This window comes from Scyliorhinus torazame, chromosome 5, assembly GCF_047496885.1.
Source record: "Scyliorhinus torazame isolate Kashiwa2021f chromosome 5, sScyTor2.1, whole genome shotgun sequence".
Lineage (NCBI taxonomy): Eukaryota > Metazoa > Chordata > Chondrichthyes > Carcharhiniformes > Scyliorhinidae > Scyliorhinus > Scyliorhinus torazame.
Window position 1 is genome coordinate 6,914,068 of NC_092711.1, and position 72,089 is coordinate 6,986,156.

Genomic DNA, 72,089 nt, shown 5'->3' on the forward strand with positions numbered 1-72,089 from the left:
ACCCGCTGACAGTGCGGCACTCCCTCACTACAGACCCGCTGACTGTTCGTCGCTCCCTCAGTACTGACCCTCTGAGAGTGCGGCACTCCCTCAGTACTGACCCTCTGACAGTGAAGCACTCCCTCAGTACTGACCCTTTGACAGTGCGACACTCGCTCAGTACTGACCCTCTGACAGTGCGGCTCTCCCTCAGTACTGAACATCTGACAGTGCAACACTCCCTCAGTACTGACCCTCTGACAGTGCAACGCTCCCTCAGTACTGATCCTCTGACAGTGCGGCACACCCTCAGTACTGACCCTCCGACAGTGCGGCACTCCCTCAGTACTGACCCTCTGACAGTGCGGCGATCCCTCAGTACAGAGCCTCTGACAGTGCTGCGCTCCCTCAGTACTGACCCTCTGACAGTGCGGCACTCCCTCAGTCCTGACCCTCTGACAGTGCGGCACTCCCTCTGTACTGACCCTCTGACAGTGCGGTGCTCCCTCAGTACGGACCCTCTGACAGTGCGACACTCCGTCAGTACTGACCCTCTGACAGTGCGGCACTCCCTCAGCACTGATCCTCTGACAGTGCGGCACTCCCACAATACTGAACCGCTGACAGTGTGGCGCTCCCTCAGTACTGACCTTCTGACAGTGCGGCGCTCCTTCAGCACTGACTCTCCGACAGTGCGGCACTCCCTCAGTACTGACCCTCCGACAGTGCAGCACTCACTCAGTACTGACCCTACGACAGTGCAGGACTCCCTCAGTACTGACCCTCTGACAGTGCAGCACTCCTTCAGTACCGACCCTCTGACAGTGCAGCACTCCCTCAGTACTGACCCTCTGACAGTGCGGCGCTCCCTCAGTACTGACCGTCTGACAGTGCAGCACTCCCTCAGTACTGACCCTCTGACAGTGCAGCACTCCCTCAGCACTGACCCTCTGACAGTGCAGCACTCCCTCAGTACTGACCCTCTGACAGTGCGGCGCTCCCTCAGTACTGACCCTCTGAAATTGCGGCACTCCCTCAGTACTGATCCACTGACAGTGCGGCACTCCCTCAGTACTGACCCTCTGACAGTGCAGCGCTCCGTCAATTCTGACCCTCTGACAGTGCAGCACTCCATCAGTACTGACCCTCTGACAGTGCAGCGCTCCGTCAGTACTGACCCTCTGACAGTGAGGCACTCCCTCAGTCCTGACCCTCTGACAGTGCGGCACTCCCCAAGTACTGACCCTCTGACAGTGCGGCACTCCCTCAGTACTGACCCTCTGACAGTGCGGCACTCCCTCAGTACTGACCCTCTGACAGTGCGGCACTCCATCAGTACTGACCCTCTGACAGTGTGGCACTCCCTAAGTACTGACCCTCTGACAGAGCCACTCTCCATCAGTACTGACACTCTGACAGTGCGGCGCTCCCTCAGTACTGACCCTCTGACAGTGCGGCATTCCCTCAGTACTGACCCTCTGACAGTGCAGCACTCCCTCAGTACAGACCCTCTGACAGTACGGCACTCCCTCAGTACTGCCCCTCTGACAGTGCGGCACTCCCTCAGTACTGACCCTCTGACAGTGCGGCACTCCCTCAGTACTGACCCTCTGACAGTGCGGCACTCCCTCAGTACTGCCCCTCTGACAGTGCAGCACTCCCTCAGTACTGACCCTCTGACAGTGCATCACTCCCTCAGTACTGACCCTCTGACAGTGCATCACTCCCTCAGTACTGACCCTCTGACAGTGCATCACTCCCTCAGTACTGACCCTCGGACAGTGCGGCGCTCCCTCTGTACTGACCCTCTGACAGTGCGGCACGCCCTCAGTATTGACCCTCTGACAGTGCAGCACTCCCTCAGTACTGACCCTCTGACAGTGCGGAGCTCCCTCAGTACTGACCCTATGAGAGTGCTGCACTCCCTCAGTACTGACCCTCTGACAGTGCGGAACTCCGTCAGTACTGACCCTCTGACAGTGCATCACTCCCTCAGTACTGACCCTCTGACAGTACGGCACTCCCTCAGTACTGACCCTCTGACAGTGCGGCGCTCCCTCAGTACTGACCCACTGACAGTGCGGCACTCCCTCAGTACTGCCCCTCTGACAGTGCATCACTCCCTCAGTACTGACCCTCTGACAGTGCAGCACTCTCTCAGTACTGACCCTCTGACAGTGCGGCGCTCCCTCAGTACTGACCCTCTGACAGTGCGGCACTCCCTCAGTACTGACCCTCTGACAGTGCAGCACTCCCTCAGTACTTACCCTCTGACAGCGCGGCACTCCCTCAGTACTGACTCTCTGACAGTGCAGCACGCCCTCAATACTGACCCTCTGACAGTGCATCACTCCCTCAGTACTGACCCTTGACAGTGCAGCAGTCTCTCAGTACTGACCCTCTGACAGTGCAGCACTACCTCAGTACTGACCCTCTGACAGTGCGGCACTCCCTCAGTCCTGACCCTCTGACAGTGCAGCGCTCCCTCAGTACTGACCCTCTGACAGTGCAGCGCTCCCTCAGTACTGACCCTCTGACAGTGCAGCGCTCCCTCAGTACTGACCCTCTGACAGTGCAGCGCTCCCTCAGTACTGACCCTCTGACAGTGCAGCGCTCCCTCAGTACTGACTCTCTGACAGTGCAGCACTCCCTCAGTACTGACCCTCTGACAGTGCAGCGCTCCCTCAGTACTGACCCTCTGACAGTGCAGCACTCCCTCAGTACTGACTCTCTGACAGTGCAGCACTCCCTCAGTACTGACCCTCTGACAGTGCGGCACTCCCTCAGTCCTGACCCTCTGACAGTGCAGCGCTCCCTCAGTACTGACCCTCTGACAGTGCAGCGCTCCCTCAGTACTGACTCTCTGACAGTGCAGCACTCCCTCAGTACTGACCCTCTGACAGTGCAGCGCTCCCTCAGTACTGACCCTCTGACAGTGCAGCACTCCCTCAGTACTGACTCTCTGACAGTGCAGCACTCCCTCAGTACTGACCCTCTGACAGTGCAGCGCTCCCTCAGTACTAACCCTCTGACAGTGCAGCGCTCCCTCAATCCTGACCCTCTGACAGTGCAGCACTCACTCAGTACTGACCCTCTGACAGTGCGGCGCTCCCTCAGTACTGACCCTCTGACAGTGCAGCACTCCATCAGTACTGACCCTCTGACAGTGCGGCTCTCCCTCAGTACTGACACTCTGACAGTGCGGCGCTCCCTCAGTACTGACCCTCTGAAAGTGCGGCACTCCCTCAGTACTGACCCACTGACAGTGCGGCACTCCCTCAGTACTGACCCTCCGACAGTGCGGCACTCCCTCAGTATTGACCCTCTGACAGTGCGGCACTCCCTCAGTACTGACCCTCTGACAATGCAGCACTACCTCAGTACTGATCCTTTGAGAGTGCTGCACTCCCTCAGTACTGACCCTCTGACAGTGCGGAACTCCGTCAGTACTGACCCTCTGACAGTGCATCACTCCCTCAGTACTCACCCTCTGACAGTGCAGCACTCCCTCAGTGCAGACCCTCTGACAGTACGGCACTCCCTCAGTACTGCCCCTCTGACAGTGCAGCACTCCCTCAGTACTGACCCTCTGACAGTGCATCACTCCCTCAGTACTGACCCTCTGACAGTGCATCACTCCCTCAGTACTGACCCTCGGACAGTGCGGCGCTCCCTCTGTACTGACCCTCTGACAGTGCGGCACTCCGTCAGTACTGACCCTCTGACAGTTCGCCGCTCCCTCAGTACTGACCCTCTGACAGTGCAGCACTCCCTCAGTACTGACCCTCTGAGAGTGCGGCGCTCCCTCAGTACGGACCCTCTGACAGTGCAGCACTCTCTCAGTACTGACCCTGTGACAGTGCAGCACTCCCTCAGTACTGACTCTCTGACAGTGCGGTGCTCCCTCAGTACTGACCCTCACAGTGCGGCGCTCCCTCAGTACTGACCCTCTGACAGTGCAGCACTCTCTCAGTAATGACCCTCTGACAGTGCGGCGCTCCCTCAGTACTGACCCTCTGACATTGCGGCGCTCCCTCAGTACTGACCCTCTGACAGTGCGGCACTCCCTCAATACTGACCCGCTGACAGTGCGGCACTCCCTCAGTACTGACCCTCTGACAGTGCGGCACTCCCTCAGTACTGACCCGCTGACTGTTCCTCGCTCCCTCAGTACTGACCCTCTGACCGTGCAGCACTCCCTCAGTACTGACCCTCCGACAGTGCGGCACTCCCTCAGTACTGACCCTCTGACAGTGAAGCACTCCCTCAGTACTGACCCTTTGACAGTGCGACACTCGCTCAGTACAGAGCCTCTGACAGTGCTGCGCTCCCTCAGTACTGACTCTCTGACAGTGCGGCACTCCCTCAGTACTGACCCTCTGACAGTGCGGCACTCCCTCTGTACTGACCCTCTGACAGTGCGGCACTCCCACAATACTGACCCGCTGACAGTGTGGCGCTCCTTCAGTACTGACTCTCCGACAGAGCGGCACTCCCTCAGTACTGACCCTCCGACAGTGCAGCACTCACTCAGTACTGACCCTACGACAGTGCAGCACTCCCTCAGTACTGACCCTCTGACAGTGCAGCACTCCTTCAGTACCGACCCTCTGACAGTGCAGCACTCCCTCAGTACTGACCCTCCGACAGTGCAGCACTCCCTCAGTACTGACCCTCTGACAGTGCAGCACTCCCTCAGTACTGACCCACTGACACTGCGGCGCTCCCTCAGTACTGACCCTCTGACAGTTCGCCGCTCCCTCAGTACTGACCCTCTGACAGTGCGGTACTCCCTCAGGACTGACTCTCTGACAGTGCAACACTCCCTCAGTACTGACCTTCTGAGAGTGCGGCACTCCCTCTGTACTGACCCTCTGACAGTGCAGCACTCCCTCAGTACTGACCTTCTGACAGTGCGGCACTCCCTCAGTACTGACCCTCTGACAGTGCGGTACTCCCTCAGGACTGACCCTCTGACAGTGCGGCACTCCCTCAGTACTGACCCTCTGACAGTGCGGCACTCCCTCAGTACTGACTCTCTGACAGAGCGGCGCTCCCTCAGTACTAACCCTCTGACAGTGCAGAACTCCTTCAGTACTGACCCTCTGACAGTGCAACACTCCCTCAGTACTGACCCTCTGACAGTGCGGCGCTCCCTCTATACTGACCCTCTGACAATGCGGCACTCCGTCAGTACTGACCCTCTGACAGTGCGGCGCTCCCTCAGTACTGACCCTCTGACATTGCGGCACTCCCTCAGTACTGACCCTCTGACAGTGCGGCGCTCCCTCAGTACTGACCCTCTGACAGTGCGGCACTCCCTCAGTACTGACCCTCTGACAGTGCGGCACTCCCTCAATACTGACCCGCTGACAGTGCGGCACTCCCTCAGTACAGACCCGCTGACTGTTCGTCGCTCCCTCAGTACTGACCCTCTGACAGTGCGGCTCTCCCTCAGTACTGAACCTCTGACAGTGCAACACTCCCTCAGTACTGACCCTCTGACAGTGCAACGCTCCCTCAGTACTGATCCTCTGACAGTGCGGCACACCCTCAGTACTGACCCTCCGACAGTGCGGCACTCCCTCAGTACTGACCCTCTGACAGTGCGGCGATCCCTCAGTACAGAGCCTCTGACAGTGCTGCGCTCCCTCAGTACTGACCCTCTGACAGTGCGGCACTCCCTCAGTACTGACCCTCTGACAGTGCGGCACTCCCTCTGTACTGACCCTCTGACAGTGCGGTGCTCCCTCAGTACGGACCCTCTGACAGTGCAGCGCTCCCTCAGTACTGACCCTCTGACAGTGCGGCACTCCCTCAGTCCTGACCCTCTGACAGTGCGGCACTCCCCAAGTACTGACCCTCTGACAGTGCGGCACTCCCTCAGTACTGACCCTCTGACAGTGCGGCACTCCCTCAGTACTGACCCTCTGACAGTGCGGCACTCCATCAGTACTGACCCTCTGACAGTGTGGCACTCCCTAAGTACTGACCCTCTGACAGAGCCACTCTCCATCAGTACTGACACTCTGACAGTGCGGCGCTCCCTCAGTACTGACCCTCTGACAGTGCGGCATTCCCTCAGTACTGACCCTCTGAGAGTGCAGCACTCCCTCAGTACTGACCCTTTGAGAGTGCTGCACTCCCTCAGTACTGACCCTCTGACAGTGCGGCACTCCCTCAGTACTGACCCTCTGACAGTACGGCACTCCCTCAGTACTGAACCTCTGACAGTGCAGCACTCCCTCAGTACAGACCCTCTGACAGTACGGCACTCCCTCAGTACTGCCCCTCTGACAGTGCGGCACTCACTCAGTACTGACCCTCTGACAGTGCGGCACTCCCTCAGTACTGACCCTCTGACAGTGCGGCACTCCCTCAGTACTGCCCCTCTGACAGTGCAGCACTCCCTCAGTACTGACCCTCTGACAGTGCATCACTCCCTCAGTACTGACCCTCTGACAGTGCATCACTCCCTCAGTACTGACCCTCTGACAGTGCATCACTCCCTCAGTACTGACCCTCGGACAGTGCGGCGCTCCCTCTGTACTGACCCTCTGACAGTGCGGCACGCCCTCAGTATTGACCCTCTGACAGTGCAGCACTCCCTCAGTACTGACCCTCTGACAGTGCGGAGCTCCCTCAGTACTGACCCTATGAGAGTGCTGCACTCCCTCAGTACTGACCCTCTGACAGTGCGGAACTCCGTCAGTACTGACCCTCTGACAGTGCATCACTCCCTCAGTACTGACCCTCTGACAGTACGGCACTCTCTCAGTACTGACCTTCTGACAGTGCGGCACTCCCTCAGTACTGACCCTCTGACAGTGCGGTACTCCCTCAGGACTGACCCTCTGACAGTGCGGCACTCCCTCAGTACTGACCCTCTGACAGTGCGGCACTCCCTCAGTACTGACTCTCTGACAGAGCGGCGCTCCCTCAGTACTAACCCTCTGACAGTGCAGAACTCCTTCAGTACTGACCCTCTGACAGTGCAACACTCCCTCAGTACTGACCCTCTGACAGTGCGGCGCTCCCTCTATACTGACCCTCTGACAGTGCGGCACTCCGTCAGTACTGACCCTCTGACAGTGCGGCGCTCCCTCAGTACTGACCCTCTGACATTGCGGCACTCCCTCAGTACTGACCCTCTGACAGTGCGGCGCTCCCTCAGTACTGACCCTCTGACAGTGCGGCACTCCCTCAGTACTGACCCTCTGACAGTGCGGCACTCCCTCAATACTGACCCGCTGACAGTGCGGCACTCCCTCAGTACAGACCCGCTGACTGTTCGTCGCTCCCTCAGTACTGACCCTCTGACAGTGCGGCTCTCCCTCAGTACTGAACCTCTGACAGTGCAACACTCCCTCAGTACTGACCCTCTGACAGTGCAACGCTCCCTCAGTACTGATCCTCTGACAGTGCGGCACACCCTCAGTACTGACCCTCCGACAGTGCGGCACTCCCTCAGTACTGACCCTCTGACAGTGCGGCGATCCCTCAGTACAGAGCCTCTGACAGTGCTGCGCTCCCTCAGTACTGACCCTCTGACAGTGCGGCACTCCCTCAGTACTGACCCTCTGACAGTGCGGCACTCCCTCTGTACTGACCCTCTGACAGTGCGGTGCTCCCTCAGTACGGACCCTCTGACAGTGCAGCGCTCCCTCAGTACTGACCCTCTGACAGTGCGGCACTCCCTCAGTCCTGACCCTCTGACAGTGCGGCACTCCCCAAGTACTGACCCTCTGACAGTGCGGCACTCCCTCAGTACTGACCCTCTGACAGTGCGGCACTCCCTCAGTACTGACCCTCTGACAGTGCGGCACTCCATCAGTACTGACCCTCTGACAGTGTGGCACTCCCTAAGTACTGACCCTCTGACAGAGCCACTCTCCATCAGTACTGACACTCTGACAGTGCGGCGCTCCCTCAGTACTGACCCTCTGACAGTGCGGCATTCCCTCAGTACTGACCCTCTGAGAGTGCAGCACTCCCTCAGTACTGACCCTTTGAGAGTGCTGCACTCCCTCAGTACTGACCCTCTGACAGTGCGGCACTCCCTCAGTACTGACCCTCTGACAGTACGGCACTCCCTCAGTACTGAACCTCTGACAGTGCAGCACTCCCTCAGTACAGACCCTCTGACAGTACGGCACTCCCTCAGTACTGCCCCTCTGACAGTGCGGCACTCACTCAGTACTGACCCTCTGACAGTGCGGCACTCCCTCAGTACTGACCCTCTGACAGTGCGGCACTCCCTCAGTACTGCCCCTCTGACAGTGCAGCACTCCCTCAGTACTGACCCTCTGACAGTGCATCACTCCCTCAGTACTGACCCTCTGACAGTGCATCACTCCCTCAGTACTGACCCTCTGACAGTGCATCACTCCCTCAGTACTGACCCTCGGACAGTGCGGCGCTCCCTCTGTACTGACCCTCTGACAGTGCGGCACGCCCTCAGTATTGACCCTCTGACAGGGCAGCACTCCCTCAGTACTGACCCTCTGACAGTGCAGCGCTCCCTCAGTACTGACCCTATGACAGTGCGGAACTCCGTCAGTACTGACCCTCTGACAGTGCTGCACTCCCTCAGTACAGACCCTCTGACAGTGCGGAACTCCGTCAGTACTGACCCTCTGACAGTGCATCACTCCCTCAGTACTGACCCTCTGACAGTACGGCACTCCCTCAGTACTGACCCTCTGACAGTGCGGCGCTCCCTCAGTACTGACCCACTGACAGTGCGGCACTCCCTCAGTACTGACCCTTGACAGTGCAGCGCTCCCTCAGTACTGACGCTCTGACAGTGCGGCACTCCCTCAGTACTGACCCTCTGACAGTGCGGCACTCCCTCAGTCCTGACCCTCTGACAGTGCAGCGCTCCCTCAGTACTGACCCTCTGACAGTGCAGCGCTCCCTCAGTACTGACTCTCTGACAGTGCAGCACTCCCTCAGTACTGACTCTCTGACAGTGCAGCACTCCCTCAGTACTGACCCTACGACAGTGCAGGACTCCCTCAGTACTGACCCTCTGACAGTGCGGCACTCCTTCAGCACCGACCCTCTGACAGTGCAGCACTCCCTCAGTACTGACCCTCCGACAGTGCAGCACTCCCTCAGTACTGACCCTCTGACAGTGCAGCACTCCCTCAGTACTGACCCTCTGACAGTGCGGCACTCCCTCAGTACTGACCCTCTGACAGTTCGCCGCTCCCTCAGTACTGACCCTCTGACAGTACGGCACTCCCTCAGCACTGAGCCTCTGACAGTGCAGCACTCCCTCAGTACTGACCCTCTGACAGTGCGGCACTCCCTCAGTACTAACCCTCTGACAGTGCAGAACTCCTTCAGTACTGACCCTCTGACAGTGCAACACTCCCTCAGTACTGACCCTCTGACAGTGCGGCACTCCCTCAGTACTGACCCACTGACAGTGCAGCACTCCTTCAGTACTGACCATCGGACAGTGCGGCGCTCCCTCTATACTGACCCTCTGACAATGCGGCACTCCGTCAGTACTGACCCTCTGACAGTGCGGCGCTCCCTCAGTACTGACCCTCTGACAGTGCGACACTCCCTCAGTACTGACCCTCTGACAGTGCAGCACTCCCTCAGTACTGACCCTCTGACAGTGCGGCACTCCCTCAGTACTGACCCTCTGACAGTGCGGCACTCCCTCAGTACTGACTCTCTGACAGTGCGGCACTCCCTCAGTACTGACCCTCTGACAGTGCGGCACTCCTTCAGTACTGACCCTCTGACAGTGCAGCACTCTCTCAGTACTGACCCTCTGACAGTGCAGCACTCCCTCAGTACTGACCCTCTGACAGTGCGGCGCTCCCTCAGTACTGACCCTCCGACAGTGCGGCACTCCCTCAGTACTGACCCTCTGACAGTGCGGCGATCCCTCAATACAGAACCTCTGACAGTGCTGCGCTCCCTCAGTACTGACCCTCTGACAGTGCGGCACTCCCTCAGTACTGACCCTCTGACAGTGCGGCACTCCCTCTGTACTGACCCTCTGACAGTGCGGCGCTCCCTCAGTACGGACCCTCTGACAGTGCGACACTCCGTCAGTACTGACCCTCTGACAGTGCAGCACTCCCTCAGTACTGACCCTACGACAGTGCAGGACTCCCTCAGTACTGACCCTCTGACAGTGCAGCACTCCTTCAGTACCGACCCTCTGACAGTGCAGCACTCCCTCAGTACTGACCCTCTGACAGTGCAGCACTCCCTCAGTACTGACCCTCTGACAGTGCAGCACTCCCTCAGTACTGACCCTCTGACAGTTCGCCGCTCCCTCAGTACTGACCCTCTGACAGTGCGGCACTGCCTCAGCACTGACCCTCTGACAGTGCAGCACTCTCTCAGTACTGACCCTCTGACAGTGCAGCACTCCCTCAGTACTGACCCTCTGACAGTGCGGCACTCCCTCAGTACTGACTCTCTGACAGTGCGGCGCTCCCTCAGTACTAACCCTCTGACAGTGCAGAACTCCTTCAGTACTGACCCTCTGACAGTGCAACACTCCCTCAGTACTGACCCTCTGACAGTGCGGCACTCCCTCAGTACTGACCATCGGACAGTGCGGCGCTCCCTCTATACTGACCCTCTGACAATGCGGCACTCCGTCAGAACTGACCCTCTGACAGTGCGGGACTCCCTCAGTACTGACCCTCTGACAGTGCGGGACTCCGTCAGAACTGACCCTCTGACAGTGCAACACTCCCTCAGTACTGACCCTCTGACAGTGCGGGACTCCCTCAGTACTGACCCTCTGACAGTGCGGCACTCCCTCAGTACTGACCCTCTGACAGTGCAGACTCCAAAAGTTCTGACCCTCTGACAGTGCGGCACTCCCTCAGTACTGACCCTCTGACAGTGCGGCACTCCCCCAGTACTGAGCCTCTGACAGTGCGGCGTTCCCTCAGCACTGATCCTCTGACAGTGCGGCACTCCCACAATACTGACCCGCTGACAGTGTGGCGCTCCCTCAGTACTGACCCTCTGACAGTGCGGCACTCCCTCAGTACTGACCCTCTGACAGTGCGGCACTCCCTCAGTACTGACCCTCTGACAGTGCGGCACTCCCTCAGTACTGACCCTCTGACAGTGCGGCACTCCCTCAGTACAGACCCTCTGACAGTGCAGCACTCCCTCAGTACTGACCCTCTGACAGTGCGGCACTCCCTCAGTACTGACTCTCTGACAGTGCGGCGCTCCCTCAGTACTGACCCTCTGACAGTGCGGCACTCCCTCAGTACTGACCCTCTGACAGTGCAGAACTCCTTCAGTACTGACCCTCACAGTGCAGAACTCCTTCAGTACTGACCCTCACAGTGCAGCACTCCCTCAGTACGGACCCTCTGACAGTGCGGCACTCCCTCAGTACTGACCCTCTGACAGTACGGCACTCCCTCAGCACTGACCCTCTGACAGTGCAGCACTCTCTCAGTACTGACCCTCTGACAGTGCGGCACTCCCTCAGTACTGACCCTCTGACAGTGCGGCACTCCCTCAGTACTGACCCACTGACAGTGCAGCACTCCCTCAGTACTGACCATCGGACAGTGCGGCGCTCCCTCTATACTGACCCTCTGACAATGCGGCACTCCCTCAGTACTGACCCTCTGGCAGTGCGGCGCTCCCTCAGTACTGACCCTCTGACAGTGCGGGACTCCCTCAGTACTGACCCTCTGACAGTGCGGCACTCCCTCAGTACTGACCCTCTGACAGTGCAGACTCCCTCAGTTCTGACCCTCTGACAGTGCGGCACTCCCCCAGTACTGACCCTCTGACAGTGCGGCGTTCCCTCAGTACTGACCCTCTGACAGTGCAGCACTCTCTCAGTACTGACCCTCTGACAGTGCAGCACTCCCTCAGTACTGACCCTCTGACAGTGCGGCACTCCCTCAGTACTGACTCTCTGACAGTGCGGCGCTCCCTCAGTACTGACTCTCTGACAGTGCGGCGCTCCCTCAGTACTGACCCTCTGACAGTGCAGAACTCCTTCAGTACTGAACCTCTGACAGTGCAGCCTCAGTAATGACCCTCTGACAGTGCGGCGCTCCCTCAGTACTGACCCTCTGACATTGCGGCGCTCCCTCAGTACTGACCATCTGACAGTGCGGCACTCCCTCAATACTGACCCGCTGACAGTGCGGCACTCCCTCAGTACAGACCCGCTGACTGTTCGTCGCTCCCTCAGTACTGACCCTCTGACAGTGCGGCACTCCCTCAGTACTGACCCTCCGACAGTGCGGCACTCCCTCAGAACTGACCCTCTGACAGTGAAGCACTCCCTCAGTACTGACCCTTTGACAGTGCGACACTCGCTCAGTACTGACCCTCCGACAGTGCGGCACTCCCTCAGAACTGACCCTCTGACAGTGAAGCACTCCCTCAGTACTGACCCTTTGACAGTGCGACACTCCCTCAGTACTGACCCTCTGACAGTGCGGCTCTCCCTCAGTACTGAACCTCTGACAGTGCAACAGTCCCTCAGTACTGACCCTCTGACAGTGCAACGCTCCCTCAGTACTGACCCTCTGACAGTGCGGCACACCCTCAGTACTGACCCTCCGACAGTGCGGCGATCCCTCAGTACAGAGCCTCTGACAGTGCTGCGCTCCCTCAGTACTGAATCTCTGACAGTGCGGCACTCCCTCACTACTGACCCTCTGACAGTGCGGCACTCCATCTGTACTGACCCTCTGACAGTGCGGTGCTCCCTCAGTACGGACCCTCTGACAGTGCGACACTCCGTCAGTACTGACCCTCTGACAGTGCGGCACTCCCTCAGCACTGATCCTCTGACAGTGCGGCACTCCCACAATACTGACCCGCTGACAGTGTGGCGCTCCCTCAGTACTGACCCTCTGACAGTACGGCACTCCCTCAGCACTGACCCTCTGACAGTGCAGCACTCTCTCAGTACTGACCCTCTGACAGTGCGGCACTCCCTCAGTACTGACCCTCTGACAGTGCGGCACTCCCTCAGTACTGACCCTCTGACAGTGCGGCACTCCCTCAGTACTGACCCACTGACAGTGCAGCACTCCCTCAGTACTGACCATCGGACAGTGCGGCGCTCCCTCAATACTGACCCTCTGACAATGCGGCACTCCGTCAGTACTGACCCTCTGACAGTGCGGCGCTCCCTCAGTACTGACCCTCTGACAGTGCGACACTCCCTCAGTACTGACCCTCTGACAGTGCAGCACTCCCTCAGTACTGACCATCAGACAGTGCGGCGCTCCCTCAATATTGACCCTCTGGCAATGCGGCACTCCGTCAGTACTGACCCTCTGGCAGTGCGGCGCATCTCAGTACTGACCCTCTGACAGTGCGGGACTCCCTCAGTACTGTCCCTCTGACAGTGCGGCGTTCCCTCAGTACTGACCCTCTGACAGTGCGGCACCCCCTCAGGACTGACCATCTGACAGTGCAGACTCCCTCAGTACTGACCCTCTGACAGTGCGGCATTCCCTCAGTACTGACCCTTTGAGAGTGCTGCACTCCCTCAGTACTGACCCTCTGACAGTGCATCACTCCCTCAGAACTGCCCCTCTGACAGTGCAGCACTCCCTCAGTACAGACCCTCTGACAGTACGGCACTCCCTCAGTACTGCCCCTCTGACAGTGCAGCACTCCCTCAGTACTGACCCTCTGACAGTGCATCACTCCCTCAGTACTGACCCTCTGACAGTGCATCACTCCCTCAGTACTGACCATCGGACAGTGCGACGCTCCCTCTGTACTGACCCTCTGACAGTGCGGCACTCCGTCAGTACTGACCCTCTGACAGTTCACCGCTCCCTCAGTACTGACCCTCTGACAGTGCGGCGCTCCCTCAGTACGGACCCTCTGACAGTGCGGCACTCCCTCAGTACTGACCCTCTGACAGTGCGGCACTCCCTCAGTACTGACCCTCTGACAGTGCGGCACTCCCTCAGTACTGACTCTCTGACAGTGCGGCGCTCCCTCAGTACTGACCCTCTGACAGTGCAGAACTCCCTCAGTACTGACTCTCTAACAGTGCGGCGCTCCCTCAGTACTGACCCTCTGACAGTGCGGTGCTCCCTCAGTACTGAACCTCCAACAGTGCGGCACTCCCTCAATACTGACCCTCTGACATTGCGGCGCTCCCTCAGTACTGACCCTCTGACATTGCTGCGCTCCCTCAGTACTGACCCTCTGACAGTGCGGCTCTCCCTCAATACTGACCCGCTGACAGTGCGGCACTCCCTCAGTACAGACCCGCTGACTGTTCGTCGCTCCCTCAGTACTGACCCTCTGACAGTGCGGCACTCCCTCAGTACTGACCCTCTGACAGTGCGGCACTCCCTCAGTACTGACCCTCTGACAGTACGGCACTCCCTCAGCACTGATCCTCTGACAGTGCAGCACTGTCTCAGTACTGACCCTCTGACAGTGCGGCACTCCCTCAGTACTGACCCTCTGACAGTGCGGCACTCCCTCAGTACTGACCCACTGACAGTGCAGCACTCCCTCAGTACTGACCATCGGACAGTGCGGCGCTCCCTCAATACTGACCCTCTGACAATGCGGCACTCCGTCAGTACTGACCCTCTGACAGTGCGGCGCTCCCTCAGTACTGACCCTCTGACAGTGCGACACTCCCTCAGTACTGACCATCTGACAGTGCAGCACTCCCTCAGTACTGACCATCAGACAGTGCGGCGCTCCCTCAATATTGACCCTCTGACAATGCGGCACTCCGTCAGTACTGACCCTCTGGCAGTGCGGCGCTCTCTCAGTACTGACCCTCTGACAGTGCGGGACTCCCTCAGTACTGACCCTCTGACAGTGCGTCATTCCCTCAGTACTGTCCCTCTGACAGTGCGGCGTTCCCTCAGTACTGACCCTCTGACTGTGCGGCACCCCCTCAGTACTGACCGTCTGACAGTGCAGACTCCCTCAGTACTGACCCTCTGACAGTGCGGCATTCCCTAAGTACTGACCCTTTGAGAGTGCTGCACTCCTCAGTACTGACCCTCTGACAGTGCATCACTCCCTCAGTACTGCCCCTCTGACAGTGCAGCACTCCCTCAGTACAGACCCTCTGACAGTACGGCACTCCCTCAGTACTGACCCTCGGACAGTGCGGCGCTCCCTCTGTACTGACCCTCTGACAGTGCGGCACTCCGTCAGTACTGACCCTCTGACAGTTCGCCGCTCCCTCGGTACTGAACCTCTGACAGTGCATCACTCCGCCAGTACTGCCCCTCTGACAGTGCAGCACTCCCTCAGTACAGACCCTCTGACAGTACGGCACTCCCTCAGTACTGCCCCTCTGACAGTGTAGCACTCCCTCAGTACTGACCCTCTGACAGTGCAGCACTCTCTCAGTACTGACCCTCTGACAGTGCGGCACTCCCTCAGTACTGACCCTCTGACAGTGCGGCACTCCCTCAGTACTGACCCACTGACAGTGCAGCACTCCCTCAGTACTGACCATCGGACAGTGCGGCGCTCCCTCAATACTGACCCTCTGACAATGCGGCACTCCCTCAGTACTGACCCTCTGACAGTGCGGCGCTCCCTCAGTACTGACCCTCTGACAGTGCGACACTCCCTCAGTACTGACCCTCTGACAGTGCAGCACTCCCTCAGTACTGACCATCAGTCAGTGCGGCGCTCCCTCAATATTGACCCTCTGACAATGCGGCACTCCGTCAGTACTGACCCTCTGGCAGTGCGGCGCTCTCTCAGTACTGACCCTCTCACAGTGCGGGACTCCCTCAGTACTGACCCTCTGACAGTGCGTCATTCCCTCAGTACTGTCCCTCTGACAGTGCGGCATTCCCTCAGTACTGACCCTCTGACAGTGCGGCACCCCCTCAGTACTGACCGTCTGACAGTGCAGACTCCCTCAGTACTGACCCTCTGACAGTGCGGCATTCCCTCAGTACTGACCCTTTGAGAGTGCTGCACTCCCTCAGTACTGACCCTCTGACAGTGCATCACTCCCTCAGTACTGCCCCTCTGACAGTGCAGCACTCCCTCAGTACAGACCCTCTGACAGTACGGCACTCCCTCAGTACTGCCCCTCTGACTGTGCAGCACTCCCTCAGTACTGACCCTCTGACAGTGCATCACTCCCTCAGTACTGACCCTCTGACAGTGCATCACTCCCTCAGTACTGAACCTCGGACAGTGCGGCGCTCCCTCTGTACTGACCCTCTGACAGTGCGGCACTCCGTCTGTACTGACCATCTGACAGTTCGCCGCTCCCTCAGTACTGACCCTCTGACAGTGCAGCACTCCCTCAGTACTGACCCTCTGACAGTGCAGCACTCCCTCAGTACTGACCCTTTGAGAGTGCTGCACTCCCTCAGTACTGACCCTCTGACAGTGCGGAACTCCGTCAGTACTGACCCTCTGACAGTGCATCACTCTCTCAGTACTGACCCTCTGACAGTGCGGCACTCCCTCAGTACTGACTCTCTGACAGTGCGGCGCTCCCTCAGTACTGACCCTCTGACAGTGCAGAACTCCTTCAGTACTGACCCTCACAGTGCGGCACTCCCTCAGTAATGACCCTCTGACAGTGCGGCGCTCCCTCAGTACTGACCCTCTGACATTGCGGCGCTCCCTCAGTACTGACCCTCTGACTGTTCGTCGCTCCCTCAGTACTGACCCTCTGACAGTGAAGCACTCCCTCAGTACTGACCCTCTGACAGTGCGGCACACCCTCAGTACTGACCCTCCGACTGTGCGGCACTCCCTCATTACTGACCCTCTGACAGTGCGGCGATCCCTCAGTACAGAGCCTCTGACAGTGCGGCACTCCCTCAGTACTGACCCACTGACAGTGCGGCACTCCCTCAGTACTGAACCTCTGACAGTGCGGCTCTCCCTCAGTACTGACCCTCTGACAGTGCATCACTCCCTCAGTACTGACCCTCGGACAGTGCGACGCTCCCTCTGTACTGACCCTCTGACAGTGCGGCACTCCGTCAGTACTGACCCTCTGACAGTTCGCCGCTCCCTCAGTACTGACCCTCTGACAGTGCAGCACTCCCTCAGTACTGACCCTCTGACAGTGCGGTGCTCCCTCAGTACGGACCCTCTGACAGTTCGCCGCTCCCTCAGTACTGACCCTCTGACAGTGCAGCACTCCCTCAGTACTGACCCTCTGAGGGTGCGGTGCTCCCTCAGTACGGACCCTCTGACAGTGCGGCACTCTCTCAGTACTGACCCTCTGACAGTGCAGCACTCCCTCAGTACTGACCCTCTGACAGTGCGGCACTCCCTCAGTACTGACTCTCTGACAGTGCAGCACTCTCTCAGTACTGACCCTCTGACAGTGCAACGCTCCCTCAGTACTGACCCTCTGACAGTGCGGCACACCCTCAGTACTGACCCTCCGACAGTGCGGCACTCCCTCAGTACTGACCCTCTGACAGTGCGGCGATCCCTCAGTACAGTGCCTCTGACAGTGCTGCGCTCCCTCAGTACTGACTCTCTGACAGTGCGGCACTCCCTCAGTACTGACCCTCTGACAGTGCAGCACTCCCTCAGTACTGACCCTCTGACAGTGCGGCACTCCCTCTGTACTGACCCTCTGACAGTGCGGCACTCCCTCAATACTGACCCTCTGACAGTGCGGCACTCCCTCAGTACTGACCTTCTGACAGTGCGGTGCTCCCTCAGTACGGACCCTCTGACAGTGCAGCGCTCCCTCAGTACTGACCCTCTGACAGTGCGGCACTCCCTCAGTACTGCCCCTCTGACAGTGCGGCACTCCCTCAGCACTGATCCTCTGACAGTGCGGCACTCCCTCAGTACTGACTCTCCGACAGTGCGGCACTCCTTCAGTCCTGACCCTCTGACAGTGCGGCACTCCCTCAGTACTGACCCTCTGACAGTGCAGACTCCCTCAGTTCAGACCCTCTGACAGTGCGGCACTCCCACAATACTGACCCGCTGACAGTGTGGCGCTCCCTCAGTACTGACCCTCTGACAGTGCGGCACTCCCTCAGTACTGACCCTCTGACAGTGTGGCGCTCCCTCAGTACTGACCCTCTGACAGTGCAGCACTCCCTCAGTACTGACCCTCTGACAGTGCGGCACTCCCTCAGTACTGACCCTCTGACAGTGCAGCACTCTCTCAGTACTCACCCTCTGACAGTGCGGCACTCCCTCAGTACTGACCCTCTGACAGTGCAGCACTCTCTCAGTACTGACTCTCTGACAGTGCGGCGCTCCCTCAGTACTGACCCTCTGACAGAGCGGCACTCCCTCAGTACTGACCCTCTGACAGTGCAGAACTCCTTCAGTACTGACCCTCTGACAGTGCAGCACTCCCTCAGTACTGACCCTCTGACAGTGCAGCACTCCCTCTGTACTGACCCTCTGACAGTGCGGCGCTCCCTCAGTACTGACCCTCTGACATTTCGGCGCTCCCTCAGTACTGACCCTCTGACAGTGCGGCACTCCCTCAATACTGACCCGCTGACAGTGCGGCACTCCCTCAGTACAGACCCGCTGCCTGTTCGTCGCTCCCTCAGTACTGACCCTCCGACAGTGCGGCGCTCCCTCAGTAAGGACCCTCTGACAGTGCGGCGCTCCCTCAGTACTGACCCTCTGACAGTGCAGCACTCCCTCAGTACTGACCCTCTGACAGTACGGCACTCCCTCAGCACTGACCCTCTGACAGTGCAGCACTCTCTCAGTACTGACCCTCTGACAGTGCGGCACTCCCTCAGTACTGACCCTCTGACAGTGCGGCACTCCCTCAGTACTGACCCTCTGACAGTGCGGCACTCCCTCAGTACTGACCCACTGACAGTGCAGCACTCCCTCAGTACTGACCATCAGACAGTGCGGCGCTCCCTCAATACTGACCCTCTGACAACGCGGCACTCCGTCAGTACTGACCCTCTGGCAGTGCGGCGCTCCCTCAGTTCTGACCCTCTGACAGTGCGGCACTCCCCCAGTACTGACCCTCTGACAGTGCAGCACTCCCTCAGTACTGACCCTCTGACAGTGCGGCACTCCCTCAGTACTGACCCTCTGACAGTGCGGCACTCCCTCAGTACTGACCCTCTGACAGTGCAGACTCCCTCAGTTCTGACCCTCTGACAGTGCGGCACTCCCCCAGTACTGACCCTCTGACAGTGCGGCGTTCCCTCTGTACTGAACCTCTGACAGTGCAGCACTCCCTCAGTACTGACCCTCTGAGAGTGCGGCGCTCCCTCAGAACGGACCCTGTGACAGTGCAGCACTCCCTCAGTACTGACCCTTTGAGAGTGCTGCACTCCCTCAGTACTGACCCTCTGACAGTGCGGAACTCCGTCAGTACTGACCCTCTGACAGTGCATCACTCCCTCAGTACTGCCCCTCTGACAGTGCAGCACTCCCTCAGTACAGACCCTCTGACAGTACGGCACTCCCTCAGTACTGCCCCTCTGACAGTGTAGCACTCCCTCAGTACTGACCCTTTGACAGTGCAGCACTCTCTCAGTACTGACCCTCTGACAGTGCGGCACTCCCTCAGTACTGACCCTCTGACAGTGCGGCACTCCCTCAGTACTGACCCACTGACAGTGCAGCACTCCCTCAGTACTGACCATCGGACTGTGCGGCGCTCCCTCAATACTGACCCTCTGACAATGCGGCACTCCGTCAGTACTGACCCTCTGACAGTGCGGCGCTCCCTCAGTACTGACCCTCTGACAGTGCGACACTCCCTCAGTACTGACCCTCTGACAGTGCAGCACTCCCTCAGTACTGACCATCAGACAGTGCGGCGCTCCCTCTATATTGACCCTCTGACAATGCGGCACTCCGTCAGTACAGACCCTCTGGCAGTGCGGCGCTCTCTCAGTACTGACCCTCTCACAGTGCGGGACTCCCTCAGTACTGACCCTCTGACAGTGCGTCATTCCCTCAGTACTGTCCCTCTGACAGTGCGGCGTTCCCTCAGTACTGACCCTCTGACAGTGCGGCACCCCCTCAGTACTGACCGTCTGACAGTGCAGACTCCCTCAGTACTGACCCTCTGACAGTGCGGCATTCCCTCAGTACTGACCCTTTGAGAGTGCTGCACTCCCTCAGTACTGACCCTCTGACAGTGCATCACTCCCTCAGTACTGAACCTCTGACAGTACGGCACTCCCTCAGCACTGACCCTCTGACAGTGCAGCACTCTCTCAGTACTGACCCTCTGACAGTGCGGCACTCCCTCAGTACTGACCCTCTGACAGTGCGGCACTCCCTCAGTACTGACCCTCTGACAGTGCGGCACTCCCTCAGTACTGACCCACTGACAGTGCAGCACTCCCTCAGTACTGACCATCAGACAGTGCGGCGCTCCCTCAATACTGACCCTCTGACAACGCGGCACTCCGTCAGTACTGACCCTCTGGCAGTGCGGCGCTCCCTCAGTTCTGACCCTCTGACAGTGCGGCACTCCCCCAGTACTGACCCTCTGACAGTGCAGCACTCCCTCAGTACTGACCCTCTGACAGTGCGGCACTCCCTCAGTACTGACCCTCTGACAGTGCGGCACTCCCTCAGTACTGACCCTCTGACAGTGCAGACTCCCTCAGTTCTGACCCTCTGACAGTGCGGCACTCCCCCAGTACTGACCCTCTGACAGTGCGGCGTTCCCTCTGTACTGAACCTCTGACAGTGCAGCACTCCCTCAGTACTGACCCTCTGAGAGTGCGGCGCTCCCTCAGAACGGACCCTGTGACAGTGCAGCACTCCCTCAGTACTGACCCTTTGAGAGTGCTGCACTCCCTCAGTACTGACCCTCTGACAGTGCGGAACTCAGTCAGTACTGACCCTGTGACAGTGCAGCACTCCCTCAGTACTGACCCTTTGAGAGTGCTGCACTCCCTCAGAACGGACCCTCTGACAGTGCGGCACTCCCTCAGTACTGTCCCTGTGACAGTGCGGCACTCCCTCAGTACTGACCCTCTGACAGTGCGGAACTCAGTCAGTACTGACCCTCTGACAGTGCATCACTCCCTCAGTACTGCCCCTCTGACAGTGCAGCACTCCCTCAGTACAGACCCTCTGACAGTACGGCACTCCCTCAGTACTGCCCCTCTGACAGTGTAGCACTCCCTCAGTACTGACCCTTTGACAGTGCAGCACTCTCTCAGTACTGACCCTCTGACAGTGCGGCACTCCCTCAGTACTGACCCTCTGACAGTGCGGCACTCCCTCAGTACTGACCCACTGACAGTGCAGCACTCCCTCAGTACTGACCATCGGACTGTGCGGCGCTCCCTCAATACTGACCCTCTGACAATGCGGCACTCCGTCAGTACAGACCCTCTGGCAGTGCGGCGCTCTCTCAGTACTGACCCTCTCACAGTGCGGGACTCCCTCAGTACTGACCCTCTGACAGTGCGTCATTCCCTCAGTACTGTCCCTCTGACAGTGCGGCGTTCCCTCAGTACTGACCCTCTGACAGTGCGGCACCCCCTCAGTACTGACCGTCTGACAGTGCAGACTCCCTCAGTACTGACCCTCTGACAGTGCTGCACTCCCTCAGTACTGACCCTCTGACAGTGCATCACTCCCTCAGTACTGAACCTCGGACAGTGCGGCGCTCCCTCTGTACTGACCCTCTGACTGTGCAGCCCTCCCTCAGTACTGACCCTCTGACAGTGCATCACTCCCTCAGTACTGACCCTCTGACAGTGCATCACTCCCTCAGTACTGAACCTCGGACAGTGCGGCGCTCCCTCTGTACTGACCCTCTGACAGTGCGGCACTCCGTCAGTACTGACCATCTGACAGTTCGCCGCTCCCTCAGTACTGACCCTCTGACAGTGCAGCACTCCCTCAGTACTGACCCTCTGACAGTGCAGCACTCCCTCAGTACTGACCCTTTGAGAGTGCATCACTCTCTCAGTACTGACCCTCTGACAGTGCGGCACTCCCTCAGTACTGACTCTCTGACAGTGCGGCGCTCCCTCAGTACTGACCCTCTGACAGTGCAGAACTCCTTCAGTACTGACCCTCACAGTGCGGCGCTCCCTCAGTACTGACCCTCTGACAGTGCGGCGCTCCCTCAGTACTGACCCTCTGACATTGCGGCGCTCCCTCAGTACTGACCCTCTGACAGTGCGGCACTCCCTCAATACTGACCCGCTGACAGTGCGGCACTCCCTCAGTACTGACCCTCTGACAGTGCGGCACTCCCTCAATACTGACCCGCTGACAGTGCAGCACTCCCTCAGTAATGACCCTCTGACAGTGCGGCGCTCCCTCAGTACTGACCCTCTGACATTGCGGCGCTCCCTCAGTACTGACCCTCTGACAGTGCGGCACTCCCTCAATACTGACCCGCTGACAGTGCGGCACTCCCTCAGTACTGACCCGCTGACTGTTCGTCGCTCCCTCAGTACTGACCCTCTGACAGTGAAGCACTCCCTCAGTACTGACCCTTTGACAGTGCGACACTCGCTCAGTACTGACCCTCTGACAGTGCGGCTCTCCCTCAGTACTGAACCTCTGACAGTGCGGCACACCCTCAGTACTGACCCTCCGACTGTGCGGCACTCCCTCAGTACTGACCCTCTGACAGTGCGGCACACCCTCAGTACTGACCCTCCGACTGTGCGGCACTCCCTCAGTACTGACCCTCTGACAGTGCGGCGATCCCTCAGTACAGAGCCTCTGACAGTGCGGCACTCCCTCAGTACTGACCCTCTGACAGTGCGGCACTCCCTCAGTACTGAACCTCTGACAGTGCGGCTCTCCCTCAGTACTGACCCTCTGACAGTGCATCACTCCCTCAGTACTGACCCTCGGACAGTGCGACGCTCCCTCTGTACTGACCCTCTGACAGTGCGGCACTCCGTCAGTACTGACCCTCTGACAGTTCGCCGCTCCCTCAGTACTGACCCTCTGACAGTGCAGCACTCCCTCAGTACTGACCCTCTGAGAGTGCGGTGCTCCCTCAGTACGGACCCTCTGACAGTGCGGCACTCCCTCAGTACTGACTCTCTGACAGTGCGGCACTCCCTCAGTACTGACTCTCTGACAGTGCAGCACTCTCTCAGTACTGACCCTCTGACAGTGCAACGCTCCCTCAGTACTGACCCTCTGACAGTGCGGCACACCCTCAGTACTGACCCTCCGACAGTGCGGCACTCCCTCAGTACTGACCCTCTGACAGTGCGGCGATCCCTCAGTACAGTGCCTCTGACAGTGCTGCGCTCCCTCAGTACAGACCCTCTGACAGTGCGACACTCCCTCAGTACTGACCCTCTGACAGTGCAGCACTCCCTCAGTACTGACCCTCTGACAGTGCGGCACTCCCTCTGTACTGACCCTCTGACAGTGCGGCACTCCCTCAATACTGACCCTCTGACAGTGCGGCACTCCCTCAATACTGACCCTCTGACAGTGCGGCGCTCCCTCAGTACTGACCCTCCGACAGTGCAGCACTCCCACAGTACTGACCCTCTGACAGTGCGGCGCTCCCTCAGTACTGACCCTCTGACAGTGCGGTGCTCCCTCAGTACGGACCCTCTGACAGTGCGGCACTCCCTCAGTACTGCCCCTCTGACAGTGCGGCGCTCCTTCTGTACTGACCCTCTGACAGTGCGGCACTCCCTCAGTACTGACCCTCTGACAGTGCGGTGCTCCCTCAGTACGGACCCTCTGACAGTGCGGCACTCCCTCACTACGGACCCTCTGACAGTGCGGCACTCGCTCAGCACTGATCCTCTGACAGTGCGGCACTCCCTCAGTACTGACTCTCCGACAGTGCGGCACTCCTTCCGTACTGACCCTCTGACAGTGCGGCACTCCCTCAGTACTGACCCTCTGACAGTGCAGACTCCCTCAGTTCAAACCCTCTGACAGTGCGGCACTCCCTCAGTACTGACCCTCTGACAGTGCAGCACTCCCTCAGTACTGACCCTCTGACAGTGCGGCACTCCCACAATACTGACCCTCTGACAGTGTGGCACTCCCACAATACTGACCCGCTGACAGTGTGGCGCTCCCTCAGTACTGACCCTCTGACAGTGAGGCGCTCTCTCAGTACTGACTCTCTGACAGTGCGGCGCTCCCTCAGTACTGACCCTCTGACAGAGCGGCACTCCCTCAGTACTGACCCTCTGACAGAGCAGAACTCCTTCAGTACTGACCCTCTGACAGTGCGGCACTCCCTCAGTACTGACCCTCTGACAGTGCGGCGCTCCCTCAGTACTGACCCTCTGACAGTGCGGTGCTCCCTCAGTACTGACCCTCTGACAGTGCAGAACTCCTTCAGTACTGACCCTCTGACAGTGCGGCACTCCCTCTGTACTGACCCTCTGACATTGCGGCGCTCCCTCAGTACTGACCTTCTGACAGTGCGGCGCTCCCTCAGTACTGACCCTCTGACAGTGCGGCGCTCCCTCAGTACTGACCCTGTGACAGTGCGGCACTCCCTCAGTTCTGACCCTCTGACAGTGCAGAACTCCCTCAGTACTGACCCTCTGACAGTGCGGCGCTCCCTCAGTACTGACCCTCTGACAGTGCGGCGCTCCCTCAGTAAGGACCCTCTGACAGTGTGGCACTCCCTCAGTACTGACCCTCTGACAGTGCGGCACTCCCTCAGTACTGACCCACTGACAGTGCAGCTCTCCCTCAGTACTGAACCTCTGAGAGTGTGGCACTCCCTCAGTACTGACCCACTGACAGTGCGGCACTCCCTCAATACTGACCCTCTGACAACGCGGCACTCCGTCAGTACTGACCCTCTGACAGTGCGGCACTCCCCCAGTACTGACCCTCTGACAGTGCAGCACTCCCTCAGTACTGACCCTCTGACAGTGCGGCACTCCCTCAGTACTGACCCTCTGACGGTGCGGCACTCCCTCAGTACTGACCCTCTGACAGTGCAGACTCCCTCAGTTCTGACCCTCTGACGGTGCGGCACTCCCTCAGTACTGACCTCTGACAGTGCGGCACTCCCTCAGTTCTGACCCTCTGACAGTGCGGCACTCCCTCAGTACTGACCCTCTGAAAGTGCGGCACTCCCTCAGCACTGATCCTCTGACAGTGCGGCACTCCCACAATACTGACCCGCTGACAGTGCGGCACTCCCTCGGTACTGACTCTCTGACAGTGCGGCGCTCCCTCAGTACTGACCCTCTGACAGTGCGGCACTCCCTCAGTACTGACCCGCTGACAGTGCGGCACTCCCTCAGTACAGACCCGCTGACTGTTCGTCGCTCCCTCAGTACTGACCCTCTGACAGTGCGGCACTCCCTCAGTACTGACCCTCCGACAGTGCGGCACTCCCTCAGAACTGACCCTCTGACAGTGAAGCACTCCCTCAGTACTGACCCTTTGACAGTGCGACACTCGCTCAGTACTGACCCTCTGACAGTGCGGCTCTCCCTCAGTACTGAACCTCTGACAGTGCAACACTCCCTCAGTACTGACCCTCTGACAGTGCAACGCTCCCTCAGTACTGACCCTCTGACAGTGCGGCACACCCTCAGTACTGACCCTCCGACAGTGCGGCACTCCCTCAGTACTGACCCTCTGACAGTGCGGCGATCCCTCAGTACAGAGCCTCTGACAGTGCTGCGCTCCCTCAGTACTGACTCTCTGACAGTGCGGCACTCCCTCACTACTGACCCTCTGACAGTGCGACACTCCGTCAGTACTGACCCTCTGACAGTGCGGCACTCCCTCAGCACTGATCCTCTGACAGTGCGGCACTCTCACAATACTGACCCGCTGACAGTGTGGCGCTCCCTCAGTACTGACCCTCTGACAGTGCGGCGCTCCTTCAGTACTGACTCTCCGACAGTGCGGCACTCCCTCAGTACTGACCCTCCGACAGTGCAGCACTCACTCAGTACTGACCTTCTGAGAGTGCGGCACTCCCTCTGTACTGACCCTCTGACAGTGCAGCACTCCCTCAGTACTGACCTTCTGACAGTGCGGCGCTCCCTCAGTACGGACCCTCTGACAGTGCGGCACTCCCTCAGTACTGACCCTTTGACAGTACGGCACTCCCTCAGCACTGACCGTCTGACAGTGCAGCACTCTCTCAGTACTGACCCTCTGACAGTGCGGCACTCCCTCAGTACTGACCCTCTGACAGTGCGGCACTCCCTCAGTACTGACCCTCTGACAGTGCGGCACTCCCTCAGTACTGACCCACTTACAGTGCAGCACTCCCTCAGTACTGACCATCGGACAGTGCGGCGCTCCCTCAATACTGACCCTCTGACAATGCGGCACTCCGTCAGTACTGACCCTCTGACAGTGCGGCGCTCCCTCAGTACTGACCCTCTGACAGTGCGACACTCCCTCAATACTGACCCTCTGACAGTGCAGCACTCCCTCAGTACTGACCATCAGACAGTGCGGGGCTCCCTCAATATTGACCCTCTGACAATGCGGCACTCCGTCAGTACTGACCCTCTGACAGTGCGGTGTTCCCTCAGTACTGACCCTCTGACAGTGCGGCACCCCCTCAGTACTGACCGTCTGACAGTGCATACTCCCTCAGTACTGACCCTCTGACAGTGCGGCATTCCCTCAGTACTGACCCTTTGAGAGTGCAGCACTCCCTCAGTACAGACCCTCTGACAGTACGGCACTCCCTCAGTACTGCCCCTCTGACTGTGCAGCACTCCCTCAGTACTGACCCTCTGACTGTGCATCACTCCCTCAGTACTGACCCTCTGACAGTGCATCACTCCCTCAGTACTGACCCTCGGACAGTGCGACGCTCCCTCTGTACTGACCCTCTGACAGTGCGGCACTCCGTCAGTACTGACCCTCTGACAGTTCGCCGCTCCCTCAGTACTGACCCTCTGACAGTGCAGCACTCCCTCAGTACTGACCCTCTGAGAGTGCGGCGCTCCCTCAGTACGGACCCTCTGACAGTGCGGCACTCCCTCAGTACTGACCCTCTGACAGTGCGGCACTCCCTCAGTACTGACCCTTGACAGTGCAGCACTCTCTCAGTACTGACCATCTGACAGTGCGGCACTCCCTCAGTACTGACCCTCTGACAGTGCGGCACTCCGTCAGTACTGACCCTCTGACAGTGCGGCACTCCCTCAGTACTGACCCTCTGACATTGCGGCGCTCCCTCAGTACTGACCCTCTGACAGTGCGGCATTCCCTCAATACTGACCCGCTGACAGTGCGGCACTCCCTCAGTACTGACCCTCTGACAGTGCGGCACTCCCTCAGTACTGACCCACTGACTGTTCGTCGCTCCCTCAGTCCTGACCCTCCGACAGTGCGGCTCTCCCTCAGTACTGAACCTCTGACAGTGCAACACTCCCTCAGTACTGACCCTCTGACAGTGCAACGCTCCCTCAGTACTGACCCTCTGACAGTGCGGCACACCCTCAGTACTGACCCTCCGACAGTGCGGCACTCCCTCAGTACTGACCCTCTGACAGTGCGGCGATCCCTCAGTACAGAGCCTCTGACAGTGCGGCAGTCCCTCAGTACTGACCCTCTGACAGTGCGGCACTCCCTCAGTACTGACCCTCTGACAGTGCGGCACTCCGTCAGTACTGAACCTCTGACAGTGCGGCTCTCCCTCAGTACTGACCCTCTGACAGTGCATCACTCCCTCAGTACTGACCCTCGGACAGTGCGACGCTCCCTCTGTACTGACCCTCTGACAGTGCGGCACTCCGTCAGTACTGACCCTCTGACAGTTCGCCGCTCCCTCAGTACTGACCCTCTGACAGTGCAGCACTCCCTCAGTACTGACCCTCTGAGAGTGCGGCGCTCCCTCAATACGGACCCTCTGACAGTGCGGCACTCCCTCAGTACTGACCCTTGACAGTGCAGCACTCTCTCAGTACTGACCATCTGACAGTGCAGCACTCCCTCAGTACTGACCCCCTGACAGTGCGGCACTCCCTCAGTACTGACTCTCTGACAGTGCGGCACTCCCTCAGTACTGACTCTCTGACAGTGCAGCACTCTCTCAGTACTGACCCTCTGACAGTGCAACGCTCCCTCTGTACTGACCCTCTGACAGTGCGGCACACCCTCAGTACTGACCCTCCGACAGTGCGGCACTCCCTCAGTACTGACCCTCTGACAGTGCGGCGATCCCTCAGTACAGAGCCTCTGACAGTGCTGCGCTCCCTCAGTACTGACCCTCTGACAGTGCAGCACTCCCTCAGTACTGACCCTCTGAGAGTGCGGCGCTCCCTCAGTACGGACCCTCTGACAGTGCGGCACTCCCTCAGTACTGACCATCTGACAGTGCGGCACTCCCTCAGTACTGACCCTCTGACAGTGCGGCACTCCGTCAGTACTGACCCTCTGACAGTGCGGCACTCCCTCAGTACTGACCCTCTGACATTGCGGCGCTCCCTCAGTACTGACCCTCTGACAGTGCGGCACTCCCTCAATACTGACCCGCTGACAGTGCGGCACTCCCTCAGTACTGACCCTCTGACAGTGCGGCACTCCCTCAGTACTGACCCACTGACTGTTCGTCGCTCCCTCAGTCCTGACCCTCCGACAGTGCGGCTCTCCCTCAGTACTGAACCTCTGACAGTGCAACACTCCCTCAGTACTGACCCTCTGACAGTGCAACGCTCCCTCAGTACTGACCCTCTGACAGTGCGGCACACCCTCAGTACTGACCCTCCGACAGTGCGGCACTCCCTCAGTACTGACCCTCTGACAGTGCGGCGATCCCTCAGTACAGAGCCTCTGACAGTGCGGCAGTCCCTCAGTACTGACCCTCTGACAGTGCGGCACTCCCTCAGTACTGACCCTCTGACAGTGCGGCACTCCGTCAGTACTGAACCTCTGACAGTGCGGCTCTCCCTCAGTACTGACCCTCTGACAGTGCATCACTCCCTCAGTACTGACCCTCGGACAGTGCGACGCTCCCTCTGTACTGACCCTCTGACAGTGCGGCACTCCGTCAGTACTGACCCTCTGACAGTTCGCCGCTCCCTCAGTACTGACCCTCTGACAGTGCAGCACTCCCTCAGTACTGACCCTCTGAGAGTGCGGCGCTCCCTCAATACGGACCCTCTGACAGTGCGGCACTCCCTCAGTACTGACCCTTGACAGTGCAGCACTCTCTCAGTACTGACCATCTGACAGTGCAGCACTCCCTCAGTACTGACCCCCTGACAGTGCGGCACTCCCTCAGTACTGACTCTCTGACAGTGCGGCACTCCCTCAGTACTGACTCTCTGACAGTGCAGCACTCTCTCAGTACTGACCCTCTGACAGTGCAACGCTCCCTCTGTACTGACCCTCTGACAGTGCGGCACACCCTCAGTACTGACCCTCCGACAGTGCGGCACTCCCTCAGTACTGACCCTCTGACAGTGCGGCGATCCCTCAGTACAGAGCCTCTGACAGTGCTGCGCTCCCTCAGTACTGACTCTCTGACAGTGCGGCACTCCCTCAGTACTGACCCTCTGACAGTGCGGCACTCCCTCTGTACTGACCCTCTGACAGTGCGGCACTCCCTCAGTACTGACCTTCTGACAGTGCGGTGCTCCCTCAGTACGGACGCTCTGACAGTGCGACACTCCGTCAGTACTGACCCTCTGACAGTGCGGCACTCCCCCAGTACTGACCCTCTGAAAGTGCGGCACTCCCTCAGCACTGATCCTCTGACAGTGCGGCACTCCCACAATACTGACCCGCTGACAGTGCGGCACTCCCTCAGTACTGACCCTCTGACAGTGCAGAACTCCTTCAGTACTGACCCTCACAATGCGGCACACCCTCAGTACTGACGCTCTGACAGTGCAGCACTCCCTCAATACTGATTCTCTGACAGTGCGGCACTCCCTCAGTACTGAACCTCTGACAGTGCGGCACTCCCTCAGTAATGACCCTCTGACAGTGCGGCGCTCCCTCAGTACTGACCCACTGACATTGCGGCGCTCCCTCAGTACTGACCCTCTGACAGTGCGGCACTCCCTCAATACTGACCCGCTGACAGTGCGGCACTCCCTCAGTACAGACCCGCTGACTGTTCGTCGCTCCCTCAGTACTGACCCTCTGACAGTGCGGCACTCCCACAATACTGACCCGCTGACAGTGTGGCGCTCCCTCAGTACTGACCCTCTGACAGTGCGGCGCTCCTTCAGTACTGACCGTTGACAGTGCAGCACTCTCTCAGTACTGACCATCTGACAGTGCAGCACTCCCTCAGTACTGACCCTCTGACAGTGCGGCACTCCCTCAGTACTGACTCTCTGACAGTGCGGCACTCCCTCAGTACTGACTCTCTGACAGTGCAGCACTCCCTCAGTACTGACCCTCTGACAGTGCGGCACTCCCTCAATACTGACCCTCTGACAGTGCGGCACTCCCTCAGTACTGACCTTCTGACAGTGCGGCACTCCCTCAGCACTGACCCTCTGACAGTGCAGCACTCTCTCAGTACTGACCCTCTGACAGTGCAGCACTCCCTCAGTACTGACCCTCTGACAGTGCGGCACTCCCTCAGTACTGACTCTCTGACAGTGCGGCGCTCCCTCAGTACTGACTCTCTGACAGTGCGGCGCTCCCTCAGTACTGACCCTCTGACAGTGCGGCACTCCCTCTGTACTGACCCTCTGACAGTGCGGTGCTCCCTCAGTACGGACCCTCTGACAGTGCGACACTCCGTCAGTACTGACCCTCTGACAGTGCGGCACTCCCTCAGCACTGATCCTCTGACAGTGCGGCACTCCCTCAGTACTGACCCTCTGACAGTGCAGCACTCCCTCAGTACTGACCTTCTGACAGTGCGGCGCTCCCTCAGTACTAACCCTCTGACAGTGCAGAACTCCTTCAGTACTGACCCTCTGACAGTGCAACACTCCCTCAGTACTGACCCTCTGACAGTGCGGCACTCCCTCAGTACTGACCCACTGACAGTACAGCACTCCCTCAGTACTGACCATCAGACAGTGCGGCGCTCCCTCAATACTGACCCTCTGACAACGCGGCACTCCGTCAGTACTGACCCTCTGGCAGTGCGGCGCTCCCTCAGTACTGACCCTCTGACAGTGCGTGACTGCTTCAGTACTGACCCTCTGACAGTGCGGCACTCCCTCAGTACTGACCCTCTGAAAGTGCGGCACTCCCTCAGTACTGACCCGCTGACAGTGCGGCAATCCCTCAGTACTGACCCTCTGACAGTGCAGAACTCCTTCAGTACTGACCCTCACAGTGCGGCACACCCTCAGTACTGACCCTCTGACAGTGCAGCACTCCCTCAATACTGATTCTCTGACAGTGCGGCACTCCCTCAGTACTGAACCTCTGACAGTGCGGCACGCCCTCAGTAATGACCCTCTGACAGTGCGGCGCTCCCACAATACTGACCCGCTGACAGTGCGGCGCTCCTTCAGTACTGACTCTCCGACAGTGCGGCACTCCCTCAGTACTGACCCTCCGACAGTGCAGCACTCACTCAGTACTGACCCTCCGACAGTGCAGCACTCCCTCAGTACTGACCCTCTGACAGTGCAGCACTCCTTCAGTACCGACCCTCTGACAGTGCAGCACTCCCTCAGTACTGACCCTCCGACAGTGCAGCACTCCCTCAGTACTGACCCTCTGACAGTGCAGCACTCCCTCAGTACTGACCCTCTGACAGTGCGGCACTCCCTCAGCACTGACCCTCTGACAGTGCAGCACTCTCTCAGTACTGACCCTCTGACAGTGCAGCACTCCCTCAGTACTGACCCTCTGACAGTGCGGCACTCCCTCAGTACTGACTCTCTGACAGTGCGGCGCTCCCTCAGTACTGACCCTCTGACAGTGCGGCACTCCCTCTGTACTGACCCTCTGACAGTGCGGTGCTCCCTCAGTACGGACCCTCTGACAGTGCGACACTCCGTCAGTACTGACCCTCTGACAGTGCGGCACTCCCTCAGCACTGATCCTCTGACAGTGCGGCACTCCCTCAGTACTGACCCTCTGACAGTGCAGCACTCCCTCAGTACTGACCCTCTGACAGTGCAGCACTCCCTCAGTACTGACCTTCTGAGAGTGCGGCACTCCCTCTGTACTGACCCTCTGACAGTGCAGCACTCCCTCAGTACTGACCTTCTGACAGTGCGGCGCTCCCTCAGTACGGACCCTCTGACAGTGCGGCACTCCCTCAGCACTGACCCTCTGACAGTGCGGAGCTCCGTCAGTACTGACCCTCTGACAGTACGGCACTCCCTCAGCACTGACCCTCTGACAGTGCAGCACTCCCTCAGTACTGAACCTCTGACAGTGCGGCACTCCCTCAGTACTGACTCTCTGACAGTGTGGCGCTCCCTCAGTACTGACCCTCTGACAGTGCAGAACTCCTTCAGTACTGACCCTCTGACAGTGCAACACTCCCTCAGTACTGACCCTCTGACAGTGCGGCACTCCCTCAGTACTGACCCACTGACAGTGCAGCACTCCCTCATTACTGACCATCAGACAGTGCGGCGCTCCCTCAATACTGACCCTCTGACAACGCGGCACTCCGTCAGTACTGACCCTCTGGCAGTGCGGCGCTCCCTCAGTACTGATCCTCTGACAGTGCGTGACTGCTTCAGTACTGACCCTCTGACAGTGCGGCACTCCCTCAGTACTGACACTCTGACAGTGCAGCACTCCCCCAGTACTGACACTCTGACAGTGCAGACTCCCTCAGTTCTGACCCTCTGACAGTGCGGCACTCCCCCAGTACTGACCCTCTGAAAGTGCGGCACTCCCTCAGCACTGATCCTCTGACAGTGCGGCACTCCCACAATACTGACCCGCTGACAGTGCGGCACTCCCTCAGTACTGACCCTCTGACAGTGCAGAACCCCTTCAGTACTGACCCTCACAGTGCGGCACACCCTCAGTACTGACCCTCTGACAGTGCGGCACTCCCTCAATACTGATTCTCTGACAGTGCGGCACTCCCTCAGTACTGAACCTCTGACAGTGCGGCACGCCCTCAGTAATGACCCTCTGACAGTGCGGCGCTCCCTCAGTACTGACCCACTGACATTGCGGCGCTCCCTCAGTACTGACCCTCTGACAGTGCGGCACTCCCTCAATACTGACCCGCTGACAGTGCGGCACTCCCTCAGTACAGACCCGCTGACTGTTCGTCGCTCCCTCAGTACTGACCCTCTGACAGTGCGGCACTCCCTCAGTACTGACCCTCCGACAGTGCGGCACTCCCTCAGGACTGACCCTCTGACAGTGAAGCACTCCCTCAGTACTGACCCTTTGACAGTGCGACACTCGCTCAGTACTGACCCTCTGACAGTGCGGCACTCCCTCAGTACTGACCCTCTGACAGTGCGGCGCTCCATCAGTACTGACCCTCTGACAGTGCAGCACTCCCTCAGTACTGAACCTCTGACAGTGCAACACTCCCTCAGTACTGACCCTCTGACAGTGCAACGCTCCCTCAGTACTGACCCTCTGACAGTGCGGCACACCCTCAGTACTGACCTTCCGACAGTGCGGCACTCCCTCAGTACTGACCCTCTGACAGTGCGGCGATCCCTCAGTACAGAGCCTCTGACAGTGCTGCGCTCCCTCAGTACTGACCCTCTGTCAGTGCGGCACTCCCTCAGTACTGACCCTCTGTCAGTGCGGCACTCCCTCTGTACTGACCCTCTGACAGTGCGGTGCTCCCTCAGTACGGACCCTCTGACAGTGCGACACTCCGTCAGTACTGACCCTCTGACAGTGCGGTACTCCCTCAGCACTGATCCTCTGACAGTGCGGCACTCCCACAATACTAACCCGCTGACAGTGTGGCGCTCCCTCAGTACTGACCCTCTGACAGTGCGGCGCTCCTTCAGTACTGACTCTCCGACAGTGCGGCACTCCCTCAGTACTGACCCTCCGACAGTGCAGCACTCACTCAGTACTGACCCTCCGACAGTGCAGCACTCCCTCAGTAATGACCCTCTGACAGTGCAGCACTCCTTCAGTACCGACCCTCTGACAGTGCAGCACTCCCTCAGTACTGACCCTCCGACAGTGCAGCACTCCCTCAGTACTGACCTTCTGAGAGTGCGGCACTCCCTCTGTACTGACCCTCTGACAGTGCAGCACTCCCTCAGTACTGACCTTCTGACAGTGCGGCGCTCCCTCAGTACGGACTCTCTGACAGTGCGGCACTCCCTCAGTACTGACCCTCTGACAGTACGGCACTCCCTCAGCACCGGCCCTCTGACAGTGCAGCACTCCCTCAGTACTGACCCTCTGACAGTGCGGCACTCCCTCAGTACTGACCCTCTGACAGTGTGGCGCTCCTTCAGTACTGACTCTTCGACAGTGCGGCACTCACTCAGTACTGACCCTCCGACAGTGCAGCACCCCCTCAGTGCAGACCCTCTGACAGTGCAGCACTCCCTCAGTACTGACCCTCCGACAGTGAAGCATTCCCTCACTCCTGACCCTCTGACAGTTCGCCGCTCCCTCAGTACTGACCCTCTGACAGTGCGGCACTCCCTCAGTACTGACCCTCTGACAGTGCGGCACTCCCTCAGTACTGACCCTCTGACAGTGCTGCACTCCCTCAGTACTGACCCTCTGACAGTGCTGCACTCCCTCAGTACTGACCCTCTGACAGTGCAGCACTCCCTCAGTACTTACCTTCTGACAGTGCGGCGCTCCCTCAGTACGGACCCTCTGACAGTGCGGCACTCCCTCAGTACTGACCCTCTGACAGTGCGGCACTCCCTCAGTACTGACCCTCTGACAGTGCAGCAGTCCCTCAGTACTGACCCTCTGACAGTGCAGCACTCCCTCAGTACTGATCCTCTGAGAGTGCGGCGCTCCCTCAGTACGGACCCTCTGACAGTGTGGCACTCCCTCAGTACTGACCCTCTGACAGTGCGGCACTCCCTCAGTACTGACCCTCTGACAGTGCAGCACTCCCTCAGTACTGACCCTCTGACAGTGCGGCACTCCCTCAGTACTTACCCTCTGACAGTGCGGCACTCCCTCAGTACTTACCCTCTGACAGTGCAGCTCTCCCTCAGTACTGACCCGCTGACAGTGCGGCACTCCCTCAGTACTGACCCTCTGACAGTGCGGCACTACCTCAGTACTGACCCTCTGACAGTGCGGCACTCCCTCAGTACTGACCCTCTGACAGTGCGGCACTCCCTCAATACTGACCCTCTGACAGTGCGGCACTCCCTCAGTACTGACCTTCTGACCGTGCGGTGCTCCCTCAGTACGGACCCTCTGACAGTGCGACACTCCGTCAGTACTGACCCTCTGACAGTGCAGCGCTCCTTCAGTACTGACTCTCCGACAGTGCGGCACTCCCTCAGTACTAAACCTCCGACAGTGCAGCACTCACTCAGTACTAACCCTCCGACAGTGCAGCACTCCCTCAGTACCGACCCTCTGACAGTGCAGCACTCCCTCAGTACTGACCCTACGACAGTGCAGCACTCCCTCAGTACTGACCCTCTGACAGTGCAGCACTCCCTCAGTACTGACCCTCTGACAGTGCGGCGCTCCATCAGTACTGACCCTCTGACAGTTCGCAGCTCCCTCAGTACTGACCCTCTGACAGTGCGGTACTCCCTCAGGACTGACACTCTGACAGTGCAACACTCCCTCAGTACTGACCTTCTGAGAGTGCGGCACTCCCTCTGTACTGACCCTCTGACAGTGCAGCACTCCCTCAGTACTGTCCTTCTGACAGTGCGGCGCTCCCTCAGTACGGACCCTCTGACAGTGCGGCACTCCCTCAGTACTGACCCTCTGACAGTACGGCACTCCCTCAGCACTGACCCTCTGACAGTGCAGCACTCCCTCAGTACTGACCCTCTGACAGTGCGGCACTCCCTCAGTACTAACTCTCTGACAGTGTGGCGCTCCCTCAGTACTGACCCTCTGACAGTGCAGAACTCCTTCAGTACTGACCCTCTGACAGTGCGGCACTCCCTCAGCACTGACCCTCTGAAAGTGCAGCACTCTCTCAGTACTGACGCTCTGACAGTGCGGCACTCCCTCAGTACTGAACATCTGACAGTGCGGCGCTCCCACAATACTGACCCTCTGACAATGCGGCACTCCCTCAGTACTGACCCTCCGACAGTGCAGCACTCACTCAGAACTGACCCTCCGACAGTGCAGCACTCCTTCAGTACCGACCCTCTGGCAGTGCAGCGCTCCTTCAGTACTGACTCTCTGGCAGTGCGGCACTCCCTTAATACTGACCCTCTGACAGTGCAGCACTCCCTCAGTACTGACCCTCTGACAGTGCGGCGCTCCCTCAGTACTGACCCTCTGACAGTTCGCCGCTCCCTCAGTACTGACCCTCTGACAGTGCGGTACTCCCTCAGGACTGACTCTCTGACAGTGCAACACTCCCTCAGTACTGACATTCTGAGAGTGCGGCACTACCTCTGTACTGACCCTCTGACAGTGCAGCACTCCCTCAGTACTGACCTTCTGACAGAGCGGCGCTCGCTCAGTACGGACCCTTTGACAGTGCGGCACTCCCTCAGCACTGACCCTCTGACAGTGCAGCACTCTCTCAGTACTGACCCTCTGACAGTGCAGCACTCCCTCAGTACAGACCCTCTGACAGTGCGGCACTCCCTCAGTACTGACTCTCTGACAGTGCGGCGCTCCCTCAGTACTGACCCTCTGACAGTGCAGAACTCCTTCAGTACTGACCCTCTGACAGTGCAACACTCCCTCAGTACTGACCCTCTGACAGTGCGGCACTCCCTCAGTACTGACCCTCTGACAGTGCAGCACTCCGTCAGTACTGACCCTCTGACAGTGCGGCGCTCCCTCAGTACTGACCCTCTGACAATGCGACACTCCCTCAGTACTGACCCTCTGACAGGGCAGCACTCCCTCAGTACTGACCATCAGACAGTGCGGGACTCCCTCAGTACTGACCCTCTGACAGTGCGGCGCTCCCTCAGTACGGACCCTCTGACAGTGCAGCACTCTCTCAGTACTGACCCTCTGACAGTGCAGCACTCCCTCAGTACTAACTCTCTGACAGTGTGGCGCTCCCTCAGTACTGACCCTCTGACAGTGCAGAACTCCTTCAGTACTGACCCTCTGACAGTGCGGCGCTCCGTCAGTACTGACCCTCTGACAGTTCGCCGCTCCCTCAGTACTGACCCTCTGACAGTGCGGTACTCCCTCAGGACTGACACTCTGACAGTGCAACACTCCCTCAGTACTGACCTTCTGAGAGTGCGGCACTCCCTCTGTACTGATCCTCTGACAGTGCAGCACTCCCTCAGTACCGTCCTTCTGACAGTGCGGCACTCCCTCAGTACTGACTCTCTGACAGTGCGGCGCTCCCTCAGTACTGACCCTCTGACAGTGCAGAACTCCTTCAGTACTGACCCTCTGACAGTGCAACACTCCCTCAGTACTGACCCTCTGACAGTGCGGCACTCCCTCAGTACTGACCCTCTGACAGTGCGGCACTCCCTCAGTACTGACTCTCTGACAGTGCGGCGCTCCCTCAGTACTAACCCTCTGACAGTGCGGCGCTCCCTGAGTACTGACCCTCTGACAGTGCGACACTCCCTCAGTACTGACCCTCTGACAGTGCAGTACTCCCTCAGTACTGACCATCAGACAGTGCGGCGCTCCCTCAATACTGACCCTCTGACAATGCGGCACTCCCTCAGTACTGACCCTCTGACAGTGCGGCACTCCCTCAGTACTGACCCTCTGACAGTGCGGCACTCCCTCAGTTCTGACCCTCTGACAGTGCAGACTCCCTCAGTTCTGACCCTCTGACAGTGCAGCACTCCCTCAGCACTGATCCTCTGACAGTGCGGCACTCCAACAATACTGACCCGCTGACAGTGTGGCGCTCCCTCAGTACTGATCCTCTGACAGTGCGGCACTCCCTCAGTACTGACCCTCTGACAGTGTGGCGCTCCTTCAGTACTGACTCTCCGACAGTGCGGCACTCACTCAGTACTGACCCTCCGACAGTGCAGCACTCCCTCAGTGCAGACCCTCTGACAGTGCAGCACTCCCTCAGTACTGACCCTCCGACAGTGAAGCATTCCCTCACTCCTGACCCTCTGACAGTTCGCCGCTCCCTCAGTACTGACCCTCTGACAGTGCGGCACTCCCTCAGTACTGACCCTCTGACAGTGCGGCACTCCCTCAGTACTGACCCTCTGACAGTGCTGCACTCCCTCAGTACTGACCCTCTGACAGTGCTGCACTCCCTCAGTACTGACCCTCTGACAGTGCAGCACTCCCTCAGTACTTACCTTCTGACAGTGCGGCGCTCCCTCAGTACGGACCCTCTGACAGTGCGGCACTCCCTCAGTACTGACCCTCTGACAGTGCGGCACTCCCTCAGTACTGACCCTCTGACAGTGCAGCAGTCCCTCAGTACTGACCCTCTGACAGTGCAGCACTCCCTCAGTACTGATCCTCTGAGAGTGCGGCGCTCCCTCAGTACGGACCCTCTGACAGTGCGGCACTCCCTCAGTACTGACCCTCTGACAGTGTGGCACTCCCTCAGTACTGACCCTCTGACAGTGCGGCACTCCCTCAGTACTGACCCTCTGACAGTGCAGCACTCCCTCAGTACTGACCCTCTGACAGTGCGGCACTCCCTCAGTACTTACCCTCTGACAGTGCGGCACTCCCTCAGTACTTACCCTCTGACAGTGCAGCTCTCCCTCAGTACTGACCCGCTGACAGTGCGGCACTCCCTCAGTACTGACCCTCTGACAGTGCGGCACTACCTCAGTACTGACCCTCTGACAGTGCGGCACTCCCTCAGTACTGACCCTCTGACAGTGCGGCACTCCCTCAATACTGACCCTCTGACAGTGCGGCACTCCCTCAGTACTGACCTTCTGACCGTGCGGTGCTCCCTCAGTACGGACCCTCTGACAGTGCGACACTCCGTCAGTACTGACCCTCTGACAGTGCAGCGCTCCTTCAGTACTGACTCTCCGACAGTGCGGCACTCCCTCAGTACTAAACCTCCGACAGTGCAGCACTCACTCAGTACTAACCCTCCGACAGTGCAGCACTCCCTCAGTACCGACCCTCTGACAGTGCAGCACTCCCTCAGTACTGACCCTACGACAGTGCAGCACTCCCTCAGTACTGACCCTCTGACAGTGCAGCACTCCCTCAGTACTGACCCTCTGACAGTGCGGCGCTCCATCAGTACTGACCCTCTGACAGTTCGCAGCTCCCTCAGTACTGACCCTCTGACAGTGCGGTACTCCCTCAGGACTGACACTCTGACAGTGCAACACTCCCTCAGTACTGACCTTCTGAGAGTGCGGCACTCCCTCTGTACTGACCCTCTGACAGTGCAGCACTCCCTCAGTACTGTCCTTCTGACAGTGCGGCGCTCCCTCAGTACGGACCCTCTGACAGTGCGGCACTCCCTCAGTACTGACCCTCTGACAGTACGGCACTCCCTCAGCACTGACCCTCTGACAGTGCAGCACTCCCTCAGTACTGACCCTCTGACAGTGCGGCACTCCCTCAGTACTAACTCTCTGACAGTGTGGCGCTCCCTCAGTACTGACCCTCTGACAGTGCAGAACTCCTTCAGTACTGACCCTCTGACAGTGCGGCACTCCCTCAGCACTGACCCTCTGAAAGTGCAGCACTCTCTCAGTACTGAAGCTCTGACAGTGCGGCACTCCCTCAGTACTGAACCTCTGACAGTGCAACACTCCCTCAGTACTGACCCTCTGACAGTGCGGCACTCCCTCAGTACTGACTCTCTGACAGTGCAGCACTCCCTCAGTACTGACCATCGGACAGTGCGGCGCTCCCACAATACTGACCCTCTGACAATGCGGCACTCCCTCAGTACTGACCCTCCGACAGTGCAGCACTCACTCAGAACTGACCCTCCGACAGTGCAGCACTCCTTCAGTACCGACCCTCTGGCAGTGCAGCGCTCCTTCAGTACTGACTCTCTGGCAGTGCGGCACTCCCTTAATACTGACCCTCTGACAGTGCAGCACTCCCTCAGTACTGACCCTCTGACAGTGCGGCGCTCCCTCAGTACTGACCCTCTGACAGTTCGCCGCTCCCTCAGTACTGACCCTCTGACAGTGCGGTACTCCCTCAGGACTGACTCTCTGACAGTGCAACACTCCCTCAGTACTGACATTCTGAGAGTGCGGCACTCCCTCTGTACTGACCCTCTGACAGTGCAGCACTCCCTCAGTACTGACCTTCTGACAGAGCGGCGCTCGCTCAGTACGGACCCTTTGACAGTGCGGCACTCCCTCAGCACTGACCCTCTGACAGTGCAGCACTCTCTCAGTACTGACCCTCTGACAGTGCAGCACTCCCTCAGTACAGACCCTCTGACAGTGCGGCGCTCCCTCAGCACTGACCCTCTGACAGTGCAGCACTCTCTCAGTACTGACCCTCTGACAGTGCAGCACTCCCTCAGTACTGACTCTCTGACAGTGCGGCGCTCCCTCAGTACTGACCCTCTGACAGTGCAGAACTCCTTCAGTACTGACCCTCTGACAGTGCAACACTCCCTCAGTACTGACCCTCTGACAGTGCGGCACTCCCTCAGTACTGACCCTCTGACAGTGCAGCACTCCGTCAGTACTGACCCTCTGACAGTGCGGCGCTCCCTCAGTACTGACCCTCTGACAATGCGACACTCCCTCAGTACTGACCCTCTGACAGTGCAGCACTCCCTCAGTACTGACCATCAGACAGTGCGGGACTCCCTCAGTACTGACCCTCTGACAGTGCGGGACTCCCTCAGTACTGACCCTCTGACAGTGCGGCGCTCCCTCAGTACGGACCCTCTGACAGTGCAGCACTCTCTCAGTACTGACCCTCTGACAGTGCAGCACTCCCTCAGTACTAACTCTCTGACAGTGTGGCGCTCCCTCAGTACTGACCCTCTGACAGTGCAGAACTCCTTCAGTACTGACCCTCTGACAGTGCGGCGCTCCGTCAGTACTGACCCTCTGACAGTTCGCCGCTCCCTCAGTACTGACCCTCTGACAGTGCGGTACTCCCTCAGGACTGACACTCTGACAGTGCAACACTCCCTCAGTACTGACCTTCTGAGAGTGCGGCACTCCCTCTGTACTGATCCTCTGACAGTGCAGCACTCCCTCAGTACCGTCCTTCTGACAGTGCGGCACTCCCTCAGTACTGACTCTCTGACAGTGCGGCGCTCCCTCAGTACTGACCCTCTGACAGTGCAGAACTCCTTCAGTACTGACCCTCTGACAGTGCAACACTCCCTCAGTACTGACCCTCTGACAGTGCGGCACTCCCTCAGTACTGACCCACTGACAGTGCAGCACTCCCTCAGTACTGACCATCGGACAGTGCGGCGCTCCCTCAATTCTGACCCTCTGACAATGCGGCACACCGTCAGTACTGACCCACTGACAGTGCGGCGCTCCCTCAGTACTGACCCTCTGACAGTGCGACACTCCCTCAGTACTGACCCTCTGACAGTGCAGCACTCCCTCAGTACTGACCATCAGACAGTGCGGCGCTCCCTCAATATTGACCCTCTGACAGTGCGGGACTCCCTCAGTACTGACCCTCTGACAGTGCGGCACTCCCTCAGTACTGATCCTCTGAGAGTGCAGACTCCCTCAGTTCTGACCCTCTGACAGTGCGGCACTCCCCCAGTACTGACCCTCTGACAGTGCGGCACTCCCTCAGTACTGACCCTCTGACAGTGCGGCGCTCCCTCAGTACTGACCCTCTGACAGTGCGGTACTCCCTCAGGACTGACCCTCTGACAGTGCAGCACTCCCTCAGTACTGACCCTCTGACAGTGCGGCACTCCCTCAGTACTGACCCTCTGACAGTTCGCCGCTCCCTCAGTACTGACCCTCTGACAGTGCAACACTCCCTCAGGACTGGCTCTCTGACAGTGCAACACTCCCTCAGTACTGACCTTCTGAGAGTGCGGCACTCCCTCAGTACTGACCCTCTGACAGTGCGGCACTCCCTCAGCACTGACCCTCTGACAGTGCAGCACTGTCTCAGTACTGACCCTCTGACAGTGCAGCACTCCCTCAGTACTGACCCTCTTGACAGTGCGGCATTCCCTCAGTACTGACTCTCTGACAGTGCGGCGCTCCCTCAGTACTGACCCTCTGACAGTGCAGAACTCCTTCAGTACTGACCCTCTGACAGTGTGGCACTCCCTCAGCACTGACCCTCTGAAGGTGCAGCACTCTCTCAGAACTGACGCTCTGACAGTGCGGCACTCCCTCAGTACTGAACCTCTGACAGAGCGGCACTCCCTCAGTACTGACCCTCTGACAGTGCAGCACTCCCTCAGTACTGACCATCGGACAGTGCGGCGCTCCCTCAATACTGACTCTCTGACAGTGCAACACTCACTCAGTACTGACCTTCTGAGAGTGCGGCACTCCCTCTGTACTGACCCTCTGACAGTGCGGCGCTCCCTCAGTACGGACCCTCTGTGAGTGCGGCACTCCCTCAGTACTGACCCTCTGACAGTACGGCACTCCCTCAGCACTGACCCTCTGACAGTGCAGCACTCCCTCAGAACTGACCCTCTGACAGTGCGGCACTCCCTCAGTACTAACTCTCTGACAGTGTGGCGCTCCCTCAGTACTGACCCTCTGACAGTGCAGAACTCCTTCAGTACTGACCCTCTGACAGTGCGGCACTCCCTCAGCACTGACCCTCTGAAAGTGCAGCACTCCCTCAGTACTGACCCTCTGACAGTGCGGCATTCCCTCAGTACTGACTCTCTGACAGTGTGGCACTCCCTCAGCACTGACCCTCTGAAAGTGCAGCACTCCCTCAGTACTGACCCTCTGACAGTGCCGCACTCCCTCAGTACTGACCCTCTGACAGTGCGGCATTCCCTCAGTACTGACTCTCTGACAGTGCGGCATTCCCTCAGTACTGACTCTCTGACAGTGCGGCACTCCCTCAGTACTGACCCTCTGACAGTACGGCACTCCCACAATACTGACCCGCTGACAGTGTGGCACTCCCTCAGTACTGACCCTCTGACAGTACGGCACTCCCTCAGTACTGACCCTCTGACAGTGCGGCCCTCCCTCAGTACCGACCCTATGACAGTGCAGCACTCCCTCAGTACTGACCCTCTGACAGTGCGGCACTCCCTCAGTACTGACCCTCTGACAGTTCACCGCTCCCTCAGTACTGACCCTCTGACTGTGCGGCACTCACTCAGGACTGACCCTCTGACAGTGCAGCACTCCCTCAGTACTGACCTTCTGACAGTGCGGCGCTCCCTCAGTACGGACCCTCTGACAGTGCGGCACTCCCTCAGTACTGACCCTCTGACAGTGCGGCACTCCCTCAGCACTGACCCTCTGACAGTGGAGCACTCCCTCAGTACTGACCCACTGACAGTGCGGCACTCCCTCAGTACTGACCCTCTGACAGTGCGGCACTCCCTCAGTACTGACCTTCTGACAGTGCGGGACTCCCTCAGTACTGACCCTCTGACAGTGCGGCACTCCCTCAGTACTGATCCTCTGACAGTGCAGACTCCCTCAGTTCTGACCCTCTGACAGTGCGGCACTCCCCCAGTACTGACCCTCTGACAGTGCGGCACTCCCTCAGCACTGATCCTCTGACAGTGCGGCACTCCCACAATATTGACCCGCTGACAGTGTGGCGCTCCCTCAGTACTGATCCTCTGACAGTGCGGCACTCCCACAGTACTGACCCTCTGACAGTGCGGCACTCCCTCAGTACTGACCCTCTGACAGTGCGGCACTCCCTCAGTACTGACCCTCTGACAGTGCGGCACTCCCTCAGTACTGACCCTCTGACAGTGCGGCACTCCCTCAGTACTGACCCTCTGACAGTGCGGCACTCCCTCAGTACTGACCCTCTGACAGTGTGGCACTCCCTCAGTACTGATCCTCTGACAGTGCGGCACTCCCTCAGTACTGACCCTCTGACAGTGTGGCGCTCCTTCAGTACTGACTCTCCGACAGTGCGGCACTCACTCAGTACTGACCCTCCGACAGTGCAGCACTCCCTCAGTACCGACCCTCTGACAGTGCAGCACTCCCTCAGTACTGACCCTCTGACAGTGCAGCACTCCCTCAGTACTGACCCTCCGACAGTGAAGCATTCCCTCACTCCTGACCCTCTGACAGTTCGCCGCTCCCTCAGTACTGACCCTCTGACAGTGCGGTACTCCCTCAGGACTGACCCTCTGACAGTGCAGCACTCCCTCAGTACTGACCCTCTGACAGTGCGGCACTCCCTCAGTACTGACCCTCTGACAGTTCGCCGCTCCCTCAGTACTGACCCTCTGACAGTGCAACACTCCCTCAGGACTGGCTCTCTGACAGTGCAACACTCCCTCAGTACTGAACCTCTGACAGTGCGGTACTCCCTCAGGACTGACCCTCTGACAGTGCAGCACTCCCTCAGTACTGAACCTCTGACAGTGCGGCACTCCCTCAGTACTGACCCTCTGACAGTGCGGCACTCCCTCAGCACTGACCCTCTGACAGTGCAGCACTGTCTCAGTATTGACCCTCTGACAGTGCAGCACTCCCTCAGTACTGACTCTCTGACAGTTCGGCATTCCCTCAGTACTGACTCTCTGACAGTGCGGCGCTCCCTCAGTACTGACCCTCTGACAGTGCAGAACTCCCTCAGGACTGACCCTCTGACAGTGCGGCACTCCCTCAGTACTGACCCTCTGACAGTGCGGCACTCCCTCAGTACTGACCCTCTGACAGTGTGGCACTCCCTCAGTACTGATCCTCTGACAGTGCGGCACTCCCTCAGTACTGACCATCGGACAGTGCGGCGCTCCCTCAATACTGACTCTCTGACAGTGCAACACTCACTCAGGACTGACCTTCTGAGAGTGCGGCACTCCCTCAGTACAGACCCTCTGACAGTGCAGCACTCCCTCTGTACTGACCCTCTGACAGTGCGGCGCTCCCTCAGTACGGACCCTCTGAGAGTGCGGCACTCCCTCAGTACTGACCCTCTGACAGTACGGCACTCCCTCAGCACTGACCCTCTGACAGTGCAGCACTCCCTCAGTACTGACCCTCTGACAGTGCGGCACTCCCTCAGTACTAACTCTCTGACAGTGTGGCGCTCCCTCAGTACTGACCCTCTGACAGTGCAGAACTCCTTCAGTACTGACCCCCTGACAGTGCGGCACTCCCTCAGCACTGACCCTCTGACAGTACGGCACTCCCACAATACTGACCCGCTGACAGTGTGGCACTCCCTCAGTACTGACCCTCTGACAGTACGGCACTCCCTCAGTACTGACCCTCTGACAGTGCGGCACTCCCTCAGTACCGACCCTATGACAGTGCAGCACTCCCTCAGTACTGACCCTCTGACAGTTCACCGCTCCCTCAGTACTGACCCTCTGACTGTGCGGCACTCACTCAGGACTGACCCTCTGACAGTGCAGCACTCCCTCAGTACTGACCTTCTGACAGTGCGGCGCTCCCTCAGTACGGACCCTCTGACAGTGCGGTACTCCCTCAGGACTGACCCTCTGACAGTGCAGCACTCCCTCAGTACTGACCCTCTGACAGTGCGGCACTCCCTCAGTACTGACCCTCTGACAGTTCGCCGCTCCCTCAGTACTGACCCTCTGACAGTGCAACACTCCCTCAGGACTGGCTCTCTGACAGTGCAACACTCCCTCAGTACTGACCTTCTGAGAGTGCGGCACTCCCTCAGTACTGACCCTCTGACAGTGCGGCACTCCCTCAGCACTGACCCTCTGACAGTGCAGCACTCCCTCAGTACTGACCCTCTTGACAGTGCGGCATTCCCTCAGTACTGACTCTCTGACAGTGCGGCGCTCCCTCAATACTGACTCTCTGACAGTGCAACACTCACTCAGTACTGACCTTCTGAGAGTGCGGCACTCCCTCTGTACTGACCCTCTGACAGTGCGGCGCTCCCTCAGTACGGACCCTCTGAGAGTGCGGCACTCCCTCAGTACTGACCCTCTGACAGTACGGCACTCCCGCAGCACTGACCCTCTGACAGTGCAGCACTCCCTCAGAACTGACCCTCTGACAGTGCGGCACTCCCTCAGCACTGACCCTCTGACAGTGCAGAACTCCTTCAGTACTGACCCTCTGACAGTGCGGCACTCCCTCAGCACTGACCCTCTGACAGTGCAACACTCCCTCAGTACAGACCTTCTGAGAGTGCGGCACTCCCTCAGTACTGATCCTCTGACAGTGCAGCACTCCCTCAGTACTGACCTTCTGACAGTGCGGCGCTCCCTCAGTACTGACCCTCTGACAGTGCGGCGCTCCCTCAGTACTGACCCTCTGACAGTGCAGCACTCCCTCAGTACTGACCATCGGACAGTGCGGCACTCCCTCAGTACTGACCCTCTGACAGTACGGCACTCCCACAATACTGACCCGCTGACAGTGCGGCGCTCCCTCAGTACTGACCCTCTGACAGTGCGGCACTCCCTCAGTACTGACCCTCTGACAGTGCGGCACTCCCTCAGTACTGACCCTCTGACAGTACGGCACTCCCACAATACTGACCCGCTGACAGTGTGGCACTCCCTCAGTACTGACCCTCTGACAGTACGGCACTCCCTCAGTACTGACCCTCTGACAGTGCGGCACTCCCTCAGTACTGACCCTCTGACAGTGCAGCACCCTCTCAGTACTGACCCTCTGACAGTGCGGCACTCCCTCAGTACTGACCCTCTGACAGTTCACCGCTCCCTCAGTACTGACCCTCTGACTGTGCGGCACTCACTCAGGACTGACCCTCTGACAGTGCAGCACTCCCTCAGTACTGACCTTCTGACAGTGCGGCGCTCCCTCAGTACGGACCCTCTGACAGTGCGGCACTCCCTCAGTACTGACCCTCTCACAGTGCGGCACTCCCTCAGCACTGACCCTCTGACAGTGGAGCACTCCCTCAGTACTGACCCACTGACAGTGCGGCACTCCCTCAGTACTGACCCTCTGACAGTGCGGCACTCCCTCAGTACTGACCTTCTGACAGTGCGGGACTCCCTCAGTACTGACCCTCTGACAGTGCGGCACTCCCTCAGTACTGATCCTCTGACAGTGCAGACTCCCTCAGTTCTGACCCTCTGACAGTGCGGCACTCCCCCAGTACTGACCCTCTGACAGTGCGGCACTCCCTCAGTACTGATCCTCTGACAGTGCGGCACTCCCACAGTACTGACCCTCTGACAGTGCGGCACTCCCTCAGTACTGACCCTCTGACAGTGCGGCACTCCCTCAGTACTGACCCTCTGACAGTGCGGCACTCCCTCAGTACTGACCCTCTGACAGTGCGGCACTCCCTCAGTACTGACCCTCTGACAGTGCGGCACTCCCTCAGTACTGACCCTCTGACAGTGCGGCACTCCCTCAGTACTGACCCTCTGACAGTGTGGCACTCCCTCAGTACTGATCCTCTGACAGTGCGGCACTCCCTCAGTACTGACCCTCTGACAGTGTGGCGCTCCTTCAGTACTGACTCTCCGACAGTGCGGCACTCACTCAGTACTGACCCTCCGACAGTGCAGCACTCCCTCAGTACCGACCCTCTGACAGTGCAGCACTCCCTCAGTACTGACCCTCCGACAGTGAAGCATTCCCTCAGTACTGACCCTCTGACAGTGCAACACTCCCTCAGGACTGGCTCTCTGACAGTGCAACACTCCCTCAGTACTGACCTTCTGAGAGTGCGGCACTCCCTCAGTACTGACCCTCTGACAGTGCGGCACTCCCTCAGCACTGACCCTCTGACAGTGCAGCGCTCCCTCAGTACTGACTCTCTGACAGTTCGGCATTCCCTCAGTACTGACTCTCTGACAGTGCGGCGCTCCCTCAGTACTGACCCTCTGACAGTGCAGAACTCCCTCAGGACTGACCCTCTGACAGTGCGGCACTCCCTCAGCACTGACCCTCTGAAGGTGCAGCACTCTCTCAGAACTGACGCTCTGACAGTGCGGCACTCCCTCAGTACTGAACCTCTGACAGTGCAACACTTCCTCAGTACTTACCCTCTGACAGAGCGGCACTCCCTCAGTACTGACCCTCTGACAGTGCAGCACTCCCTCAGTACTGACCATCGGACAGTGCGGCGCTCCCTCAATACTGACTCTCTGACAGTGCAACACTCACTCAGGACTGACCTTCTGAGAGTGCGGCACTCCCTCAGTACAGACCCTCTGACAGTGCAGCACTCCCTCTGTACTGACCCTCTGACAGTGCGGCGCTCCCTCAGTACGGACCCTCTGAGAGTGCGGCACTCCCTCAGTACTGACCCTCTGACAGTACGGCACTCCCTCAGCACTGACCCTCTGACAGTGCAGCACTCCCTCAGTACTGACCCTCTGACAGTGCAGCACTCCCTCAGTACTAACTCTCTGACAGTGTGGCGCTCCCTCAGTACTGACCCTCTGACAGTGCAGAACTCCTTCAGTAGTGACCCTCTGACAGTGCGGGACTCCCTCAGCACTGACCCTCTGAAAGTGCAGCACTCTCTCAGTACTGACGCTCTGACAGTGCGGCACTCCCTCAGTACTGAACCTCTGACAGTGCAACACTCCCTCAGTACTGACCCTCTGACAGTGCGGCACTCCCTCAGTACTGACCCTCTGACAGTGCGGCACTCCCTCAGTACTGACCCTCTGACAGTTCGCCGCTCCCTCAGTACTGACCCTCTGACAGTGCAACACTCCCTCAGGACTGACTCTCTGACAGTGCAACACTCCCTCAGTACAGACCTTCTGAGAGTGCGGCACTCCCTCTGTACTGACGCTCTGACAGTGCAGCACTCCCTCAGTACTGACCTTCTGACAGTGCGTCGCTCCCTCAGTACGGACCATCTGACAGTGCGGCACTCCCTCAGTACTGACCCTCTGACAGTGTGGCACTCCCTCAGCACTGACCCTCTGACAGTGCAGCACTGTCTCAGTACTGACCCTCTGACAGTGCAACACTCCCTCAGTACTTACCCTCTGACAGAGCGGCACTCCCTCAGTACTGACCCTCTGACAGTGCAGCACTCCCTCAGTACTGAACATCGGACAGTGCGGCGCTCCCTCAATACTGACTCTCTGACAGTGCAACACTCACTCAGGACTGACCTTCTGAGAGTGCGGCACTCCCTCAGTACAGACCCTCTGACAGTGCAGCACTCCCTCTGTACTGACCCTCTGACAGTGCGGCGCTCCCTCAGTACGGACCCTCTGAGAGTGCGGCACTCCCTCAGTACTGACCCTCTGACAGTGCGGCGCTCCCTCAGTACGGACCCTCTGAGAGTGCGGCACTCCCTCAGTACTGACCCTCTGACAGTACGGCACTCCCTCAGCACTGACCCTCTGACAGTGCAGCACTCCCTCAGTACTGACCCTCTGACAGTGCGGCACTCCCTCAGTACTAACTCTCTGACAGTGTGGCGCTCCCTCAGTACTGACCCTCTGACAGTGCAGAACTCCTTCAGTACTGACCCTCTGACAGTGCGGCACTCCCTCAGCACTGACCCTCTGAAAGTGCAGCACTCTCTCAGTACTGACGCTCTGACAGTGCGGCACTCCCTCAGTACTGAACCTCTGACAGTGCAACACTCCCTCAGTACTGACCCTCTGACAGTGCGGCACTCCCTCAGTACTGACCCTCTGAGAGTGCGGCACTCCCTCTGTACTGACCCTCTGACAGTGCAGCACTCCCTCAGTACTGACCTTCTGACAGTGCGTCGCTCCCTCAGTACGGACCGTCTGACAGTGCGGCACTCCCTCAGTACTGACCCTCTGACAGTGTGGCACTCCCTCAGCACTGACCCTCTGACAGTGCAGCACTGTCTCAGTACTGACCCTCTGACAGTGCAGCACTCCCTCAGTACTGACCCTCTGACAGTGCAGAACTCCTTCAGTACTGACCCTCTGACAGTGTGGCACTCCCTCAGCACTGACCCTCTGAAAGTGCAGCACTCTCTCAGAACTGACACTCTGACAGTGCGGGTCTCCCTCAGTACCGACCCTCTGACAGTGCGGCACTCCCTCAGTACTGACCCTCTGACAGTTCGCCGCTCCCTCAGTACTGACCCTCTGACAGTGCGGCACTCCCTCAGTACTGACCCTCTGACAGTGCGGCACTCCCTCAGCACTGACCCTCTGACAGTGGAGCACTCCCTCAGTACTGACCCTCCGACAGTGCAGCACTCCCTCAGTACTGACCCACTGACAGTGCGGCACTCCCTCAGTACTGACCCTCTGACAGTTCACCGCTCCCTCAGTACTGACCTTCTGACAGTGCGCCGCTCCCTCAGTACGGACCATCTGACAATGCGGCACTCCCTCATTACTGACCCTCTGACAGTGCGGCACTCCCTCAGTACTGACCCTCTGACAGTGCAGCACTCCCTCAGTACTGACCCTCTGACAGTGCAGCACTCCCTCAGTGCAGACTCTCTGACAGTGCAGAACTCCTTCAGTACTGACCCTCTAACAGTGTGGCACTCCCTCAGCACTGACCCTCTGAAAGTGCAGCACGCTCTCAGTACTGACGCTCTGACAGTGCGGCACTCCCTCAGGACTGACGCTCTGACAGTGCGGCACTCCCTCAGCACTGACCATCTGACAGGGCAACACTCCCTCAGTACTGACCCTCTGACAGTGCGGCAGTCCCTCAGTACTGACCCTCTGACAGTGCAGCACTCCCTCAGTACTGACCCTCTGACAGTGCAGCACTCCCTCAGTACTGACCATCGGACAGTGCGGCGCTCCCTCAATACTGACCCTCTGACAATGCTGCACTCCGTCAGTACTGACCCTCTGACAGTGCAGAGTCCCTCAGTTCTGACCCTCTGACAGTGCGGCACTCCCCCAGTACTGACCCTCTGACAGTGCGGCGCTCCCTCAGTACTGACCCTCTGACAGTGCGGCACTCCCTCAGCACTGACTCTCTGACATTGCGGCACTCCCTCAATAATGACCCTCTGACAGTGCGGCGCTCCCTCAGTACTGACCCTCTGACAGTGCGGCGCTCCCTCAGTAATGACCCTCTGACTGTGCGGCACTCCCTCAGTACTGACCCTCTGACAGTGCGGCACTCCCTCAGTACTGACCCTCTGACAGTGCGGCGCTCCCTCAGTACTGACCCTCTGACAGTGCGGCGCTCCCTCAGTACTGACCCTTTGACAGTGCGGCACTCCCTCAGTACTGACCCTTTGACAGTGCGGCGCTCCCTCAGTACTGACCCTTTGACAGTGCGGCGCTCCCTCAGTAATGACCCTCTGACTGTGCGGCACTCCCTCAGTACTGACCCTCTGACAGTGCGGCACTCCCTCAGTACTGACCCTCTGACAGTGCGGCACTCCCTCAGTACTGACCCTCTGACAGTGCGGCACTCCGTCAGTACTGACCCTCTGACAGTGCAGACTCCCTCAGTTCTTACCCTCTGACAGTGCGGCACTCCCACAGTACTGACCCTCTGATAGTGCGGCGCTCCCTCAGTACTGACCCTCTGACAGTGCGGCACTCCCTCAGCACTGACCCTCTGACATTGCGGCACTCCCTCAATAATGACCCTCTGACAGTGCGGCGCTCCCTCAGTACTGACCCTCTGACAGTGCGGCGCTCCCTCAGTACTGACCCTCTGACAGTGCGGCACTCCCTCAGTACTGACCCTCTGACAGTGCGGCACTCCCTCAGTACTGACCCTCTGACAGTGCGGCGCTCCCTCAGTACTGACCCTTTGACAGTGCGGCACTCCCTCAGTACTGACCCTTTGACAGTGCGGCACTCCCTCAGTACTGACCCTCTGACAGTGCGGCACTCCCTCAGTACTGACCCTCTGACAGTGCGGCGCTCCCTCAGTACTGACCCTTTGACAGTGCGGCACTCCCTCAGTACTGACCCTCTGACAGTGCGGCAGTCCCTCAGTACTGACCCTTTGACATTGTGGCGATCCCTCAGTACTGACACTCTGACAGTGCGGCACTCCCTCAGTACTGACCCTCTGACAGTGCGGCACTCCGTCAGTACTGACCCTCTGACAGTGCAGACTCCCTCAGTACTGGCCCTCTGACAGTGCGGCACTCCCTGAGTACTGACCCTCTGACAGTGCGGAACTCCCTCAGTACTGACTCTCTGACAGTGCGGCGCTCCATCAGTACTGACCCTCTGACAGTGCGGTACTCCCTCAGTACTGACCCTCTGACAGTGCAGCACTCCCTCAGTACTGACCCTCTGACAGTGCGGCGCTCCCTCTGTACGGACCCTCTGACAGTGCAGCACTCCCTCAGTACTGACGCTCTGACAGTGCGGCACTCCCTCAGTACTGACCCTCTGACAGTGCAACAGTCCCTCAGTACTGACCCTCTGACAGTGCGGCACTCCCTCAGTACTGACCCTCTGACAGTGCGGCACTCCCTCAGTACTGACCCTCTGACAGTGCGGCACTCCCTCAGTACTGACCCTCTGACAGTGCGGCACTCCCTCAGTACTGACCCTCTGACAGTGCGGTGCTCCCTCAGTACTGACCCTCTGACAGTGCGGCACTCCCTCAGTTCTGACCCTCTGACACTGTGGCGCTCCCTCAGTACTGACCCTCTGACAGTGGGGCGCTCCCTCACGACTGACCCTCTGACAGTGCGGCACTCCCTCAGTACTGACCCTCTGACAGTGCAACACTCCCTCAGTGCTGACCCTCTGACAGTGCGGCACTCCCTGAGTACTGACCCTCTGACAGTGCGGCACTACCTCAGTTCTGACCCTCTGACAGTGCGGCGCTCACTCTGTACTGGCCCTCTGACAGTGCAGCACTCCCTCAGTACTGACCCTCGGACAGTGCAGACTCCCTCAGTTCTGACCCTCTGACAGTGCGGCACTCCCTCAGTACTGACCCTCTGACAGTGCGGCGCTCCCTCAGTACTGAGCCTCTGACAGTGCGGCGCTCCCTCAGTACAGACTCTCTGACAGTGTGGCACTCCATCAGTACTGACCCTCTGACAGTGCGACGCTCCCTCACGACTGACCCTCTCACAGTGCGGCACTCCCTCAGTACTGACCCTCTGACAGTGCAGCACTCCCTCAGTACTGACCCTCCGACAGTGCAGCGCTCCCTCAGTACTGATCCTCTGACAGTGCGGCGCTCCCTCAGAACTGACCCTCTGACAGTGCTGCACTCCCTCAGCACTGACCCTCTGAAAGTGCAGCACTCTCTCAGAACTGACGCTCTGACAGTGCGGCACTCCCTCAGTACTGAACCTCTGACAGAGCGGCACTCCCTCAGTACTGACCCTCTGACAGTGCAGCACTCCCTCAGTACTGACCATCGGACAGTGCGGCGCTCCCTCAATACTGACTCTCTGACAGTGCAACACTCACTCAGTACTGACCTTCTGAGAGTGCGGCACTCCCTCTGTACTGACCCTCTGACAGTGCGGCGCTCCCTCAGTACGGACCCTCTGAGAGTGCGGCACTCCCTCGGTGCTGACCCTCTGACAGTACGGCACTCCATCAGCACTGACCCTCTGACAGTGCAGCACTCCCTCAGAACTGACCCTCTGACAGTGCGGCACTCCCTCAGTACTAACTCTCTGACAGTGTGGCGCTCCCTCAGTACTGACCCTCTGACAGTGCAGAACTCCTTCAGTACTGACCCTCTGACAGTGCGGCACTCCCTCAGCACTGACCCTCTGAAAGTGCAGCACTCTCTCAGTACTGACGCTCTGACAGTGCAACACTCCCTCAGGACTGACTCTCTGACAGTGCAACACTCCCTCAGTACAGACCTTCTGAGAGTGCGGCACTCCCTCAGTACTGACCCTCTGACAGTGCAGCACTCCCTCAGTACTGACCTTCTGACAGTGCGGCGCTCCCTCAGTACGGACCCTCTGACAGTGCGGCACTCCCTCAGTACTGACCCTCTGACAGTGCGGCACTCCCTCAGCACTGAACCTCTGACAGTGCAGCACTGCCTCAGTACTGACCCTCTGACAGTGCAACACTCCCTCAGTACTGACCTTCTGAGAGTGCGGCACTCCCTCAGCACTGACCCTCTGACAGTGCGGCACTCCCTCAGCACTGACCCTCTGACAGTACGGCACTCCCACAATACTGACCCTCTGACAGTGCAGCACTCCCTCAGTACTGACCCACTGACAGTGCGGCACTCCCTCAGTACTGACCCTCTGACAGTGCGGCACTCCCTCAGTACTGACCTTCTGACAGTGCGGGACTCCCTCAGTACTGACCCTCTGACAGTGCGGCACTCCCTCAGTACTGATCCTCTGACAGTGCAGACTCCCTCAGTTCTGACCCTCTGACAGTGCGGCACTCCCCCAGTACTGACCCTCTGACAGTGCGGCACTCCCTCAGCACTGATCCTCTGACAGTGCGGCACTCCCACAATATTGACCCGCTGACAGTGTGGCGCTCCCTCAGTACTGATCCTCTGACAGTGCGGCACTCCCACAGTACTGACCCTCTGACAGTGCGGCACTCCCTCAGTACTGACCCTCTGACAGTTCGGCACTCCCTCAGTACTGACCCTCTGACAGTGCGGCACTCCCTCAGTACTGACCCTCTGACAGTGCGGCACTCCCTCAGTACTGACCCTCTGACAGTGCGGCACTCCCTCAGTACTGACCCTCTGACAGTGCGGCACTCCCTCAGTACTGACCCTCTGACAGTGTGGCACTCCCTCAGTACTGATCCTCTGACAGTGCGGCACTCCCTCAGTACTGACCCTCTGACAGTTTGGCGCTCCTTCAGTACTGACTCTCCGACAGTGCGGCACTCACTCAGTACTGACCCTCCGACAGTGCAGCACTCCCTCAGTACCGACCCTCTGACAGTGCAGCACTCCCTCAGTACTGACCCTCCGACAGTGAAGCATTCCCTCACTCCTGACCCTCTGACAGTTCGCCGCTCCCTCAGTACTGACCCTCTGACAGTGCGGTACTCCCTCAGGACTGACCCTCTGACAGTGCAGCACTCCCTGAGTACTGACCCTCTGACAGTGCGGCACTCCCTCAGTACTGACCCTCTGACAGTTCGCCGCTCCCTCAGTACTGACCCTCTGACAGTGCAACACTCCCTCAGGACTGGCTCTCTGACAGTGCAACACTCCCTCAGTACTGACCTTCTGAGAGTGCGGCACTCCCTCAGTACTGACCCTCTGACAGTGCGGCACTCCCTCAGTACTGACCCTCTGACAGTGCAGCACTGTCTCAGTATTGACCCTCTGACAGTGCAGCACTCCCTCAGTACTGACCCTCTGACAGTGCAGCACTGTCTCAGTATTGACCCTCTGACAGTGCAGCACTCCCTCAGTACTGACTCTCTGACAGTTCGGCATTCCCTCAGTACTGACTCTCTGACAGTGCAACACTCACTCAGGACTGACCTTCTGAGAGTGCGGCACTCCCTCAGTACAGACCCTCTGACAGTGCAGCACTCCCTCTGTACTGACCCTCTGACAGTGCGGCGCTCCCTCAGTACTGCCCCTCTGACAGTGCGGCACTCCCTCAGTACTGACCCTCTGACAGTTCGCCGCTCCCTCAGTACTGACCCTCTGACAGTGCAACACTCCCTCAGGACTGACTCTCTGACAGGGCAACACTCCCTCAGTACAGACCTTCTGAGAGTGCGGCACTCCCTCTGTACTGACGCTCTGACAGTGCAGCACTCCCTCAGTACTGACCTTCTGACAGTGCGTCGCTCCCTCAGTACGGACCCTCTGACAGTGCGGCACTCCCTCAGTACTGACCCTCTGACAGTGTGGCACTCCCTCAGCACTGACCCTCTGACAGTGCAGCACTGTCTCAGTACTGACCCTCTGACAGTGCAACACTCCCTCAGTACTTACCCTCTGACAGAGCGGCACTCCCTCAGTACTGATCCTCTGACAGTGCAGCACTCCCTCAGTACTGACCATCGGACAGTGCGGCGCTCCCTCAATACTGACTCTCTGACAGTGCAACACTCACTCAGGACTGACCTTCTGAGAGTGCGGCACTCCCTCAGTACAGACCCTCTGACAGTGCAGCACTCCCTCTGTACTGACCCTCTGACAGTGCGGCGCTCCCTCAGTACGGACCCTCTGAGAGTGCGGCACTCCCTCAGTACTGACCCTCTGACAGTACGGCACTCCCTCAGCACTGACCCTCTGACAGTGCAGCACTCCCTCAGTACTGACCCTCTGACAGTGCGGCACTCGCTCAGTACTAACTCTCTGACAGTGTGGCGCTCCCTCAGTACTGACCCTCTGACAGTGCAGAACTCCTTCAGTACAGACCCTCTGACAGTGCGGCACTCCCTCAGCACTGACCCTCTGAAAGTGCAGCACTCTCTCAGTACTGACGCTCTGACAGTGCGGCACTCCCTCAGTACTGAACCTCTGACAGTGCAACACTCCCTCAGTACTGACCCTCTGACAGTGCGGCACTCCCTCAGTACTGACCCTCTGAGAGTGCGGCACTCCCTCTGTACTGACCCTCTGACAGTGCAGCACTCCCTCAGTACTGACCTTCTGACAGTGCGTCGCTCCCTCAGTACGGACCCTCTGACAGTGCGGCACTCCCTCAGTACTGACCCTCTGACAGTGTGGCACTCCCTCAGCACTGACCCTCTGACAGTGCGGCACTCCCTCAGCACTGACCCTCTGACAGTGGAGCACTCCCTCAGTACTGACCCTCCGACAGTGCAGCACTCCCTCAGTACTGACCCAATGACAGTGCGGCACTCCCTCAGTATGACCCTCTGACAGTTCACCGCTCCCTCAGTACTGACCTTCTGACAGTGCGCCGCTCCCTCAGTACGGACCATCTGACAATGCGGCACTCCCTCATTACTGACCCTCTGACAGTGCGGCACTCCCTCAGTACTGACCCTCTGACAGTGCAGCACTCCCTCAGTACTGACCCTCTGACAGTGTGGCGCTCCCTCAGTAATGACCCTCTGACAGTGCAGCACTCCCTCAGTACTGACCCTCTGACAGTGCAGCACTCCCTCAGTGCAGACTCTCTGACAGTGCAGAACTCCTTCAGTACTGACCCTCTAACAGTATGGCACTCCCTCAGCACTGACCCTCTGAAAGTGCAGCACGCTCTCAGTACTGACGCTCTGACAGTGCGGCACTCCCTCAGGACTGACGCTCTGACAGTGCGGCACTCCCTCAGCACTGACCCTCTGACAGTGCAACACTCCCTCAGTACTGACCCTCTGACAGTGCAGCACTCCCTCAGTACTGACCCTCTGACAGTGCAGCACTCCCTCAGTACTGACCATCGGACAGTGCGGCGCTCCCTCAATACTGACCCTCTGACAATGCGGCACTCCGTCAGTACTGACCCTCTGACAGTGCAGACTCCCTCAGTTCTGACCCTCTGACAGTGCGGCACTCCCACAGTACTGACCCTCTGACAGTGCGGCGCTCCCTCAGTACTGACCCTCTGACAGTGCGGCACTCCCTCAGCACTGACCCTCTGACATTGCGGCACTCCCTCAATAATGACCCTCTGACAGTGCGGCGCTCCCTCAGTAATGACCCTCTGACTGTGCGGCACTCCCTCAGTACTGACCCTCTGACAGTGCGGCACTCCCTCAGTACTGACCCTCTGACAGTGCGGCGCTCCCTCAGTACTGACCCTCTGACAGTGCGGCGCTCCCTCAGTACAGACCCTTTGACAGTGCGGCACTCCCTCAGTACTGACCCTTTGACAGTGCGGCACTCCCTCAGTACTGAACCTCTGACAGTGCAACACTCCCTCAGTACTGACCCTCTGACAGTGCGGCAGTCCCTCAGTACTGACCCTTTGACATTGTGGCGATCCCTCAGTACTGACCCTCTGACAGTGCGGCACTCCCTCAGTACTGAACCTCTGACAGTGCGGCACTCCGTCAGTACTGACCCTCTGACAGTGCAGACTCCCTCAGTTCTTACCCTCTGACAGTGCGGCACTCCCACAGTACTGACCCTCTGACAGTGCGGCGCTCCCTCAGTACTGACCCTCTGACAGTGCGGCACTCCCTCAGCACTGACCCTCTGACATTGCGGCACTCCCTCAATAATGACCCTCTGACAGTGCGGCGCTCCCTCAGTACTGACCCTCTGACAGTGCGGCGCTCCCTCAGTACTGACCCTCTGACAGTGCGGCACTCCCTCAGTACTGACCCTCTGACAGTGCGGCACTCCCTCAGTACTGACCCTCTGACAGTGCGGCGCTCCCTCAGTACTGACCCTTTGACAGTGCAACACTCCCTCAGTACTGACCCTCTGACAGTGCGGCAGTCCCTCAGTACTGACCCTTTGACATTGTGGCGATCCCTCAGTACTGACACTCTGACAGTGCGGCACTCCCTCAGTACTGACCCTCTGACAGTGCGGCACTCCGTCAGTACTGACCCTCTGACAGTGCAGACTCCCTCAGCACTGGCCCTCTGACAGTGCGGCACTCCCTCAGTACTGACCCTCTGACAGTGCGGCACTCCCTCAGTACTGACTCTCTGACAGTGCGGCGCTCCATCAGTACTGACCCTCTGACAGTGCGTTACTCCCTCAGTACTGACCCTCTGACAGTGCAGCACTCCCTCAGTACTGACCCTCTGACAGTGCGGCGCTCCCTCAGTACTGACCCTCTGACAGTGCGGCACTCCCTCAGTACTGACCCTCTGACAGTGCAGCACTCCCTCAGTACTGACCCTCTGACAGTGCGGCACTCCCTCAGTACTGACCCTCTGACAGTGCGGCACTCCCTCAGTACTGACCCTCTGACAGTGCGGCACTCCCTCAGTACTGACCCTCTGACAGTGCGGTGCTCCCTCAGTACTGACCCTCTGACAGTGCGGCACTCCCTCAGTTCTGACCCTCTGACACTGTGGCGCTCCCTCAGTACTGACCCTCTGACAGTGGGGCGCTCCCTCACGACTGACCCTCTGACAGTGCGGCACTCCCTCAGTACTGACCCTCTGACAGTGCAACACTCCCTCAGTGCTGACCCTCTGACAGTGCGGCACTCCCTGAGTACTGACCCTCTGACAGTGCGGCACTACCTCAGTTCTGACCCTCTGACAGTGCGGCGCTCACTCTGTACTGGCCCTCTGACAGTGCAGCACTCCCTCAGTACTGACCCTCGGACAGTGCAGACTCCCTCAGTTCTGACCCTCTGACAGTGCGGCACTCCCTCAGCACTGACCCTCTGACAGTGCGGCACTCCCTCAATACTGACCCTCTGACAGTGCAGCGCTCCCTCAGTACTGACCCTCTGACAGTGCGGCACTCCCTCAGTACTGACCCTCTGACAGTGCGGCGCTCCCTCAGTACTGAGCCTCTGACAGTGCGGCGCTCCCTCAGTACAGACTCTCTGACAGTGTGGCACTCCATCAGTACTGACCCTCTGACAGTGCGACGCTCCCTCACGACTGACCCTCTCACAGTGCGGCACTCCCTCAGTACTGACCCTCTGACAGTGCAGCACTCCCTCAGTACTGACCCTCCGACAGTGCAGCGCTCCCTCAGTACTGACCCTCTGACAGTGCGGCGCTCCCTCAGTACTGACCATCGGACAGTGCGGCGCTCCCTCAATACTGACCCTCTGACAATGCGGCACTCCGTCAGCACTGATCCTCTGACAGTGCGACACTCCGTCAGTACTGACCCTCTGACAGTGCGGCACTCCCTCAGCACTGATCCTCTGACAGTGCGGCACTCCCTCAGTACTGACCCTCTGACAGTACGGCACTCCCACAATACTGACCCGCTGACAGTGTGGCGCTCCCTCAGTACTGACCCTCTGACAGTGTGCCACTCCGTCAGTACTGACCCTCTGACAGTGCAGCACTCCCTCAGCACTGACCCTCTGACAGTGCGGGACTCCCTCAGTACTGACTCTCTGACAGTACAGCACTCCCTCAGTACTGACCCTCTGACAGTGCAGCACTCCCTCAGCACTGACCCTCTGACAGTGCGGCACTCCCTCAGTACTGACCCTTTGACAGTCCGGCACTCCCTCAGTACTGACCCTCTGACAGTGCGGCACTCCCTCAGTACTGAACCTCTGACAGTGCGGCACTCCCTCAGTACCGACCCTCTGACAGTGCGGCACTCACTCAGTACTGACCCTCTGACAGTGCAGCACTCCCTCAGTACTGACCCTCTGACAGTGCGCCGCTCCCTCAGTACTGGCCCTCTGACAGTGCGGCACTCCCTCAGTACTGACCCTCTGACAGTGCGGCACTCCCTCAGTACTGACCCTCTGACAGTGCAGACTACCTCATTTCTGACCCTCTGACAGTGCGGCAGTCCCTCAGTACTGGCCCTCTGACAGTGCGGCGCTCCCTCATTACTGACACTCTGACAGTGCGGCACTCCTTCAGTACTGACCCTCTGACAGTGTGGCGTTCCCTCAGTACTGACCCTCTGACAGTGCAGCACTCCCTCAGTACTGACCCTCTGACAGTGCGGCACTCCTTCAGTACTGACCCTCTGACAGTGCAGCACTCCCTCAGTACTGACCCTCTGACAGTGCGGCACTCCTTCAGTACTGACCCTCTGACAGTGTGGCGTTCCCTCAGTACTGACCCTCTGACAGTGCGGCGCTCCCTCAGTAATGACTCTCTGACAGTGCGGCACTCCCTCAGTACTGACACTCTGACAGTGCGGCGCTCCATCAGTACTGACCATCTGACAGTGCGGCGCTCCCTCAGTACTGACTCTCTGACAGTGCGGCGCTCCCTTAGTACTGACCCTGTGACAGAGCGGTACTCCCTCAGTACTGACCCTCTGACAGTGCAGCACTCCCTCAGTACTGACCCTCTGACAGTGCGGCGCTCCCTCAGTACGGACCCTCTGACAGTGCGGCACTCCCTCAGTACTGACCCTCTGACAGTGCAACACTCCCTCAGTACTAACCCTCTGACAGTGCGGCACTCCCTCAGTACTGACCCTCTGACAGTGCAGCACTCCCTCAGTACTGACCCTCTGACAGTGCGGCACTCCCTCAGTACTGACCCTCTGACAGTGTGGCGCTCCCTCAGTACTGACCCTCTGACAGTGCGGCACTCCCTCAGTACTGACCCTCCGACAGTGCAGCACTCCCTCAGTACTGACCCTCTGACAGTGGGGCGCTTCCTCACGACTGACCCTCTGACAGTGCGGCACTCCCTCAGTACTGAACCTCTGACAGTGCAACACTCCCTCAGTGCTGACCCTCTAACAGTGCGGCACTCCCTCAGCACTGACCCTCTGACAGTGCGGCACTCCCTCAATACTGACCCTCTGACAGTGCAGCGCTCCCTCAGTACTGACCCTCTGACAGTGCAGCACTCCCTCAGTACTGACCCACTGACAGTGCGGCACTCCCTCAGTACTGACCCTCTGACAGTTCACCGCTCCCTCAGTACTGACCTTCTGACAGTGCGCCGCTCCCTCAGTACGGACCATCTGACAATGCGGCACTCCCTCATTACTGACCCTCTGACAGTGCGGCACTCCCTCAGTACTGACCCTCTGACAGTGCAGCACTCCCTCAGTACTGACCCTCTGACAGTGTGGCGCTTCCTCAGTAATGACCCTCTGACAGTGCAGCACTCCCTCAGTACTGACCCTCTGACAGTGCAGCACTCCCTCAGTGCAGACTCTCTGACAGTGCAGAACTCCTTCAGTACTGACCCTCTGACAGTGCAGCACTCCCTCAGTACTGACCCTCTAACAGTGTGGCACTCCCTCAGTGCAGACTCTCTGACAGTGCAGAACTCCTTCAGTACTGACCCCCTGACAGTGCAGCACTCCCTCAGTACTGACCCTCTAACAGTGTGGCACTCCCTCAGCACTGACCCTCTGAAAGTGCAGCACGCTCTCAGTACTGACGCTCTGACAGTGCGGCACTCCCTCAGGACTGACGCTCTGACAGTGCGGGCACTCCCTCAGCACTGACCATCTGACAGTGCAACACTCCCTCAGTACTGACCCTCTGACAGTGCGGCACTCCCTCAGTACTGACCCTCTGACAGTGCAGCACTCCCTCAGTACTGACCCTCTGACAGTGCAGCACTCCCTCAGTACTGACCATCGGACAGTGCGGCGCTCCCTCAATACTGACCCTCTGACAATGCGGCACTCCGTCAGTACTGACCCTCTGACAGTGCAGACTCCCTCAGTTCTGACCCTCTGACAGTGCGGCGCTCCCTCAGTACTGACCCTCTGACAGTGCGGCACTCCCTCAGCACTGACCCTCTGACATTGCGGCACTCCCTCAATAATGACCCTCTGACAGTGCGGCGCTCCCTCAGTACTGACCCTCTGACAGTGCGGCGCTCCCTCAGTAATGACCCTCTGACTGTGCGGCACTCCCTCAGTACTGACCCTCTGACAGTGCGGCACTCCCTCAGTACTGACCCTCTGACAGTGCGGCGCTCCCTCAGTACTGACCCTCTGACAGTGCGGCGCTCCCTCAGTACTGACCCTTTGACAGTGCGGCACTCCCTCAGTACTGACCCTTTGACAGTGCGGCACTCCCTCAGTACTGAACCTCTGACAGTGCAACACTCCCTCAGTACTGACCCTCTGACAGTGCGGCAGTCCCTCAGTACTGACCCTTTGACATTATGGCGATCCCTCAGTACTGACAATCTGACAGTGCGGCGCTCCCTCAGTACTGACCCTCTGACAGTGCGGCACTCCCTCAGCACTGACCCTCTGACATTGCGGCACTCCCTCAATAATGACCCTCTGACAGTGCGGCGCTCCCTCAGTACTGACCCTCTGACAGTGCGGCGCTCCCTCAGTAATGACCCTCTGACTCTGCGGCACTCCCTCAGTACTGACCCTCTAACAGTGCGGCACTCCCTCAGTACTGACCCTCTGACAGTGCGGCGCTCCCTCAGTACTGACCCTCTGACAGTGCGGCGCTCCCTCAGTACTGACCCTTTGACAGTGCGGCACTCCCTCAGTACTGACCCTTTGACAGTGCGGCACTCCCTCAGTACTGACCCTCTGACAGTGCGGCAGTCCCTCAGTACTGACCCTCTAACAGTGTGGCACTCCCTCAGTGCAGACTCTCTGACAGTGCAGAACTCCTTCAGTACTGACCCCCTGACAGTGCAGCACTCCCTCAGTACTGACCCTCTAACAGTGTGGCACTCCCTCAGCACTGACCCTCTGAAAGTGCAGCACGCTCTCAGTACTGACGCTCTGACAGTGCGGCACTCCCTCAGGACTGACGCTCTGACAGTGCGGGCACTCCCTCAGCACTGACCATCTGACAGTGCAACACTCCCTCAGTACTGACCCTCTGACAGTGCGGCACTCCCTCAGTACTGACCCTCTGACAGTGCAGCACTCCCTCAGTACTGACCCTCTGACAGTGCAGCACTCCCTCAGTACTGACCATCGGACAGTGCGGCGCTCCCTCAATACTGACCCTCTGACAATGCGGCACTCCGTCAGTACTGACCCTCTGACAGTGCAGACTCCCTCAGTTCTGACCCTCTGACAGTGCGGCACTCCCCCAGTACTGACCCTCTGACAGTGCGGCGCTCCCTCAGTACTGACCCTCTGACAGTGCGGCACTCCCTCAGCACTGACCCTCTGACATTGCGGCACTCCCTCAATAATGACCCTCTGACAGTGCGGCGCTCCCTCAGTACTGACCCTCTGACAGTGCGGCGCTCCCTCAGTAATGACCCTCTGACTGTGCGGCACTCCCTCAGTACTGACCCTCTGACAGTGCGGCACTCCTTCAGTACTGACCCTCTGACAGTGCGGCTCTCCCTCAGTACTGACCCTCTGATAGTGCGGCGCTCCCTCAGTACTGACCCTTTGACAGTGCGGCACTCCCTCAGTACTGACCCTTTGACAGTGCGGCACTCCCTCAGTACTGAACCTCTGACAGTGCAACACTCCCTCAGTACTGACCCTCTGACAGTGCGGCAGTCCCTCAGTACTGACCCTTTGACATTATGGCGATCCCTCAGTACTGACAATCTGACAGTGCGGCGCTCCCTCAGTACTGACCCTCTGACAGTGCGGCGCTCCCTCAGTAATGACCCTCTGACTCTGCGGCACTCCCTCAGTACTGACCCTCTAACAGTGCGGCACTCCCTCAGTACTGACCCTCTGACAGTGCGGCGCTCCCTCAGTACTGACCCTCTGACAGTGCGGCGCTCCCTCAGTACTGACCCTTTGACAGTGCGGCACTCCCTCAGTACTGACCCTTTGACAGTGCGGCACTCCCTCAGTATTGAACCTCTGACAGTGCAACACTCCCTCAGTACTGACCCTCTGACAGTGCGGCAGTCCCTCAGTACTGACCCTTTGACATTGTGGCGATCCCTCAGTACTGACCCTCTGACAGTGCGGCACTCCGTCAGTACTGACCCTCTGACAGTGCAGACTCCCTCAGTTCTTACCCTCTGACAGTGCGGCACTCCCACAGTACTGACCCTCTGACAGTGCGGCGCTCCCTCAGTACTGACCCTCTGACAGTGCGGCACTCCCTCAGCACTGACCCTCTGACATTGCGGCACTCCCTCAATAATGACCCTCTGACAGTGCGGCGCTCCCTCAGTACTGACCCTCTGACAGTGCGGCGCTCCCTCAGTACTGACCCTCTGACAGTGCGGCACTCCCTCAGTACTGACCCTCTGACAGTGCGGCACTCCCTCAGTACTGACCCTCTGACAGTGCGGCGCTCCCTCAGTACTGACCCTTTGACAGTGCGGCACTCCCTCAGTACTGACCCTTTGACAGTGCGGCACTCCCTCAGTACTGAACCTCTGACAGTGCAACACTCCCTCAGTACTGACCCTCTGACAGTGCGGCAGTCCCTCAGTACTGACCCTTTGACATTGTGGCGATCCCTCAGTACTGACACTCTGACAGTGCGGCACTCCCTCAGTACTGACCCTCTGACAGTGCGGCAGTCCGTCAGTACTGACCCTCTGACAGTGCAGACTCCCTCAGTACTGGCCCTCTGACAGTGCGGCACTCCCTCAGTACTGACCCTCTGACAGTGCGGCACTCCCTCAGTACTGACTCTCTGACAGTGCGGCGCTCCATCAGTACTGACCCTCTGACAGTGCGGTACTCCCTCAGTACTGACCCTCTGACAGTGCAGCACTCCCTCAGTACTGACCCTCTGACAGTGCGGCGCTCCCTCTGTACGGACCCTCTGACAGTGCAGCACTCCCTCAGTACTGACGCTCTGACAGTGCGGCACTCCCTCAGTGCTGACCCTCTGACAGTGCAACAGTCCCTCAGTACTGACCCTCTGACAGTGCGGCACTCCCTCAGTACTGACCCTCTGACAGTGCAGCACTCCCTCAGTACTGACCCTCTGACAGTGCGGCACTCCCTCAGTACTGAACCTCTGACTGTGCAACACTCCCTCAGTACTGACCCTCTGACAGTGCGGCACTCCCTCAGTACTGACCCTTTGACAGTGCGGCGCTCCCTCAGTACTGACCATCTGTCAGTGCGGCACTCCCTCAGTACTGACCCTCTGACAGTGCGGCACTCCCTCAGTACTGACCCTCTGACAGTGCGGCACTCCCTCAGTACTGACCCTCTGACAGTGCGGCACTCCCTCAGTACTGACCCTCTGACAGTGCGGTGCTCCCTCAGTACTGACCCTCTGACAGTGCGGCACTCCCTCAGTTCTGACCCTCTGACACTGTGGCGCTCCCTCAGTACTGACCCTCTGACAGTGGGGCGCTCCCTCACGACTGACCCTCTGACAGTGCGGCACTCCCTCAGTACTGACCCTCTGACAGTGCAACACTCCCTCAGTGCTGACCCTCTGACAGTGCGGCACTCCCTGAGTACTGACCCTCTGACATTGCGGCACTACCTCAGTTCTGACCCTCTGACAGTGCGGCGCTCACTCAGTACTGGCCCTCTGACAGTGCAGCACTCCCTCAGTACTGACCCTCGGACAGTGCAGACTCCCTCAGTTCTGACACTCTAACAGTGCGGCACTCCCTCAGCACTGACCCTCTGACAGTGCGGCACTCCCTCAATACTGACCCTCTGACAGTGCAGCGCTCCCTCAGTACTGACCCTCTGACAGTGCGGCACTCCCTCAGTACTGACCCTCTGACAGTGCGGCGCTCCCTCAGTACTGAGCCTCTGACAGTGCGGCGCTCCCTCAGTACAGACTCTCTGACAGTGTGGCACTCCCTCAGTACTGACACTCTGACAGTGCGACGCTCCCTCACGACTGACCCTCTAACAGTGCGGCACTCCCTCAGTACTGACCCTCTGACAGTGCAGCACTCCCTCAGTACTGACCCTCCGACAGTGCAGCGCTCCCTCAGTACTGACCCTCTGACAGTGCGGCGCTCCCTCAGAACTGACCCTCTGACAGTGCTGCACTCCCCCAGTACTGACCCTCTGAAAGTGCAGCACTCTCTCAGAACTGACGCTCTGACAGTGCGGCACTCCCTCAGTACTGAACCTCTGACAGTGCAACACTCCCTCAGTACTGACCCTCTGACAGTGCAGCACTCCCTCAGTACTGACCATCGGACAGTGCGGCGCTCCCTCAATACTGACCCTCTGACAATGCGGCACTCCGTCAGCACTGATCCTCTGACAGTGCGACACTCCGTCAGTACTGACCCTCTGACAGTGCGGCACTCCCTCAGCACTGATCCTCTGACAGTGCGGCACTCCCTCAGTACTGACCCTCTGACAGTACGGCACTCCCACAATACTGACCCGCTGACAGTGTGGCGCTCCCTCAGTACTGACCCTCTGACAGTGTGCCACTCCGTCAGTACTGACCCTCTGACAGTGCAGCACTCCCTCAGCACTGACCCTCTGACAGTGCGGGACTCCCTCAGTACTGACTCTCTGACAGTACAGCACTCCCTCAGTACTGACCCTCTGACAGTGCAGCACTCCCTCAGCACTGACCCTCTGACAGTGCGGCACTCCCTCAGTACTGACCCTTTGACAGTGCGGCACTCCCTCAGTACTGACCCTCTGACAGTGCGGCACTCCCTCAGTACTGAACCTCTGACAGTGCAACACTCCCTCAGTACTGACCCTCTGACAGTGCGGCACTCCCTCAGTACTGACCCTCTGACAGTGCAGCACTCCCTCAGTACTGACCCTCTGACAGTGCAGCACTACCTCATTTCTGACCCTCTGACAGTGCGGCAGTCCCTCAGTACTGGCCTTCTGACAGTGCGGCACTCCCTCAGTACTGACCCTCTGACAGTGCGGCGCTCCCTCAATACTGACCCTCTGACAGTGTGGCGTTCCCTCAGTACTGACCCTCTGATAGTGCGGCGCTCCCTCAGTAATGACTCTCTGACAGTGCGGCACTCCCTCAGTACTGACCCTCTGACAGTGCGGCGCTCCCTCAGTACTGACCATCTGACAGTGCGGCGCTCCCTCAGTACTGACTCTCTGACAGTGCGGCGCTCCCTCAGTACTGACCCTGTGACAGAGCGGTACTCCCTCAGTACTGACCCTCTGACAGTGCAGCACTCCCTCAGTACTGACCCTCTGACAGTGCGGCGCTCCCTCAGTACGGACCCTCTGACAGTGCGGCACTCCCTCAGTACTGACCCTCCGACAGTGCAGCACTCCCTCAGCACTGACCATCTGACAGTGCAACACTCCCTCAGTACTGACGCTCTGACAGTGCGGCACTCCCTCAGGACTGACGCTCTGACAGTGCGGGCACTCCCTCAGCACTGACCATCTGACAGTGCAACACTCCCTCAGTACTGACCCTCTGACAGTGCGGCACTCCCTCAGTACTGACCCTCTGACAGTGCAGCACTCCCTCAGTACTGACCCTCTGACAGTGCAGCACTCCCTCAGTACTGACCATCGGACAGTGCGGCGCTCCCTCAATACTGACCCTCTGACAATGCGGCACTCCGTCAGTACTGACCCTCTGACAGTGCAGACTCCCTCAGTTCTGACCCTCTGACAGTGCGGCACTCCCCCAGTACTGACCCTCTGACAGTGCGGCGCTCCCTCAGTACTGACCCTCTGACAGTGCGGCACTCCCTCAGCACTGACCCTCTGACATTGCGGCACTCCCTCAATAATGACCCTCTGACAGTGCGGCGCTCCCTCAGTACTGACCCTCTGACAGTGCGGCGCTCCCTCAGTAATGACCCTCTGACTGTGCGGCACTCCCTCAGTACTGACCCTCTGACAGTGCGGCACTCCCTCAGTACTGACCCTCTGACAGTGCGGCGCTCCCTCAGTACTGACCCTCTGACAGTGCGGCGCTCCCTCAGTACTGACCCTTTGACAGTGCGGCACTCCCTCAGTACTGACCTTTTGACAGTGCGGCACTCCCTCAGTACTGACCCTCTGACAGTGCGGCGCTCCCTCAGTACTGACCCTCTGACAGTGCGGCACTCCCTCAGTACTGACCCTCTGACAGTGCGGCACCCCCTCAGTACTGACCCTCTGACAGTGCGGCACTCCCTCAGTACTGACCCTCTGACAGTGCGGCGCTCCCTCAGTACTGACCCTTTGACAGTGCGGCACTCCCTCAGTACTGACCCTTTGACAGTGCGGCACTCCCTCAGTACTGAACCTCTGACAGTGCAACACTCCCTCAGTACTGACCCTCTGACAGTGCGGCACTCCCACAGTACTGACCCTCTGACAGTGCGGCACTCCGTCAGTACTGACCCTCTGACAGTGCAGACTCCCTCAGTACTGGCCCTCTGACAGTGCGGCACTCCCTCAGTACTGACCCTCTGACAGTGCGGCACTCCCTCAGTACTGACTCTCTGACAGTGCGGCGCTCCATCAGTACTGACCCTCTGACAGTGCGGTACTCCCTCAGTACTGACCCTCTGACAGTGCAGCACTCCCTCAGTACTGACCCTCTGACAGTGCGGCGCTCCCTCTGTACGGACCCTCTGACAGTGCAGCACTCCCTCAGTACTGACGCTCTGACAGTGCGGCACTCCCTCAGTACTGACCCTCTGACAGTGCAACAGTCCCTCAGTACTGACCCTCTGACAGTGCGGCACTCCCTCAGTACTGACCCTCTGACAGTGCGGCACTCCCTCAGTACTGAACCTCCGACTGTGCAACACTCCCTCAGTACTGACCCTCTGACAGTGCGGCACTCCCTCAGTACTGACCCTTTGACAGTGCGGCGCTCCCTCAGTACTGACCATCTGTCAGTGCGGCACTCCCTCAGTACTGACCCTCTGACAGTGAAGACTCCCTCAGTTCTGACCCTCTGACACTGTGGCGCTCCCTCAGTACTGACCCTCTGACAGTGGGGCGCTCCCTCACGACTGACCCTCTGACAGTGCGGCACTCCCTCAGTACTGACCCTCTGACAGTGCAACACTCCCTCAGTGCTGACCCTCTGACAGTGCGGCACTCCCTCAGTACTGACCCTCTGACAGTGCGGCACTCCCTCAGTACTGAACCTCTGACAGTGCAACACTCCCTCAGTGCTGACCCTCTGACAGTGCGGCACTCCCTGAGTACTGACCCTCTGACAGTGCGGCACTCCGTCAGTACTGACCTTCTGACAGTGCGGCACTCCCTCAGTACTGACCCTCGGACAGTGCAGACTCCCTCAGTTCTGACACTCTAACAGTGCGGCACTACCTCAGTACTGACCCTCCGACAGTGCAGCGCTCCCTCAGTACTGACCCTCTGACAGTGCGGCACTCCCTCAGTACTGACCCTCCGACAGTGCAGCACTCTCTCAGTACTGACCCTCTGACAGTGGGGCGCTTCCTCACGACTGACCCTCTGACAGTGCGGCACTCCCTCAGTACTGAACCTCTGACAGTGCAACACTCCCTCAGTGCTGACCCTCTAACAGTGCGGCACTCCCTCAGCACTGACCCTCTGACAGTGCGGCACTCCCTCAATACTGACCCTCTGACAGTGCAGCGCTCCCTCAGTACTGACCCTCTGACAGTGCAGCACTCCCTCAGTACTGACCCACTGACAGTGCGGCACTCCCTCAGTACTGACCCTCTGACAGTTCACCGCTCCCTCAGTACTGACCTTCTGACAGTGCGCCGCTCCCTCAGTACGGACCATCTGACAATGCGGCACTCCCTCATTACTGACCCTCTGACAGTGCGGCACTCCCTCAGTACTGAACCTCTGACAGTGCAGCACTCCCTCAGTACTGACCCTCTGACAGTGTGGCGCTTCCTCAGTAATGACCCTCTGACAGTGCAGCACTCCCTCAGTACTGACCCTCTGACAGTTCAGCACTCCCTCAGTGCAGACTCTCTGACAGTGCAGAACTCCTTCAGTACTGACCCTCTAACAGTGTGGCACTCCCTCAGCACTGACCCTCTGAAAGTGCAGCACGCTCTCAGTACTGACGCTCTGACAGTGCGGCACTCCCTCAGGACTGACGCTCTGACAGTGCGGCACTCCCTCAGCACTGACCATCTGACAGTGCAACACTCCCTCAGTACTGACCCTCTGACAGTGCGGCACTCCCTCAGCACTGACCATCTGACAGTGCAACACTCCCTCAGTACTGACCCTCCGACAGTGGAGCACTCCCTCAGTACTGACCCTCTGACAGTGCAGCACTCCCTCAGTACTGACCATCGGACAGTGCGGCGCTCCCTCAATACTGACCCTCTGACAATGCGGCACTCCGTCAGTACTGACCCTCTGACAGTGCAGACTCCCTCAGTTCTGACCCTCTGACAGTGCGGCACTCCCCCAGTACTGACCCTCTGACAGTGCGGCGCTCCCTCAGTACTGACCCTCTGACAGTGCGGCACTCCCTCAGCACTGACCCTCTGACATTGCGGCACTCCCTCAATAATGACCCTCTGACAGTGCGGCGCTCCCTCAGTACTGACCCTCTGACAGTGCGGCGCTCCCTCAGTAATGACCCTCTGACTGTGCGGCACTCCCTCAGTACTGACCCTCTGACAGTGCGGCACTCCCTCAGTACTGACCCTCTGACAGTGCGGCGCTCCCTCAGTACTGACCCTCTGACAGTGCGGCGCTCCCTCAGTACTGACCCTTTGACAGTGCGGCACTCCCTCAGTACTGACCCTTTGACAGTGCGGCACTCCCTCAGTACTGAACCTCTGACAGTGCAACACTCCCTCAGTACTGACCCTCTGACATTGTGGCGATCCCTCAGTACTGACAATCTGACAGTGCGGCACTCCCTCAGTACTGACCCTCTGACAGTGCGGCACTCCGTCAGTACTGACCCTCTGACAGTGCAGACTCCCTCAGTTCTTACCCTCTGACAGTGCGGCACTCCCCCAGTACTGACCCTCTGACAGTGCGGCGCTCCCTCAGTACTGACCCTCTGACAGTGCGGCACTCCCTCAGCACTGACCCTCTGACATTGCGGCACTCCCTCAATAATGACCCTCTGACAGTGCAGCACTCCCTCAGTACTGACCCTCTGACAGTGCGGCGCTCCCTCAGTACTGACCCTTTGACAGTGCGGCACTCCCTCAGTACTGACCCTTTGACAGTGCGGCACTCCCTCAGTACTGAACCTCTGACAGTGCAACACTCCCTCAGTACTGACCCTCTGACAGTGCGGCAGTCCCTCAGTACTGACCCTTTGACATTGTGGCGATCCCTCAGTACTGACCCTCTGACAGTGCGGCACTCCGTCAGTACTGACCCTCTGACAGTGCAGACTCCCTCAGTACTGGCCCTCTGACAGTGCGGCACTCCCTCAGTACTGACCCTCTGACAGTGCGGCACTCCCTCAGTACTGACTCTCTGACAGTGCGGCGCTCCATCAGTACTGACCCTCTGACAGTGCGGTACTCCCTCAGTACTGACCCTCTGACAGTGCAGCACTCCCTCAGTACTGACCCTCTGACAGTGCGGCGCTCCCTCTGTACGGACCCTCTGACAGTGCAGCACTCCCTCAGTACTGACGCTCTGACAGTGCGGCACTCCCTCAGTACTGACCCTCTGACAGTGCAACAGTCCCTCAGTACTGACCCTCTGACAGTGCGGCACTCCCTCAGTACTGACCCTCTGACAGTGCGGCACTCCCTCAGTACTGACCCTCTGACAGTGCGGCACTCCCTCAGTACTGAACCTCTGACTGTGCAACACTCCCTCAGTACTGACCCTCTGACAGTGCGGCACTCCCTCAGTACTGACCCTTTGACAGTGCGGCGCTCCCACAGTACTGACCATCTGTCAGTGCGG